The 72089-nt window shown below is 40.4% G+C and overlaps 1 protein-coding gene and 6 long non-coding RNA genes across 10 annotated transcripts; all 7 read left to right on the forward strand.

Annotated features, from left to right (window-relative positions):
• The first annotated feature begins 2401 nt into the window (after positions 1–2401).
• On the forward strand, positions 2402–8160 carry LOC146556054 (uncharacterized). The gene is made up of 4 exons (XR_014888906.1): positions 2402–2434; positions 3560–3586; positions 5817–5847; positions 7389–8160. It is a non-coding gene; the product is annotated as an uncharacterized LOC146556054 (long non-coding RNA).
• A 9-nt stretch (positions 8161–8169) lies between these two features.
• Positions 8170–15376, forward strand: LOC146556055 (uncharacterized). Of its 3 annotated transcripts, none has more exons than XR_014888905.1 (3): positions 8170–9227; positions 9347–9454; positions 15304–15374. XR_014888905.1 is itself a non-coding variant. In XM_085248961.1 (3 exons), the coding sequence occupies exons 1-3, from the start codon at positions 8593–8595 to the stop codon at positions 15312–15314; spliced, it is 768 nt and encodes a 255-aa protein (XP_085105087.1). In that variant the 5' UTR covers positions 8170–8592; the 3' UTR covers positions 15315–15374. The 3 variants fall into 3 exon arrangements, 1 of the variants encoding a protein (XP_085105087.1); XM_085248961.1 differs by having other exon boundaries at positions 8170–9042; positions 9148–9454; XR_014888904.1 differs by lacking the exon at positions 9347–9454 and having other exon boundaries at positions 8170–8655; positions 15304–15376.
• Positions 15377–17538: 2162 nt separating this feature from the next.
• LOC146556056 (uncharacterized) lies at positions 17539–18635 on the forward strand. The gene is made up of 3 exons (XR_014888908.1): positions 17539–17668; positions 17758–17980; positions 18099–18635. It is a non-coding gene; the product is annotated as an uncharacterized LOC146556056 (long non-coding RNA).
• Positions 18636–18667: 32 nt separating this feature from the next.
• Positions 18668–22168, forward strand: LOC146556057 (uncharacterized). The gene is made up of 3 exons (XR_014888907.1): positions 18668–19306; positions 19495–19631; positions 19718–22168. It is a non-coding gene; the product is annotated as an uncharacterized LOC146556057 (long non-coding RNA).
• Positions 22169–27765: 5597 nt separating this feature from the next.
• Positions 27766–32864, forward strand: LOC146556058 (uncharacterized). The gene is made up of 4 exons (XR_014889002.1): positions 27766–27798; positions 28753–28784; positions 29902–29928; positions 32515–32864. It is a non-coding gene; the product is annotated as an uncharacterized LOC146556058 (long non-coding RNA).
• A 9107-nt stretch (positions 32865–41971) lies between these two features.
• On the forward strand, positions 41972–43787 carry LOC146556059 (uncharacterized). Its single transcript, XR_014888953.1, has 4 exons — positions 41972–42489; positions 42674–42810; positions 42900–43122; positions 43241–43787. It is a non-coding gene; the product is annotated as an uncharacterized LOC146556059 (long non-coding RNA).
• A 2-nt stretch (positions 43788–43789) lies between these two features.
• LOC146556060 (uncharacterized) lies at positions 43790–47149 on the forward strand. 2 transcript variants are annotated; one of them, XR_014888955.1, is made up of 3 exons: positions 43790–44438; positions 44638–44756; positions 44843–47149. It is a non-coding gene; the product is annotated as an uncharacterized LOC146556060 (long non-coding RNA). The 2 variants fall into 2 exon arrangements; XR_014888954.1 differs by having other exon boundaries at positions 44646–44756.
• Positions 47150–72089: the final 24940 nt, after the last annotated feature.

Genomic DNA, 72089 nt, shown 5'->3' on the forward strand with positions numbered 1-72089 from the left:
GATTTTTTTTTATGTATATTTCTGCAATCTGCACATTGTACTGACTTTCATTTTAATGTTTACACCAGGGTTCCTTGTCAGCACTTTATGCTCAGATGTTTGTAAGCTAAAAATAAACTATTGTGTATGTTCAAATATACTGTTGTGATTGAAGAAGTTAAATAAAAATGTCAGTCATCAATTCATGCATCACCTCATGTCATCATAACAGAGGTCTGTCTTCCAGGAAAGAACAGTTTAAAATTAATGTAATATAGTATTGGCCATACTATATGATGTATTGCTTGTCTTTGTTTAATAATACAGAAGACAAAGACCTTAAAAAATAATCGCATATCGCATCGCAATCGCAATATTGGGGCAAAAAATCGCAATTAGATTATTTTCCATAATCGCTCAGCCCTAATATATATATATATATATATATATATATATATATATATATATATATATATATATATATATATATATATTTTTTTTTTTTTTTTTTTTTTTTTTTGTCTTTAAAACATCTTTGCAGACTGACTGTCCTGGACTGGTTGGGTTTTTTTTTTCAGGTCTGGTGAACTCAGCTCTTTGGTGTTGGTGTTCAGGAGTAGAGCCTTCTAATAATATTTATTCAACTTATAGAATTAAAGTTCTGCGAGTATTTTCTTTAGCAAATAAATATTGTATAGAATATTTAAAATCACCTACATTTTTGATGTTTACAATGCCCATTGTGTGTAATACTGGAATTTCCTACTACTGTGAACGCATCATCTTTTACCTGACTGCCGGACATCCGCTTTTCCGCACACTTCGTTGAGTCCGCTCTGGGTGAGTGCCGCTGCTCTGCTTCTCTTCTTCTCTCCTAAATGTTTATACTCTGTTTGTGCAATTTAACGAGTTCTTTTAGTGATTTATAAAGCCAACCGAGGTATAACTCATATTAGAGTAACACAGTGGTTGCTTTTTCCTAGTGAAACTTTGTCATTTTTGTATGTAAAAGGAGTGTTTGATGAGCTAACAACCCGATGCTAATGCCTAGCGCTCCTTTGAGCCCAGTGTGAAATGAAAATTTGACTGTGAACCACGGTTATCGTGTTGTTTTATTAATTACATTTGGTGTGTTTGTCAGTCTGTTACATAAGGTGCAGTTAGTTCTCTTCACAAATCAGTTGGTTAAAACAGCCTCATTCTTTATGCTGTAAAGTTTTTAACGAACCGCCATCTTAGATTCAGTGTCAGTTGTCGGCAAGATCAAAGGAGCCATTTTACCGCCTCTGACCGAACACGGGAGAAAAAGAGTCGCGTGTGTGCAGGTCTTGTGGGTTAATTAAGACAAAGGAGGGGGGGGGGGGGGGGGAACTGAGGATTAATCATAGGCTATGTCCCCACATACACGGGTATTTTTGAAAACGGAGATTTTCCGTTTCCGTTTTAAAAAACGATCCCGTCCACACATAAATGCAGAAATGAAGGAGAACACTGCTAGGAACATGCCAAAGCAGCAGGTGGCGCTATATTCTTAACCGTGTAGAAATGTTGGCCAATCAGAAGTCTAGAAACCTCGGTGGGAAATGGCAAACAAAGATGGGGCATAGAAGCAGAACCGAGTCATATGTGTGGAGGGACAGTAACTGTGTGTGTAAGCATTTAAACACTGCAGAGAGAACAATTAACAGTAACAGTATTGTAGAAATGCATTTCACCGAAACAATAACGTGGCGCACAGTGTGACGTCAAAAAAGGCGCTGCGTTTTCTCCGTTTCCATGTCCACACATAAATGCAAAAATGGAGTTTTCAAAAGATATCCTGGCAAGCGTTTTTAGAAATCTCCGTTTTCAGTGACCGCAAACGCATAGAAAAATCTCCATTTTCAAAAGTACCTGTGTACGTGTGGACATAGCCCAAGAATAATAAGAACTCCTAAACAGAAGACTTTAATTTTTAAGAACTGTTTAACAAAGGCTTGTTTGTGCCAACCTAAATCTGCTGCACAGTTTAAATTCTCACTTTGTGGAAAATTAATGAAACAAACAACAGCCCACCTTCACATAAATAAAATATGGCAGTATATTATTATTAGTATGGTACATAGATATTTATTTTAAAAATACAGTATATTTACTATGATACTATGTGCAGTTAATAATATTTTAGGAAGTAGAATTTGAATGCAGACCACCTCAAATATTAAAGCCTTAAAAATATATCGTGCAGTTTTTCATGTATGAGTGTTTTGCAATCTTAACTGAGATGTAGACCAAAGAAAACAGAGGAGAGTTGTTGTTTGTATTCCAGCTGTAGTAAACAAAGAAGTTTAGTGAATCTTTTTGACAACAGAGAGTGATGCAGTATTGATGCTAATTTGAGTTTTCTGATCCTGTATTTTTGCTCTTTGTCTTTTGTTACACAGAGTGAAATAGAAGCTTGGTTTTGCCTTTGCTGGTAAGTAAACAGTGATTGTAACTGAAGCAATATGAAACTGGGATTGTGTAACATGTTTAGCAATTTACATACAATAGTTTGGCTTTTTGTGATATCTTGCCATTTGCTCATGGGCAAAAACACATTTAGGTTTTATAAGTAGTAAGCCTCCCCACTAGACCTGTGAGTGTCCCTAAAAATGTCCCTGAAGTTTAATAGGCCATTTATGTCTAATTTTAATTTTAAAGGCTTATCAAAGCGTTTCTGTAGTAATTATTGTTTTTATTACACATGTTAAGGCCATTTGAGACTCTGCAATTAAATGTTGCCCTCTTTAGACTAAAGTGAGTTCATTTTGTCTGAGGTACAGTGCTGGGAAAAGTCTTTCTTCCTTGCAGATTTATTTTGTTCATGCTTTTTTGTCACATGTTTCAAATCATCTAACAGGGATGATATGAATAAATACAAAAAAGCATTTAAACATTTAAGCAATAATAAAAGACTAAGAGAACCAGAGTTGTGAGTAGGCAATGTTGTGTATGTTAAAGCCTGTGTGTAATTTATGTACACTAAGTTTAAATTAGTTTCTTAATAATTTGCTCGATACAATGTGTTTGAAAATTTTATACAAAAGGGAAATATTGCAAAATACAAAAAGATTCCTGCCAACAGGTACAATGGAAGGACTCTTTATTATAATTTTTGTAATTGCAAAAATGGTGTGCCACTGTTGTTACTATGACATGTCAAAATTTACATGTATTTTAGGATTTACATATTCAGATCAGAACTAAAACCTGATGAGGTTTTCCGTTGATTCTAACAGTTGTGGTTTTTCCACACTTTATTAAGCACTGACTTGTGATAGAAAATGATGGAGCTAAAAAGCCATAATCTGTACCAACAAATATTGGTGCCTCTTCTTTGCACTTCTGTAGTATGCATGCCTTTATTACACATGTTATCACCATGTGAGACTCTGTAACTGAAGTTTGTCCTCTTCAGACTACAGTGAGTTCATAAAGGCTTGAAGAAATTGAGGATTTTACTAGTTATTTCATGTCACAGTAAATTGGATTGTGTGTGAAGAGGTTTAACAGTCTAAGTCATTAAACAGTGATCTGATGTGTTGTTTCCTTTCTCTAGGAGACTGATCTAACTGTCGCAAGTCTGGTAAGTAAAGGTTTTGTCTGCGGTACAGTGCTGAGAAAGGTCTTTCTTCTTTGCAGATTTATTTTGTTTATGCTTTTTTCACGTTTCAAATCATCTAACAAGGATGACCTGGATAAATACAAAAAGCAGTTTTAAAGTGATGATTTCATTTTTGAACCAGAACAACCTGGTCTAATGTAAAAACATGTTGGTCTCTAATACCCAGCTGTGGATGCCCTGATAGCAACAATTACCATCAAGCATTTACAGTAACTGGTAATGACTGGTTTACATCACTGGTTGATTTTGGTCCACTACAATTTCAGAATTGTCTTAATTAGATCCAAACAGGGCAGGCAAGAAAAGAAAAAAGTCGTAATTAAGGCCTAATATAGGGTTTTCAAGTCATACCACGTATCTTAATTTCATTAAAGTCCAGACTGATTAGTTTATACCAAGTGTTTTGTTTCATTCATTCAATTGGACTTGCTTGTGTGCTTCAGATCCTAAGTGTGATTAAACTTAAGCCCAGGACCTGATGAGTTGATGGTCCTGAAGTAGTAAAGGAACTCTGGGACATCACAGTAACAGCACCATGTTTGACTTTAATGCTGGTGTTTTTCTCTCACTATAGATGATTCAGTTTAGTGCAGTTCGTCAGCACAGCTGTTGGTTATCATCGAGATATTATTAGGCAACTTGTTTTTGCCTGTTCAGCTACAATATCTGGGAGGGTTTTTGTTTTCTGGGGTCTCCAAATCCTTAGAAATCTATTTGTAAACTTTTACAGAACTATATGTGTTTGTTTCACATTAGAGCAGCTCACGACTGGCAGTTTAGGGACGATTAAATATTCACATAGGGCAGGGGTCTCAAACTCCACTCTTCAAGGGCCGGTGTCCTGAAGCTTTTCCACGTGTCCCTGTTACAAAACACCTGAATAACATTTGTAGGTCATTAGTGAGAGTATAGAATTTGACTGTGTGCTGAAGTGGCATCCCCTAAGACTACTCAAATTTAAGTAATTAAGTGTTTGGAAAAATGTACTTCTAAAAGTACTTTCATTGCATCATGTTCATTCACTCATGAGCTGCTATAACATGAATCAAATGGCTGAATTACCACCTCAGCATGCAGTCAGGTTCTGTAGAGTTTTGCTAATGACCTACTAATGTTATTCAGGTGTGTTGCAACAGGGACACATAGAAAAGTTTCTGGACACCAGGCCTTAAGGACCAGAGTTTGAGACCACTGGTGGTAGGGCATTGTGGATTTCAAAAGCTTCTTCCCTTAAATCACTGCCTAGAAACTGCTTTTTGTAATTTGTCATAATGACTTGCAAAGTATAGGTGGGATGAAAACATAAACATAAGACATTTTATAGTGGCCTGATATTTTTATCAAGGCTGTTTTTTTGAAAATAATCCTGGCTTAATTTACAAAAGATGAACTGTCTGAAAGTCATGTTTGTTTGTTTAAGAAATGTGGGAATGTCCAGCAAAGATCTTACATGCAACAGCTCAGATACAGCACTCACTTCTGTTCTTTTTATCATGAAATGATCTACAAAGAAATTACCATCATACTAAATTTTGCTAATTAGGCCTTAATATCAGCTATGATAAGTTTATCATAGATTTAGTGTAGTGCTTATTGCTGTGTATCAAACATGCCCCAAATGTGACTGAAATATGTAGAAACTGCTGTGTAGAAACTAGCTGTCTCCAAATTTCTCATTTTGCCAAAATTCATACAGAGTGGCTTGAAACTGTCTGCTCTAACCTCAGTGTGTTGGTTTTGTTGGACCATATAATATTTACAGTAAGTTACTGTAGCAGCACGTCTTGGTGTAAGTTTATAGTGTGTTTTTTTTTATTGTGTTAATAGAATTTGAATGCAGGCCACCTCAAATGTCAAAGCCTACAAACATTCCATACAAGCTATCATTTGTGATTGTTGCCTACTTTTAAATTGTGACATCACCATTTGATAAAGTGTGTAGTAGTAGGTGAAGCAAATCATTGGTTACGATCTCTACTCTCTTATGTAACTGAACCTAAATTTTGGAGCATTACATGACTCAGAAACTTGTGTGGCTTATTGCAAATGGATAAAACTACATATTACCTTTTATGAAGATGATCATCTTTATTAGGGTGCGGAAAAAGAAAACAGAGGAGAGTTGTTGCTGTCTAATGCTGATTGGAGTTGTCTGAGCCTGTATTTTTGTTCTTTGTCTTTTGTTACACAGAGTGAACAGCTCTTTGGCTTTGCCTTTGCTGGTAAGTAGACAGTAATGGTAATGTTTAGTAATTTACTTACAGTAGTTTGGCTATTTGTGTTATCTTGCCATTCACTCATGGGCAAAGACAAATAGTCAGGATTTAGAATCTGTAGCAGCAAAGCCCCCACACAGGACCACTGACTGCCCCAGAAAATGTCAATGAAGTTTAATAGCCCATTAATGTCTGATTTTAATTTTTGATGGCTTATCAAGTCCAAACATAGTTAAATGTCAGAGACATCTTTATGCAGTTGTTTGATTTCTCCTTATGTTTGTGGATTTAAGTGTGAGTATAGGTGGTACCTTAAACACTTAAGAGCACCACAGCTATCGATTTTTATTGTCTCTCTCATTCCACTTATGAATTAGCATGAAGTCAAAACGCTAGAAGTATTTTTCCTGAGTGACTGGCCTGAGTGCAGTTCACACTGCAGGCGAAAGCGCATCAAATCAGATTTTTTTGTCATGTTGGTATCAGTGATGGTATCATGGTATGACAGTGTGAACGGCACAAATCCGATATTTTAGAAAGCGACTGCTGTTTGAATTTCAATTGTCTTAATTAAGGTCCAAAATAATGTTTTGAAATCATTTCACAGCTCTTGCTGATCATCAAGATGTTTTTAGGCAAATGTGAGAAGGTTTGTGTTCTTTTTGGCCAGTCAATAAATAATTTTGAGTTTAATGGATATAAAGTATTTAAAGCAGGAGGCCTGAAACTCTGCTGTAACCTCAGTGTGCGGGTTTATTTGGACCATATAATATTTACAGTAAGTTACTGTAGCAGCACGTCTTGGTTTGAGTTTATAGACTTAGTTTATTGTTTTAATAGAACGTAAAAATGTCCTTATAACAGTTCCACCATCATTTGTTAAACATTGTCATTCTGTTCACTCCAATAATTTACTGTAGAAGTCTTTAGTATTTAAAGCCCTACATGTACTGTATTTTTGAAATTATAAGGCATAACGTCAATAAACAATTCTGTTTTTAAGGCAGATTAAGCCAAAGAAACAGTCAGATAAGTCAAACTTTATTCAAGTCATTCACAACAACTCTCAACACTGTTCAGTTGTAACACATAAAATACAGACCAATACACTCACTTTTTCAGTTCATTCCTCATCTACAAATCCATCAAACTCTTCATGGGTTGATCAGGTTGAAATCTGCTTCATAAGCATGTCTCTTAGCACGTGCCAGGTCCTTGTACACACACCATAATGTTATGTTGAAGCACCGTACAAATTACTCTACGAGGGTCCTGACTATGGTAGCCATAATGCTCTGACAATACATCAAGCAGCGCAGCTTTGTAGCTTACCAAAGTATTACTAAAATATTTGACAGAATTTTGAGCGCTGTGTACCACAGAAATCCCGTTCTAGGTCAGTAAGCATAACCAGAATCGATACACTAGGCACATTGTATGTTTTTGAGAAAATGACAGGGTTTTAGGTGTGCCATATAGTCTGAAGAATATGGTAAATCCAAGCATGTTGGAAATATGACTAATTCCATGCCTTTTGTGTCTTACAGGTGACCTGCTGCAGAAGATCCTCTCTCTCTATCATTATAAGCAATTCTGTCTATCCTATCACTCTCCCAACTCTATCTAATTTGAAAGCCATTCTATCTTGTATCCCTCTATCTCTACCGCTCTATCTAATTTGAAAGCCATTCTATCTTGTATCCCTCTATCTCTACTGCTCTATCTAATTTGAAAGCCATTCTATCTTGTATCCCTCTATCTCTACCGCTCTATCTAATTTGAAAGCCATTCCATCTTGTATCCCTCTATCTCTACTGCTCTATCTAATTTGAAAGCCATTCTATCTTGTATCCCTCTATCTCTACTGCTCTATCTAATTTGAAAGCCATTCCATCTTGTATCCCTCTATCTCTACTGCTCTATCTAATTTGAGAATCCAAGTTTTGAGAATCCTTTCAGAATCCAATTTTCAGAAATCCAAGTTACCAGAACTTGATCTATCTGTTACAGAATTCTGAGAGATCTCTGCTCTCACTGCTCTTTCTTTCCTGTCATTAAGCTCTCTCACATTCAGTCATTTTGCTGGAAATTACAAGTTGAATATACAGTAGTAGAATTACAGTACAGTGGAACTTATAGTAGAAACTACTTACACAGCCCTACATTTGTCATTTTAATTTTGCATTACACTTTAGTTTGGACTGCTAGTTTGGCTTACTTTGATCAATTGTATAAAATATCACCTTTTTATAAGTTTATTTGTAATAAGATAATCTGGTTATTTTGTAATACATACATTCAGATAAATAATAAATTAGATCCAGTCTGTTTCATTGGCTATAACATTTGACTGCAAGTTTATAGTACTATTATTTAAGGACAAACCCATTTTGTCACTCGGTGTAAGTATTCAGTTAGTATTGTCATCGAGAAGTGCCTGAGGACCCAGACTTCCTGTTTCCTGACTGCTGCAGAACATCCAGCTGAAGAAACCCCGTTTCTAAAAGAGGTACAATAAAACGCACCAAATTGTTTCCAGAGAACTTTGAATTTCCTTTATTTTTTGAGTTTGGAGTACAAATCAGCTTTTTAACATCTATTCATATATTCATAAAAACATTTTATAGTATAATAGTACATTTCTCAGATTTAACAGTAACTTGAGGAGTTATAAGTTTTTCTGTTTCAAGGTTCAGTTTTGTTTATATTTGTGTATAACCACATATAAGTTCCAGATTGTACTTCAGCAAAATGCCAAGAAAAAGTCAAAGGTCGCAGTCCCAGAAGCTTAGATGGCAAAAGCAGAAAGAACAGGTGAATGTTTCTCAGAGCAGTGAGCAGGTAAAGGTGTGTGTTTCAGCTTTTCCCAGCACAGAAGTGCAGAGCAGTGTTCAGACAGCCACAGTGTCTTATGCAGATGTGGTAAAGAGAAGTGTTCCCTCAGTGTCTGTCCCAGAGCCTGAAGTTATGCAGGTAATCCAGACTAAACCCCAGCTAACTGTACAAACACAGCATGATGGAGAGACAGCCACAGTGTCTTATGCAGATGTGGTAAAAAGAAGTGTTCCCTCAGTGTCTGTCCCAGAGCCTGAAGTTATGCAGGTAATCCAGACTGAACCCCAGCTAACTGCACAAACACAGCATGATGGACAAGCTCCAGGACAGTCTCATGTACAGGTTACAAACAGTGAAAGTCCACGAGTGAGTAGCGTCTGTGCTTCCCGAAGCCAGGCTTCTCCTAGGTATGGAAAGTACCGGAATCAGCAATGCATGGCTAACAGTTTGGTTTTCCTGTCATTCTTACAGGAGGATGAATTTATTACCAGAGCAGATCTAAACCGTGTGTTGGACAAAGGCCATGCCGTCTATTCAGATGCCAGACTGAGGTTTGTGAACAGCGTGTTTCTAGCCTGCGATGAACTTCCCTCAGTGGTCATCAGCCGCAGACACGAGTATCAAGTCGACATGTCTCAGTTTGCTCATTACGGCACATTTGATGGTACAGATCACTTTCCGAGCCTTGAACAGGGATTACAGTGTTTGGCTTCAGACATTCGCTACGCTTTGCTAGTCATGGGAGGAACAGTCATCGCTGTTAGCAGGCTGACTTCAGGTGAATATGCATATTTTGACCCTCACCCACGTAAGTCTACTGGTATGCCATTGTCGCTAAGTGTAAGTGGTGGAACTGCAGTTATGTTGAAATTCACACGTCTTAATGACATGATTGACAGGATCAAACGTTTGTACAGAATGTTCAGCATCGCACCAAGCTGCACTTATGAGCTACAGCCCATCGAGTTTCACAGTGAAAACGCTGCTGACCAAAGAGATGCTAATCAAACCACCGAATACAGACAAACAGCTACAAGTGCACCAGCACCAGCTTTAAATGAACGTGTTCATGAATTAAACTCTGAAATATACACTGAGCAGACACGGAAACCTGTGACCAAAGATTTAACCAGTGAAGTAATGTCATCCAGAGTTGATTCTTCAAATGAGACAGCTGCTCCCAGAAAAAACCATCATCCTTCTGATTATTTTGAAAAGGAAACCTCTGCATCCTCTGTGAGAGAAACTCAGGTAACACCAGATTCTATTCCTCAGAATGATTCAAACAGTGCCTCCAGTTCAACTAAGATAACAGAGGAACTCTCAGATAAACTGCTGAAATATAGTAAACATGAAAGGCAAAAAATGAGGAGAAGATTATTGACCCAACAAAAGCTACCACAGAGAAAGGAAAATCAGAAGACGAAAGAAAGGCAGATGTACAGGTTTGATGAAAGCTTCAAGGCAAAGAAAAAAAACTCAGCTCGGAAGTCTGATGATCCTGATCACAGACAGAAAAGGATTCTGTACAGAAATGAACTGTATAAATTAAATGCTACCTATAAGGAGAAAAAGAAAGAACATTTGAGAAAGATGTATAGAGAAAGTGCTGAAATTAGAGATAGAAAAAGAGAACGTGTCATAAGGACATATAAAGACAATCCCCTATTCAGAGATAAGCAGAAGGAACGTATAACAAGAAAATATAGAGAGTCTTCCATATTCAGAGATAAGCAGAAGGAACGTGTAACAAGAACATATAGAGAGTCTCCCATATTCAGAGATAAGCAGAAGGAGCGTATAAGAAGAATATACAGAACTTGTGCTGGATTCAGAGAAAAACATAAAGCTTACATGAGGTCATATGTATATAACCTATATAAAGAAAGCGAAGAATTTAAAAAGAAAAAACGATTTTACATGACTAAGCGGTATGGAGAAGAGAAACAATTTCAGCAACAACACAAGGACAATATGAGAGAACGAATGAGAGTTAAATATTGGAACGGTTTTTCTTTCAGACAGATGCATAATATCAGATGTGCAATGAATATAAAACGGAAATATCGCCAGATGCATCGACCAGCTGAGACTTTACAGAGTCATCCAGAGAACACTTTAATGAATGAGGCCATATCTCGTTTCAGATCAAACATTAAGTCAGCACCATCTTATGTTTGTACTGTTTGTCTAAAAGCTTCTTTTCCTAATCAGGTGAAAATCTGCAAAAGACAAAATTACTCAAAACACCAGACTGTAGCTCATCAGTGTCTAACTGGTAAATATGTTCATGTGTGTGATGAAGCATGTCATGATCACTGCAGCTTTCCTGTTGAGAGAAAAAAAGAGTATATCTGTCACACGTGTCACAGTTCCCTCAAAAGTGGATGCATGCCCAGGCTTGCTGCTGTTAATGGTTTAGAACTGCAGGATATTCCAGCTGAACTTTGTGATCTCAACATTCTGGAGAGACATCTGATTGCCAAATGCATACCATTTGCTAAGATTATTCCTCTTCCAAAGGGGAGACAGAGACTCATACGTGGTAATGTGGTGTGTGTACCATCTGAAGTCCAACAAACAGTTGACTCTTTACCGAGGATCAGAAGCCAATCACAGATCATGAGGGTGAAATTGAAAAGACGACTGTGCTACAAAGGCCATCAGCTGTTCCAGACTGTCACCTGGTCTAAACTCATTCAAGCTCTGCGTAAACTGAAACAAATTCATCCACAGTACACAGATATTGTTATCAGAGATGATGCATTGCTTTGTGATCCAACGTTACCTGATGATGACAGCAGTGATGAAGCCAGCATGGCAAGTGATGATTATAATGAAGCAGATTTAATGGAAATTGACAACTATGAAAAAGATGCCCTTTTGTGTGAAAGTGAGTCTCAAAGTGACCAAGATATTAATATGCAATCTTGTGATGAACAACCAGAGGAACAAAATCCAGATGAACCAGAAAGTGATTTGAACAATGGAGGTTTTGCTCTAGAAAGTTGTCTGCAGCCTGTTGACATTTCAGAAGAGATTCTCTGTTTCACTGATAACACATATTGTGTGGCTCCTGCAGAAAGAAACAATCCTGTTCGCTTCTTCAGAACTCCTCATTTGGAAGCCATGGCATTTCCTGTGCAGTTTCCTACTGGTCAGAATACACTGGATGAAATGAGACGTCTCAAGCTCACACCGAGTGCATACTTCAAGTCAAGGCTTTTCAACATTGATGCAAGATTTGCTAAAGACACAAATTACCTGTTTTTCTCACAGTTTGTCACTGAAATACACTTGGCTAATTCCAGCATGACAATACAGCTAAGGAAAGGTAAAACTATGACGAAAGATGGACGCAAAATCACATCAGGAATGTTACAAAGTAAGACAGAAGTAGAGAAGCTGGTAAGAAATAAAGATGCAATCAGATTTATGCAGCCACTCAGAGGAACTCCAGCTTACTGGCAGAAAACTACCAGAGATCTATTCAGCATGGTTCGCCAAATAGGAACACCTCAGTTCTTTGTCACTTTCTCTGCTGCTGAGATGAGATGGCCTGAAGTGATTCAAGCAATAAAGAGACAGCAAGGTGAAGAGGTTGATTTTGAAGCCCTGGACTGGTCAGAAAAGTGTGAAATTCTAAGATCAAATCCAGTAACCACCATGCGAATGTTTGATAAACGTGTTGAGGCTTTGTTCAGAGATTTGCTTTTTTCTCCTGCACAGCCCCTTGGTGAGATCATTGATTACTTTTACAGAGTTGAGTTCCAGCACAGAGGTAGTCCACATATACACATGTTGCTGTGGATTCGAGAAAAGGTAGAAGCAGATGTGGATGATGACCAAACTGTCTGTGACTTTGTGGACAGATACATCTCAGCTCAACTCCCTGATCCAGAAAAACAACCTGAACTGCACAAAAAAGTCACTGAGCTACAAAAGCACAGCAAAAACCACACAAAGACATGCTTTAAGAGTGTGAACTCTGGTTGTAGATTTGGGTTTCCCAAACCACCAGCCACAAGAACAATGATTGTGAGACAGGATGAGGATTCAGACACTGAAGCTGCAAAAGCCAAACTCAGACCTTTGTTGAACCTGCTGAAGGAACCTGAAGCTGCTTCCCTCACCATAGAGCAGATTCTGTCACGATGCAACTTAACAATGGATGAGTATGAACAATGCCTCCAGGACATAAACAAGAAAACAGCTCTGATTCTGAAACGTGACCCAAATGAGTGTTGGATCAACAATTACAACCCAGACCTGCTTGAAGCCTGGAACTCTAATTTAGATGTCTCATTCATTTTGAATGCCTATTCATGTATAGAATACCTCTGTAAATATATAACAAAGAAAGAATCTGGCCTCTCTGAATACCTGAAGACAGTTATTGACAACTCTGATAAGAACACCGTCAATGAATGTGATGAAATGAGAGCTGTGATGCAGGCTTACTCAAAAAAGAGAGAAATCAGCGCACAGGAGTGTGTGACTCGAGTCTGTGGCCTAAAAATGAAAAAATGTTCCCGCAGTGTTGTATTTGTACCAACAGATGATAACCCAGTAAAAATGAGTCGGCCCATGAGCTTCCTGGAAAGCACAACACATGACAGTTGTAATATTTGGATGACAAGTTTGAGTGATAAATACAAATGCAGACCTGAGACCCCAGAATATGAGGAAATGTCACTGGCTGATTTTGCTGCCTTGTGCAGGTTGGTGAGTGGTCCAAATGAAGGAAAAGATGTGCTTCCTCTTCTAAACCAGCTTGGATTTGTACAAAGGCGAAAGAATGATAAACCAGCTATAATCAGGTATTACCACTGTTCACAGGAAAAAGATCCTGAGCAATATTATGGTCGACTGTTGAGACTTTACCTTCCACACAGATCAGAGCAGGAACTGAAACCACAAGGGTTCCAAACCTATCAGTCCTTCTACAACTCAGGTTTTGTACGACTTCCATGTTCAGACCACAGTGAGTCTGTGAAAAGGGTTGTGAAAAGAAATAAAGACAAGTATGAGAAGAACTCTGAGGATATTGAGAGTGCACTGGAAGAATTTGAACAAAATAGGGATGTTGTGATTGATGAATGGTGTAATCTTGCTCCTGAATCTGAAGTTGTGAGGCTGCAATGTGATGAGAATCTTCCTGAGAGACATTCTGATGATGAGAACGAACAGGAGAATGTTCCCGACTACAGTCGTCAGTCTGATGCTGTAACAAAGATCAGAGCCGTCAGAGAACAACCTGCAGTAGATCCAGCCGTGGTACGTGTAATGTATCAGAATCTGAACCAGAAGCAGGCCTGCGTGTTCTATGCCATAAGAGACTGGTGTATTCAGCGAGTTTGTGGTTTGAACCCAGATCCATTTTTCTTCTATATCAACGGTGGTGCAGGAACTGGAAAGTCACATCTGATTAAGTGTATTCATTCTGAAGCATCAAAGATCCTGAGCAGACTGCCTGCTAATGCAGAAGAAGCTGACATATCAAATCCAACTGTTTTACTGACTTCATTTACCGGTACAGCAGCTTTTTCTATCAGTGGCTCTACGTTACATTCTCTACTGAAACTACCCAGGAGTCTGAAACCACCCATTCAAGGACTTGGTAACCAACTGGATGAAGTCAGATCTGAGCTGATGAATGCTGAAATTATTGTTATTGATGAGATTTCAATGGTTTCAAAACCCCTTTTTGCCTATGTGGATGCAAGACTGAAACAAATCAAAGGCACTCAGAGACCTTTTGGTGGAATGTCAGTTTTAGCTGTTGGAGATTTTTACCAGCTGCCACCAGTGCGACAGTCTAAACCTCTCTGTGTTTACGATCCAGAACAGATTGACCTATGGCAGGAGCATTTTCAGATGATCACTCTAACCGAGATCATGCGTCAGAAAGATGATGTGGCCTTTGCAGAGATGCTGAACAGGATTAGAGTCAAAGAAAAGACAGATGAGCTTTCTCAGTGCGACAGAGATTTGTTGTCACAGGCTGTGACTGCACCAGAAGAATGTCCAACTGAGGTCTTACACATTTATGCCACCAACAAGAATGTGGAATCCCACAACACAGATACCCTGAAGAAGCTTCATTCAAACATCATAATCATCAATGCAGACGATTTCCAGAAGGATAAATGTACAGGCAGAATGGAACGAAGAGACAAACCATTTACAGGTGGGCGAAATGATTTACCTGACACTCTGAATGTTGCTGAAGGAGCTCGAGTCATGCTGACCAGAAACTTGGACACACTAAACGGTTTAGTCAACGGTGCTTTTGGTATACTGGTAAAGGTGGTGAGATCTGAAAATGATGGACACATAATTAAACTGGGGCTCAGGATGGACAACCGGCAGCCTATGAGACACAACCGCAGTGCTAATGCAGCTTCTGATGATCTGGTTTACATTGAGAGAGCAGAGGAGAGTCTGAAGTTTAAAGGAGCGGTACGCAGACAGTTTCCTGTAAAGCTAGCATTCGCTTGCACAATTCACAAAACTCAGGGTCTTACAACACAGACAGCTGTAGTTTCAATGAAGAACATTTTTGAACCAGGTATGGCTTACGTTGCTCTCAGCAGGGTGACGTCTCTCAGTGGACTCTATTTGCAGGACTTGGATGAGAAAAAGATTTACGCCAATCCCGAGGTAACTGCAGCGCTCCAAACCATGAGACAAGCCAGTGTTGAACAAATGATGCCTCTTCTTCAGGTCAGAGAAACAGCCAGCAGACTTGACACTCTTACACTGATCCATCACAATACGGAGGGTTTGCCATCTCACATCAGTGACATCAAGAGTCATCATGAAATGTGTTTAGCAGATGTTTTGTGTCTCACTGAGTCTCACCTTCAAGGCTCCTTTGTTGCAGACAGTCTTCATTTGGACGGCTACACCATGTTCAAACGCAACAGACATGTGTCCTACACAAACTTTCCTCACATGGCCAGCAGAAGTGGTGGGGGAGTTGTTGTGTATTTGAGGAATCATTTTCAGGTTCAGGTAAAACAGTATCTGCATAATGTCACTGATCTTGAGTTTTTAGTGTTGAAGGTTCAGGCTCCATTCCCTGCACTCATTGCTGTTGTGTACAGACCCCCTGACTACAGTTTGACACCATTCATGCAAAACCTGGTAAGTCTTTTAGATTCACTTGAAATAATGGACTGTCACCCAATCATTGTGTGTGGAGATTTTAATGAGAACCAGTTGCAGAGTGGAAGAAAACAGATTCTGGAGCAGTTTCAGTCGAGAGGGTATTCACAGCTGATCACTTCTGCCACTACAGACAAGAACACCCTGCTTGACCTCATTTTTATTTCTCAGCCACAGAAATGTCTGTATTCAGGTGTTCTGAGATCATATTACAGTTACCACAACCCTGTCTTTTGTGTCCTGTCCTCGAGCCAATCATGAAGTCGTCTGGTGAGTTTTGAAACAATTACAGATCATGTTTGTTACAGAGTTTACTGATTGTAGAGCATGAAAAAGATTTTTCATTGAAAAAAGGGTCTTCCCTACTCTGTCTGTCAGAAGACCCTTTCTTATTGCAATGTTATTAATCATTTCACCAAATCATTGTTGAACTTCATGCAGAGCAGAGAACATCTGCTATCATGCACCTCTGATCTGAAATGTGCTGCAACATTTATTAAACCAACATCATTTCTTTTATTCTCATGTTTTAAATGACTAAATCTTTTTACTGTGACGTATGTAGCTCAACAAACTAGATCTTCCCCTCCAAGGGCTTGAAAATATGAAATAGTAAATAAATCCCACATAAATGCAGGTATTTATTATGGCTCACATGAATAAATACAGACAATTATATTTTCTTGATTATAGTAGCTTTTGTAGAATCAAAAGTTTTTGTGATGAATGAGGTTTTGCTTATCATGTTTTACAGGTAAAAAATGTCAAAAGTTATAAACTATCTTTAGGCTACCAGAGATGTCTATAATGATACATTATGTAGAGAAAAACATTAGTACAGCTTACAGAATATGTATAAAAACTGATTTAGAAGTAAATGGATAGTTTTCTGAAAGTTCCCGACTACAGTTTAACACCACCCACCCAGATCAGCCCCCAAGTGTCTATGTAATGCTGGTATGGTGTGTGAGTTTGACTTGGCCTTTATCCGGGTGGGTTTGGGTTTGGGTGGATAAAGGCCAAGTCAGAATTCTCTGAGCAGCTGGAAAAAGCTGCTAATAAACAAAGACATCAAAAAGTGTGGGCTTTAGGTGTAGCCCCCGCTTTCTGATGCACTAATTAGACTTAGTAACCGACACCCCATACCAGCATTACATAGACACTTGGGGGCTGAGCTGGGTGGGTGGTGTTATAAGCACGTGTTTTGTTAGATATATTTTTTCAGACACCATCTTCATGAACTGCTGAGCCAAACCTGATCCATCAGTGCTGGACTGCACAGATAACTACATGCCACAAGGAGACTGCTGTGTTATGAATTGCCATACCAGTGTGTCTTCAATGGAGAAGATGACACACCCATCACCTGACCTCCTGCCTGATCTGGAGACCATCATCATGCTACCACACTACACACCTCTGAGACCATCAATGATGACTCATACTGAGGAAACTGTATTTCCTGTCAGAGATGCTCAGTGATCCTCAGAGCAGAGAGAGGTATCATTCTTTATCTTTGATAAAAAAAAATGTCAGTGTTTTTAATTCAATTAATTAATTTAAATCCTGTTTATTGCATAAATAATTCCACACTCAAATGATTATACTTGTTGACACTTTTTGAGTTTTAATTCACATTATGGATTACAAATCTATGCTTTTTCTACTCTGTCTCTCTGTGCAGGTATTGCTTGTCTTCTGAGTTCTTCCGTGTCCCAACTGAGGCCTTCAAACCTCATTGCAGAGCTCATGTCTTTCCTCACCATCATGTGAGTGTGAGATTGCTCTGGATTCTGGTTATGTGGCCTGCAGCACCTATAAGGTATTTCAACATTGTTCATTGTATAACTTATTTGTAGTTTTTAGGGTTTCTACAGACAAAAAAAATGTTCCTTTTTCTGTATTTTTTAGAACAAGCTCGTCCAGTGTGCCTGCATTCCAGCTTCTTAGACTCTACGCAAGTGGACAGAGTATCAGTGTTTGGCCACTCTTACAGACACTGACTTCTGTCAATTCACTTCTACTGATCGGGCACCTCACTCCAGGAAGACAGAGGGCTGCAAGCCTGTCATCATTTCCAGTGTGGCTTTGTATTCTTGGGGTAGCATCAGATTTTTCCCACAAATATTCAAAGGTAACACTTGTTTTAAGCTTAGTTATTAAATCAAAAGTCTTCCCTTGTGTCATGTCTGTGAAGGTTCTCATGATGTCCTTTGATGTAGTCTCTCTCTTCACTTGCATACCCACTACAGAGGCAGTGGAGACTGTCAGAAAACGACTGCAAGAAGACAGCTCCTTGGAAGACAGGACCAACTTCACACCCGATCAGATGTGCACACTGTTAGACCTCTGCCTCACCACTACATATTTCAAATACAACGAGGGTTTCTACAGACAAAAACATGGCTGTGCCATGGGTTCCCCTGTGTCACCTGTTGTAGCCAACCTTTACATGGAGGAAGTGGAAAGGAAGGCTCTTGGCTCTTTCAAAGGAAGAGTACCCAGCCACTGGTACAGATATGTAGATGACACCTGGGTCAAAATCAAAAGGCAAAAAGTGGAATCCTTCACTGCGCACATCAACGCTGTGGATAAAAACATCAAGTTCACCAGGGAAGACACAAAGGACGACTGTTTGCTTTTCCTGGACTGCGCTGTGCACATTGAAGAGAACGGCAAACTCAACATCGAAGTTTACCGGAAGCCCACACACACGGACCAGTACCTCCTCTTTGACTCCCATCACCCTCTGGAACACAAACTTGGAGTAATTAGGACACATCCCTCTCCCCCCCCCCCCCCCCCCCCCCCCCCGGGGCAGAACATGTTCCCTCTAAGCCTGAAGGGAAAAAGAAGGAACACACACATGTAAAGGAAGCACTCAAAACGTGTGGCTATCCTAATTGGGCGTTTATAAAGTCAGCAAAGATGCACAGAAAAGAACATCAGATACCAGCGAGGGAGGATAAGAAAGACAGATGCAACAACATTGTCATCCCCTATGTACTAATTAGACTTAGTAACCGACACCCCATACCAGCATTACATAGACACTTGGGGGCTGAGCTGGGTGGGTGGTGTTAAAAGCACTTGTTTTGTAGATATATTTTTTCAGACACGGCACAGTCTCCTTTGTGGCAAAACCTTCAAACTTCACCATCCTCAGCTGAAACAACAACATCTTAACACCATCTTCATGAACTGCTGAGCCAAACTTGATCCATCAGTGCTGGACTGCACAGATAACTACATGCCACAAGGAGACTGCTGTGTTATGAACTGCCATACCAGTGTGTCTTCAATGGAGAAGATGACACACCCATCACCTGACCTCCTGCCTGATCTGGAGACCATCATCATGCTGCCACACTACACACCTCTGAGACCATCAATGATGACTCATACTGAGGAAACTGTATTTCCTGTCAGAGATGCTCAGTGATCCTCAGAGCAGAGAGTGGTATGATTCTTTATCTTTGATTTAAAAAAAAAATGTCAGTGTTTTTTAATTCAATTAATTAATTTAAATCCTGTTTATTGCATAAATAATTCCACACTCAAATGATTATACTTGTTGACACTTTTTGAGTTTTAATTCACATTATGGATTACAAAGCTATGCTTTTTCTACTCTGTCTCTCTGTGCAGGTATTGCTGTCTTCTGAGTTCTTCAGTGTTCCAACTGAGACATTCAAACCTCACTGCAGAGCTCATGTCTTTCCTCACCATCATGTGAGTGTGAGATTGCTCTGGATTCTGGTTATATGGCCTGCAGCACCTATAAGGTATTTCAATATTGTTCATTGTATAACTTATTTGTAGTTTTTAGGCCTTAACACAACTAAAATGTTCCTTTTTCTGTATTTTTTAGAATAAGCTCGTCCAGTGTGCCTGCATTCCAGCTTCACAGAAAAGAACATCAGACACCAGCGAGGGAGGATAAGAAAGACAGACACAACAACATTGTCATCCCCTATGTAGCCGGTGTATCAGAAAAACTCAGGAGAGTTTTCTCCAAATACGACATCCCAGTGTACTTCAGACCCAGTAACACACTCAGACAGAAACTGGTTCACCCGAAAGACAAAACTCCTAAACACAAACTTAACAATGTGGTGTATGCTGTACAGTGCAGCGAGGAATGCCCAGACTTCTACATCGGAGAGACCAAACAGCCACTTCACAAGCACATGGCACAACATAGAAGAGCCACCTCCACGGGACAAGACTCAGCAGTTCATCTGCATCTAAAGGACAAAGGTCAGTCTTTGAGGATGCCAATGTTCACATTTTGGACAGATGGAGGAGTGAAAGAAGCCATTTACGTCCACTGTGAGCGACCATCTTTAAACAGAGGCGGTGGTTTACGACACCAACTGTCTGCCATCTATAATCCAGTTTTGAGTTCCCTCCCCAGACACCGTAACGTCCACTCACATCCTGGGAGTGGGCGTGGGTGATTTCCTGACCTCGGGAAATCACATGATAGGGTGGGGCCAGGTTTCACAATGAGCTCACCCGAAACCCTGGCTGATTGGGACCCACACCCACTTTCACACCTTGGCTCATGTGATTAGGTAGAGGATCATCAGGGGGTTCTTTGTCCCTCTTTGGGGGGAAACTCCCACTGGGTTTAAATCTGGGACTCTCCACCATTGACCCTTAGAACTGAAGAAGCTTCTCGGATGAGAGGTGAAACGTCTTCAAGGAACTCAAAGAAGTCCAGACGCTTTTCTTTCCAAGCTCCTTAGACTTCACTTGTGTTAATTACATTTTATTTGTTGTTGTTTTCTTTTAGATTTATATGCAGTGATTGGATGTGGTGGAGCTTTGTTAACCGTGTGGAAAACATCTGTTTGTGATGATATTTACAATGAGGCTTTAAGGTGACAGTTTTCATGTAATTTCAATCCTCTTACTAAGCAAAAACATGTTTGCAATTAACATATTTTTTCAGTTTTGTCTTTTGGATTTATGGTTAACATTCCTCTGTGACAGCAAATACTAAACTGGTCCAAGTAACCAGCATATCATTGGTCAAAGGCAAAAAGGACCACATGTCACACTAGCAATGAATTTTTGACTGTGTTTGTGTTAGTATAGAGTAGGTCTAACAGTGGTTTTCCACATCTGCTCTAATATATATAGATAATGGGTCAGACATATAAAGTCATTTTGAAAAGTTCATAAAGGTCATTTATATGTGTTCCTCTTTATCATTTTATATCAGGTCACACAACTGACTTGAGTTTTGATCAGAGTAGAACCATAACATTCATGCTAATGGTTCTACTGTTTACAGTTACTTTATGATGGATTTCACCCTGGTCACAGCACTATGTGAAAAGCTGTTAGAGGTAAAGTTAAGCCAATTAATACATCATCATAAGTCACTCTCTAACGCAGGGCAGTGATTATTATTCACTGTAATTTATTCCACAACAATGTTCTTTATTTGATTCTTTAAATATGCACATCGATTGTTTAGCTCTGTGACTCTCCACACCTGAAATATATCACAATGTGGACTTCATTTCGACAGTATTTTGTAGATTGGTACCATATTTATCATCGAATCATCTTGTGCACTTATTAACTAAATGTTGTTTGTTTGTTTTTTTTGTTTGTTTGTTTGGGGGTTTTTTGTTGCCATTTTTACCTTTCACCAACTGTGTAAATTCTGCAATTTTACCTTGGTTTTGTTTCACATCAGTTTATCTGCTGGCTGGTATTCCTGTCTTCCTTCTCTCACCCCAACCGGTCGCAGCAGATGGCCGCCCCTCCCTGAGCCTGGTTCTGCTGGAGGTTTCTTCCTGTTAAAAGGGAGTTTTTCCTTCCCACTGTCGCCAAAGTGCTTGCTCATAGGGGGTCATATGTCATATGATTGTTGGGTTTTTCTCTGTATCTATGAAGCGCCATAAGGCGACTTTTGTTGTGATTTGTTGCTATATAAATTGAATTGAATTGGTTTTCTTTCTTTTCTAATGTTTCTGGTCATTTTTCACAGTTAAACAAGTAACTTTGAGGTTACGTCATCGTTTTCAGCTGTTATCTGTATACATTTTTTTCCTAATAATTACATTTCTGCAAAATTATAGCAGTTCTGGTAAGTTGTAATATTTCTGCCAAGTTATTAATTTTTTAATAAATTATTACATTTCTGCTAAGTTGTAGCTTCTGGTAAACTACAACATTTCTGCTGAATTGTTATGTTTCTTCTAAGTTATTGCATTTCTGCTAAGTTATTACATTTTTGCTAACTTGATGTTCTTCTGCAAAGTTATTAAAATTTCAACAACTTTTTAAACACTGACTTTGATTTCTTCAGCTTCTTCAGCTATTTTCAACTATTTTCAGCAGACAGCTTCAGCTTTACAGTTTCCTCTAAGTGATTGCAGTTCTGCTAAGTTATTCCATTTTAGCAAAGTTCCTTTGCTTCTGCAAAGTTTTTACAATTTCTGCAACTTTTCAGCTTTTTCAGCTACTTTTTGCATACAGCTTCAGCTTTAAGCATCCACACTGCATTTTCGCAGGAAATGCAAATTTTTCTAGTTCTAGTTGCTTCCGTACACTTTTCGCCGTTAAACTACTTCCACAATTTTCAGCCGATTTTCACCGTTCAAATTTTAAACTATTCTGCTATTTTTGCTAATTCCTGCTATGACTTTTGCTATTTTTTGCTATTATACTTTTTAAAATATTAAGCTTTTTTCCTTTAATTTGTCCCATTGAAATGAATGGGAAACTTCTGCAATTCTGCTAAATTTTGCTTGTTTTTGAAACTTAACTACTTCCTCATATTTTCACCTAGAACAACCATTCAAATTTTAAAATGTTCACAAATTATTGGGCTATTCTGGTATGATTCAGCTTTTTCAAATGTTTTACTGTTTTACTTTTATGCCTCTTAAAGTTTTGAGTTGCAAAATTGTGATTTTTCACAAAATACATGCGTTGTTATGGTTGCTATGCTCTTGGCTTCCAGTGTGCCACTGAAGCTTTTGCAGTCTTCTCTTCATGTCCGAACAACTGTTTGCTACTTGTTCAATTTTCACTCAACTTCCACAAATTATACATCAAAACGTAGGTATTTTTGCTGGCTTTCAGAAAATGTCACTATCATTGTTGTGGGATTTATAGAACTTTTGCAAATCTCCTCAGACCAACACAATGTCAGAAAACTCTCCATATAAAGTGAATGGAGAGCTTGTTCAAAATCACCGCTGGATTTCTGTAATGAGAGGCATATTCGAATCGTCATATCTCCTTAACGAAGCAAAGTTAAGACATGAGGCTTGTCCCCGAATATCTTCAGACACCCCTGACGCTCACAATTCAAGAATTTCTTTCTCACCTATTACCGTTCTGAAATGAGTTGGACTTGTTTGAGGGTAGGAAATTCGTCCTTCGCTCAGATTTCTTCAGATTTCAAACTGTGGAAATGAACCACTTTTTTCTCTCGTCATAACTTTTTGTTGGATTTCCACAGAGACCTGAAAATTTCCATGATTGTTCACCAAAGCCTGCTGTCTCTTACGGTGAAAGAATGATATCGATACTCCAAATAGATTTCAAGTCACAAAGCGTTGTTTGAGGGCAAGTCAAGGCAGTTTTTGCTTCGCTCTACTCAGTTATGGTGCATTAGAAGTCAAATATCTTTAATAATTCATATTTTATTGATAAATTGTAAACACTGGAAGATTTCCCCATCTCTTCTGAACAAAACGGTGTAAGAATGACCGCTCTAGCCCCTACGGTTAGGAAATTATGGTCATTTGTTTGAGGGGAGTCCTCACTATGAGAAATAGGCTGCAATAATCCTGTGCCTCTCTGTGTTGCGTGTGTAAAAAGATGCACCTGTTTTGGCGGGAAAAAGTACACAGGCTCTCTGATTGGTGGATTCAAATTCAGCAGCTCCCAGGCTGACCTAGAAACTTACTTCTCTCTCCCTGTGCATTTTTTTGCTGATTTTTTCATTTAACAAGTATATTTGAGGGACCCTCGGCATGTTCAGCATTTTTTCAGCTGTCCATTTTGCTTTTCCAATTTTTCTGTTTAACTTATTACTATTGTGCTAAATCATACTATTTCTGCTATTTTATAAGATTTGTGCCTAATATAGTATTTCTGCTAAATTACAGTATTTCTGCTTTTTATACTATTTGTGCTAAAACATAGTATTTCTACTAAATGTAGTATTTATGCTTAATCATACTATTTCTGCTTTTTATGGGATTTGTGCCTAATATAGTATTTCTGCTTTTTATAGGATTTTTGCTCAAACATAGTATTTCTACTAAATGTAGTGTTTATGCTTAATCATCCTATTTCTGCTTTTTATAGGATTTGTGCTTAATATAGTATTTCTGCTAAATTATAGTATTTCTGCTTTTTATAGTATTTGTGCTAAAACATAGTATTTCTACTAAATGTAGTATTTATGCTTAATCATAGTATTTCTATATATTTCTGCCAGGTCCCCAGGCAGCCAATCCTCTGTGAGGACTTAGACATTCAAATTTTCAAATCAGGGCCTGCACGGTTTCCCAGCCAATCATATATGTGTCCTGAGGCATTCAAATTTGCATATTGGGGCCTTCATGGCTTCTAAGCCAGCCAATCATATCTGAGGGCTGAGGAATTCAAATCCACAAATCAGGGCCTGCACGGCTTCCCAGCCAGCCAATCATATATGTGGTCTCAGGCATTCAAATTTGCATATTGGGGAATTCGTGGCTTCTAAGTCAACAAGTCATCCATGTCATATATCTCTAAAAATTCACATTTTAATGATAAATTGTCAACACTTGAAGATTCCCCCACCTCTTCTGAACAAAACGGTGTAAGAATGACCGCTCTAGCCCCTACGGTTAGGAAATTATGGTCATTTGTTTGAGGGGAGTCCTCACTATGAGAAATAGGCTGCAATAATCCTGTGCCTCTCTGTGTTGCGTGTGTAAAAAGATGCACCTGTTTTGGCGGGAAAAAGTACACAGGCTCTCTGATTGGTGGATTCAAATTCAGCAGCTCCCAGGCTGACCTAGAAACTTACTTCTCTCTCCCTGTGTGTGTGTGTGTGTGTGTGTGTGAGAGAGAGAGAGAGAGAGAGAGAGAGAGAGAGAGAGAGAAAGGCTTTTAATGGGATGATCTCATTGTAAGATTCAAATTCAATATATTTAGACTGGGTGACTGAATTGGATCTTGTGTGTGTGTCTCTCTGTGCATGTGTGTTTCCTTATGTGTACATATTTCTGATTGTGTGGCTGTTATAGATTTTTTTGCCAATTTTTTTCATTTAACAAGTATATTTGAGGGACCCTCAGCATGTTCAGCATTTTTTCAGCTGTCCATTTTGCTTTTCCAATTTTTCTGTTTAACTTATTACTATTGTGCTAAATCATACTATTTCTGCTATTTCATAAGATTTGTGCTTAATATAGTATTTCTGCTTTTTATAGGATTTGTGCTTAATATAGTATTTCTGCTTTTTATAGAATTTGTGCTTAATATAGTATTTCTGCTTTTTATAGAATTTGTGCTTAATATAGTATTTCTGCTACTTTTTGGTACTTGTGCTAAATACAGTATTTCTGCTAAATCATACTATTTCTGCTATTTTATAAGATTTGAGGTAAATATAGTATTTCTGCCAAAACATAGTATTTCTACCAAATATACTATTTCTGATTAACTATAGTTTTTCTACCAAATCATAGTACAGTGTTTCTGCTTTTTATAGGATTTGTGCTTAATATAGTATTTCTGCTTTTTATAGGATTTATGCTTAATATAGTATTTCTGCTAAATGTAGTATTTATGCTTAATCATACTATTTCTATACATTTCTTCTCTTCTGAACAAAACGGTGTAAGAATTAAGAATGACCGTTCAAGCCCTTACAGTTAGGAAATTATGGTCATTTGTTTGAGGGGAATCCTTACTGGATAAGGTTTATATATATATAAATATATTGTCTTTAAAACATCTTTGCAGACTGTCCTGGAGTGGTTGTCTTTTTTGTTTGTTTTTTTAGGTCTGGTGAACTCTATCACCAGCTATTTGGTGTTGGTGTTCAGGAGAAGAGCCTTCTAATAATATTTATTTAACTTATAGAATTAAAGTTCTGCTAGTTTTTTTCTGTAGCAAATAGATATTGTATAAAATATTTAAAATTACCTACATTTTTTATGTTTACAATGCCCATTGTGTGTAATACTGGAATTTCCTACGACCCGTGAACGCCTCATCTTTTACCTGACTGCCGGACATCCGCCTTTCTGCACACTTCGTTGAGTCCGCTCTGGGTGAGTGCTGCGCCTCTGCTTCTCCTCTCCTCTTCTAAATGTCTATACTCTTGTTTGCGCGATTTAACAAGTTCTTGTTAGTGATTTATAAAGCCAGCCGAGGTATAACTCATGTTAAAGTAACACAATGGTTGCTTTTTAGTGAAAAGTTGTCATTTTTGTATGTAAAAGCAGTGTTTGATGAGCTAACGCTAACAACCCAATGCTAACGACTAGCGTTCTTATGAGCCCAGTGTGAAATGAAGATTTGACGGTAAACCACGGTTATTGTGTTGTTTTATTAATTACATTTGGTGTGTTCGTGTTTGTCAGTCTGTTACATAAGGTGCAGTTAGTTCTCTTCACAAATCAGTTGGTTAAAACAGCCTCATTCTTTATGCTGTAAAGTTTTTAACGAACCGCCATCTTAGATTCAGTGTCAGCTGTCGGCAAGATCAAAGGAGCCATTTTACCGCCTCTGACCGAACACGGGAGAAAAAGAGTCACGTTTGTCCAGGTCTTGTGGGTTAATTAAGAGAAAGGAGGGGGGGGAGAAACTGAGGATTAAACATACGCTATGTCCCCACATACACGGGTATTTTTGAAAACTGAGACTTTACGTTTTCATTTTAAAAAACAATCCCGTCCACACATGAATGCAGAAATGAAGGAAAACTCTGCTAGGAACATACTAAAGCAGCAGGTGGCGATATATTCCTAACCGTGTAGAAATGTTGGCCAATCAGAAGTTTAGAAGCCTCGGTGGGAAATAGCAAATAAAGATGGGGCATAAAAGCAGAACCGAGTCATATGTGTGGGGTGGACAGTAACTGTGTGTGTATATGTAAGCATTTAAACACTGCAGAGAGAACAATTAACAGTAACCATATTGTAGAAATGCATTTCACCGAAACAATAACGTGGCGCACAGTGTGACGTCAAAAAAGGCGCTGCGTTTTCTCCGTGTCCACACATAAATGCAAAAACGGAGTTTTCGAAAATATCCTGGCAAGCGTTTTTAGTTTTTCAGTGACCGAAAACGCCGTTTAAGTGTGGGCGAAAGGTGCAAACGCATAGAAAAATCTCCATTTTCAAAAGTACCTGTGTACGTGTGGACATAGCCCAAGAATAATAAGAACTCCTAATTTGTAGACTTTAATTTTTAAGAACTGTTTAACAAGGCTTGTTTGTGCCAACCTAAATCTGCAGCACAGTTTAAATTCTCACTTTGTGGAAAATTAATGAAATAAACAACAGCCCACGTTCACATATATAAAATATGGCAGTATATTATTATTATTATTAATATGGTATATAGATATTTATTTTAAAATAACAGCATATTTAATGATACTATGTGCAGTTGGTAATATTTTAGGAAGTAGAATTTGAATGCAGACCACCTCAAATATTAAAGCCTTAAAAATATACATCGTGCAGTTTTTCATGTATGAGTGTTATTGCAATCTTAAATGAGATGTAGACCAAAGAAAACAGAGGAGAGTTGTTGTTTGTATTCCAGCTGTAGTAAACAAAGAAGTTTAGTGAATCTTTTTGACAACAGAGAGTGATGCAGTATTGATGCTGATTTGAGTTTTCTGATCCTGTATTTTTGTTCTTTGTCTTTTGTTACACAGAGTGAACTAGAAGCTTGGTTTTGCCTTTGCTGGTAAGTAAACAGTGATTGTAACTGAAGCAATATGAAATTGGGATTGTGTAACATGTTTAGCAATGTATATACCATAGTTTGGCTTTTTGTGATATCTTGCCATTTGCTCATGGGCAAAAACACATTTAGGATTTATAAGCAGTAAAGCCCCCCCAATAGATCTCTGAGTGTCCCTAAAAATGTCCCTGAAGTTTAATAGGCCATTTATGTCTAATTTTAATTTTAAAGGCTTATCAAAGCATTTCTGTAGTAATTATTGTTTTTATTACACATGTTAAGGCCATTTGAGACTGCAATTAAATTTTGCCCTCTTTAGACTAAAGTGAGTTCATTTTGTCTGAGGTACAGTGCTGGGAAAAGTCTTTTTTTCCTTGCAGATTTATTTTGTTCATGCTTTTTTTGTCACATGTTTCAAATCATCTAACAGGGATGATATGAATAAATACAAAAAAGCATTTTAAAGTGATGATTTCACGTATGAAGCAGAGAAAACCAAACCAGAGCTATCTGTTCTAATGTGAGAACATGCTGGTCTCTAATACCCAGCTGTGGAAGCCCTGATAGCAAGAACTACCATCAAGCATTTATAGTATCAAGTATCATTTGTGATTGTTGCATGCTTTGAAACTGTGATGTTATCATTTGATCAAGTGTGCAGTGCGAGCAAATCATTGCTTGTGGTATCTGCTGTGTTATGTAATAGCACCAAAGTATTAGAGCTTTACGTTAATGAGGAATTTCTGTGGCTTATTGCAGATTGATAAAACGACACATCACCTTAATAAAGACAGAAATCTTTAATAAGGTGCAGAAAGAGAAGATGGGGTGTTTATAGTAAAGCTGTTGTAAACAAAGAATTTAACTGATTTTTTTTTCACTACAGATTGTGATGCAGTATTGACTCTGATGCTGATTTTAGTTGTCTGATTCTGTATTTTTGTTCTTTTGTTACAGAGTGAAACAGAACTTTGGTTTTGCGTTTGCTGGTAAGTAAGCAGCAATTGTAACTGCAGTAATATGACATTGTCACTGTGTAACATGTTTAGCAACTTACCTAACATAGTTTGGTTTTTGTGACATTACCATTTATTGATGAGCAAAAACAAATGGTCAGAATTTATACCTTGTAGCAGCAAAGGCCCCACACATGACCTCTGACTGTCCCTGAAGTTTAACAGGCCATTTGTGTCTGATTTTTATGTTTGAACACAAACAACTGTTTTTATACAGTTGTTTGTGTTCTCCGTTTGTTTGTGGATTTACATAGCAGACACGACTATGAACGCATTTTAGGTGAGTTAGTGTAAGTGGTAGCTTAAACACTTAAGAGCACCACAGTTGTTGCTTTATATCTTCATTCATATTCTGCTTATGTATTACATTAAAGTCAGACCACTATAGAAGTATTTTTGCCTGAGTGAACAGAAGTGGTAGGTTAAACATTTAAGCAATAATAAAAAACTCAGAGAACCAGAGTTGTGAGTAGGCAATGTTGTGTATGTTAAAGCCTGTGTGTAATTTATATACACCAAGTTTAAATCAGTTTCTTAATAATTTGCTTGATACAATGTGTTTAAATTTTTATATAAAAGGGAAATATTGCAAAATACAAAAAGATTCCTGCCAACAGGTACAATGGAAGGACTTTTTATTATATTTTTTGTAATTGCAAAATGGTGTGCCACTGTTGTTACTATAACATGTCAGAATTTACATGTATTTTAGGATTTACATATTCAGATCAGAACTAAAACCTGGTGAGGTTTTCTGTTGATTGTAACAGTTGTGGTTTTTCCACACTTTATTAAACACTGACTTGTGATAGAAAATGATGGAGCTAAAAAGCCATAATCTGTACCAACAAATATTGGTGCCTCTTCTTTGCACTTCTGTAGTATGCATGCCTTTATTACACATGTTATTGCCATGTGAGACTCTGTAACTAAAGTTTGTCCTCTTCAGACTACAGTGAGTTCATAAAGGCTTGAAGAAATTGAGGATTTTACTAGTTATTTCATGTCACAGTAAATTGGATTGTGTGCGAAGAGGTTCAACAGTCTAAGTCATTAAACAGTGATCTGATGTGTTGTTTCCTTTCTCTAGGATACTGATCTGATCGTCTCAAGTCTGGTAAGTAAAGGTTTTGTCTGCGGTACAGTGCTGAGAAAGGTCTTTCTTCCTTGCAGATTTATTTTGTTTATGCTTTTTTCACATGTTTCAAATCATCTAACAAGGATGACCTGGATAAATACAAAAAGCAGTTTTAAAGTGATGATTTCATTTTTGAACCAGAACAACCTGGTCTAATGTAAAAACATGTTGGTCTCTAATACCCAGCTGTGGATGCCCTGATAGCAACAATTACCATCAAGCATTTACAGTAACTGGTAATGACTGGTTTACATCACTGGTTGATTTTGGTCCACTATAATTTCAGAATTGTCTTACTTAGATCCAAACAGGACAGGCAAAAAAAGAAAAGAAAAAAGTCTTAATTAAGGCCCAATATAGGGTTTTCAAGTCATACCAAGAATCTTAATTTCATTAAAGTCCAGACTGATTTGTTTACACCATGTGTTTTGTTTCATTCATTCAATTGGACTTGCTTGTGTGCTTCAGATCCTAAGTGTGATTAAACTTAAGCCCAGAACCTGATGAGTTGATGTAGGTCCTGAAGTAGTAAGTAAAGGAACTCTGGGACATCACAGTAACAGCACCATGTTTGACTTTAATTCTGGTGTTTTTCTCTCACTATAGATGATTCAGTTTAGTGCAGTTAGTCAGCACAGCTCTTGGTTATCATCGAGATATTATTAGGCAACTTGTTTTTGCCTGTTCAGCTACAACATCTGGGAGGGTTTCTGTTTTCTGGGGTCTCCAGATCCTTAGAAATCTCTTTGTAAACCTTTACAGAACTATATGTGTTTGTTTCACATTAGAGCAGCTCACGACTAGCAGTTTAGGGACAATTAAATATTCACATAGGACAGGGGTCTCAAACTCCACTCTTCAAGGGCCGGTGTCCTGAAGCTTTTCCATGCGTCCCTGTTACAAAACACCTGAATAACATTTGTAGGTCATTAGTGAGAGGATAGAATTTCACTGTGTGCTGAAGTGACATCCCCTAAGACTACTCAAATTTAAGTAATTTAAGTGTTTGGAAAAATGTACTTCTAAAAGTACTTTCATTGCATCATGTTCATTCACTCATGAGCTGCTATAACATGAATCAAATGGCTGAATTACCACCTCAGCATGCAGTCACGTTCTGTAGAGTTTTGCTAATGACCTACTAATGTTATTCAGGTGTGTTGCAACAGGGACACATAGAAAAGTTTCTGGACACCAGGCCTTAAGGACCAGAGTTTGAGACCACTGGTGGTAGGGCATTGTGGATTTCAAAAGCTTCTTCCCTTAAATCACTGCCTAAAAACTGCTTTTTGTAATTTGTCATAATGACTTGCAAAATATAGGTGGGATGAAAACATAAACATAAGACATTTTATAGTGGCTTGATATTTTTATCAAGGCTGTTTTTTGAAAATAATCCTGCCCTAATTTACAAAAGATGAACTGTGTCTGAAAGTCATGTTTGTTTGTTTAAGAAATGTGGGAATCTCCAGCAAAGATCTTACATGCAACAGCTCAGATACAGCACTCACTTCTGTTCTTTTTTATCATGAAATGATCTACAAAGAAATTATCATCATACTAAATTTTGCTAATTAGGCCTTAATATCAGCTATGATAAGTTTATTATAGATTTAGTGTAGTGCTTATTGCTGTGTATCAAACATGCCCCAAATGTGACTGAAATATGTAGAAACTGCTGTGTAGAAACTAGCTGTCTCCAAATTTCTCATTTTGCCAAAATTCATACAGAGTGACCTGAAACTGTCTGCTGTAACCTCAGTGTGTTGGTTTTGTTGGACCATATAATATTTACAGTAAGTTACTGTAGCAGCACGTCTTGGTTTGAGTTTAGACTTAGTTTATTGTTTTAATAGAACGTAAAAATGTCCTTATAACAGTTCCACCATCATTTGTTAAACATAGTCATTCTGTTTACTCCAATAATTTACTGTAGAAGTCTTTAGTATTTAAAGCCCTACATGTACTGTATTTTTGAGATTATAAGGCATAATGTCAATAAACAAGCCTGTTTTTAAGGCAGATTAAGCCAAACAAAACAGTCAGATAAGTCAAACTTTATTCAAGTCATTCACAAACAACTCTCAACACTGTTCAGTTGTAACACATAAAATACAGAACAATACACTCACTTTTTCAGTTCATTCCTCATCCACAAATCCATCAAACTCTTCATCGGTTGATCAGTTTGAAATCTGCTTCATAAGCATGTCTCTTAGCACGTGCCAGGTCCTTGTACACACACCATAATGTTATGTTGAAGCACCGTACGAATTACTCTACGAGGGTCCTGACTATGGTAGCCATAATGCTCTGACAATACATCAAGCAGCGCAGCTTTGTAGCTTACCGAAGTATTACTAAAATATTTGACAGAATTTTGAGCGCTGTGTACCACAGAAATCCCGTTTGAGGTCAGTAAGCATAACCAGAATCGATACACTAGGCACATTGTATGTTTTTGAGATAATGACAGGATTTTAGGTGTGCCATATAGTCTGAAGAGTATGGTAAATCCAAGCATGTTGGAAATATGACTAATTCCAGGCCTTTTGTGTCTTACAGGTGACCTGCTGCAGAAGATCCTCTCTCTCTCTCTATCATTATAAGCAATTCTGTCTATCCTATCACTCTCCCAACTCTATCTAATTTGAAAGCCATTCTATCTTGTATCCCTCTCTCTACCGCTCTATCTAATTTGAAAGCCATTCCATCTTGTATCCCTCTATCTCTACTGCTCTATCTAATTTGAGAATCCAAGTTTTCAGAAATCCTTTTCAGAATCCAATCTATCTGTTACAGAATTCTGAGAGATCTCTGCTTTCACTGCTCTTTCTTTCCTGTCTTTAAACTCTCTCACATTCAGTCATTTTGCTGGAAATTACAAGTTGAATATACAGTAGTAGAATTACAGTACAGTACAACTTATAGTAGAAACTACTTACACAGCCCTACATTTGTCATTTTAATTTTGCATTAGACTTTAGTTTGGACTGCTAGTTTGGCTTACTTTGATCAATTGTATAAAATATCACCTTTTTATAAGTTTATTTGTAATAAGATAATCTGGTTATTTTGTAATACATACATTCAGATAAATAATAAATTAGATCCAGTCTGTTAGTCTGTTTCATTGGCTATAACATTTGACTGCAAGTTTATAGTACTATTATTTAAGGACAAACCCATTTTGTCACTCAGTGTAAGTATTCAGTTAGTATTGTCATCGAGAAGCGCCTGAGGACTTCCTGTTTCCTGACTGCTGCAGAAAATCCAGCTGAAGAATCCTCATCACCAGTCATCTTATCACCACACCACCAAAGCTCCATATATTTGATTTCAATTTTAGATATCTGAAAGATTTACATAAACTCTCCTAAGAGCTAAGACTTTTATTATAGCCTGTTGATTGTTGAGATTTATTCTGTATATCATTTTACAGAAGTTGTAATTATTTACCAGTCTGGTTAAAAATATATAAGTAAAATTATACAGTTTCAAAAAGAGCTACAATAAAACGGATCAAATTGTTTCCAGAGAACTTGGAATTTCCTTTATTTTGAGTTTGGAGTAGAAAATCAGCTTTTTATATATAATAGTGCATTTCTCAGATTTAACAGTAATTTGAGGAGTTATACGTTTTTCTGTGTTTCAAGGTTCAGTTTTGTTTACATTTGTGTATAACCACATAAGCTCCAGGTTGTACTTCAGCAAAATGCCAAGAAAAGGTCAAAGGTCTCAGTCTCAGAAGCTTAGACGTCAGAAGGAGAAAGAACAGCTGAATGTTTCTCAGAGCAGTGAGCAGGTAAAGGTGTGTGTTTCAACTTTTCCCAGCACAGAAGTGCAGAGCAGTGTTCAGACAGCCACAGTGTCTTATGCAGATGTGGTAAAGAGAAGTGTTCCCTCAGTGTCTGTCCCAGAGCCTGAAGTTATGCAGGTAATCCAGACTAAACCCCAGCTAACTGTACAAACACAGCATGATGGAGAGACAGCCACAGTGTCTTATGCAGATGTGGTAAAGAGAAGTGTTCCCTCAGTGTCTGTCCCAGAGCCTGAAGTTATGCAGCTAATCCAGACTGAACCCCAGCTAACTGTACAAACACAGCATGATGGAGAGACAGCCACAGTGTCTTATGCAGATGTGGTAAAGAGAAGTGTTCCCTCAGTGTCTGTCCCAGAGCCTGAAGTTATGCAGGTAATCCAGACTAAACCCCAGCTAACTGTACAAACACAGCATGATGGACAAGCTCCAGGACAGTCTCATGTACAGGTTACAAACAGTGAAAGTCGTCCACGAGTGAGTAGCGTCTGTGCTTCCCGAAGCCAGGCCGCTCCTAGGTATGGAAAGTACCGGAATCAGCAATGCATGGCTAACAGTTTGGTTTTCCTGTCATTCTTACACGAGGATGAATTTATTACCAGAGCAGATCTAAACCGTGTGTTGGACAAAGGCCATGCCGTCTATTCAGATGCCAGACTGAGGTTTGTGAACAGTGTGTTTCTAGCCTGCGATGTGCGATGAGCTTCCCTCAGTTGTTACCAGCCGCAGACACGAGTATCAAGTCGACATGTCTCAGTTTGCTCATTACGGCACATTTGATGGTACAGATCACTTTCCGAGCCTTGAACAGGGACTACAGTGTTTGGCTTCAGACGTTCGCTATGCTTTGCTAGTCATGGGAGGAACAGTCATCGCTGTTAGCAGGCTGACTTCAGGTGAATATGCATATTTTGACCCTCACCCACGTAAGTCTACTGGTATGCCATTATCGCCAAGTGTAAGTGGTGGAACTGCAGTTATGTTGAAGTTCACACGTCTTAATGACATGATTGACAGGATCAAACGTTTGTACCGAATGTTTAGCATCGCACCAACCTGCACTTATGAGCTACAGCCTGTCGAGTTTCACAGTGAAAACGCTGCTGACCAAAGAGATGCTGATGAAAACAGACAAACAGCTACAACTGTTCCAGCACCAGCTTTAAATGAACCTGAATTTGAAACTCCAAAGTCCACTGAGCAGACACAGAAAACTGTGGCCGACACTTTAGCTACTGAAGTGATGTCATCCAGAGTGGATTATTCAAATGAGCCAGCTGCTGAGCTGAACAATCGTCCTTCTGATTATTTAGAAATAGAAACCTCTGCATCTTCTGTAAGAGACACTCAGGTAACATCAGATTCTGTTCCTCAGAATGATTCAAACAGTGCCTCCAGTTCAACTAAGATAACAGAGGAACTCTCAGATAAACTGCTGAAATATAGTAAACATGAAAGGCAAAAAATGAGGAGAAGATTATTGACCCAACAAAAGCTACCACAGAGAAAGGAAAATCAGAAGACGAAAGAAAGGCAGATGTACAGGTTTGATGAAAGCTTCAAAACAAAGAAAAAAAACTCAACTAAGAAGTGTAATGATCCTGATCACAGACAGAAAAAGAGTCTGTACAAAAATGAGCTGTATAAATTAAATGCTACCTATAAGGAGAAACACAGAGAACATTTGAGAAAGATGTATAGAGAAAGTGCTAAAATTAGAGAGAGAAAAAGAGAACGTGTCATAAGGACATATAGAGACAATCCCCTATTCAGAGAAAAGCAGAAGGAACGTATAACAAGAACGTATAGAGAGTCTCCCATATTCAGAGATAAGCAAAAAGAGCGTATAAGAAGAATATACAGAACTTGTGCTGGATTCAGAGAGAAACATAAAGCTTACATGAGGTCATATGTATATAACCTATATAAAAAAAGCGAAGATTTTAAACAGAAAAAACGATCTTATATGACTAAGCGGTATGGAGAAGAAAAACAATTTCAGCAACAACACAAGGACAATATGAGAGAACGAATGAGAGTAAAATATTGGAACAGTTTTTCTTTCAGACAGATGCATAATATCAGATGTGCAATGAACATAAAACGGAAATATCGCCAGATGCATCGACCAGCTGAGACTTTACAGTGTCATCCAGAGAACACTTTAATGAATGAGGCCATATCTCGTTTCAGATCAAACATTAAGTCAGCACCATCTTATGTTTGTACTGTTTGTCTAAAAGCTTCTTTTCCTAATCAGGTAAAAATCTGCAAAAGACAAAATTACTCAAAACACCAGACTGTAGCTCATCAGTGTCTAACTGGTAAATATGTTCATGTGTGTGATGAAGCATGTAATGATCACTGCAGCTTTCCTGTTGAGAGAAAAAAAGAGTATATCTGTCACACATGTCACAGTTCCCTCAAAAGTGGATGCATGCCCAGGCTTGCTGCTGTTAATGGTTTAGAACTGCAGGATATTCCAGCTGAACTTTGTGATCTCAACATTCTGGAGAGACATCTGATTGCCAAATGCATACCATTTGCTAAGATTATTCCTCTTCCAAAGGGGAGACAGAGACTCATACGTGGTAATGTGGTGTGTGTACCATCTGAGGTCCAACAAACAGTTGACAGTTTACCGAGGATCAGAAGCCAATCACAGATCATGAGGATAAAGCTGAAAAGACGACTGTGCTACAAAGGCCATCAGCTGTTCCAGACTGTCACCTGGTCTAAACTCATTCAAGCTCTGCGTAAACTGAAACAAATTCATCCACAGTACACAGATATTATTATCAGAGATGATGCATTGCTTTGTGATCCAACGTTACCTGATGATGACAGCAGTGATGAAGCCAGCATGGCAAGTGATGATTATAATGAAGAAGATTTAATGGAAATTGACAACTATGAAAAAGATGCCCTTTTGTGTGAAAGTGAGTCTCAAAGTGACCAAGATATTAATATGCAATCTTGTGATGAACAACCAGAGGAACAAAATCCAGATGAACCAGAAAGTGATTTGAACAATGGAGGTTTTGCTCTAGAAAGTTGTCTGCAGCCTGTTGACATTTCAGAAGAGATTCTCTGTTTCACTGATAACACATATTGTGTGGCTCCTGCAGAAAGAAACAATCCTGTTAGCTTCTTCAGAACTCCTCATTTGGAAGCCATGGCATTTCCTGTGCAGTTCCCTACTGGTCAGAATACACTGGATGAAAAGAGACGTCTTAAACTCACACCAAGTGCTTACTTCAAGTCAAGGCTTTTCAACATTGATGCAAGATTTGCTAAAGACACAAATTACCTGTTTTTCTCACAGTTTGTCACTGAAATACACTTGGCTAATTCCAGCATGACAATACAGCTAAGGAAAGGTAAAACTATGACCAAAGATGGACGCAAAATCACATCAGGAATGTTACAAAGTAAGACAGAAGTAGAGAAGCTGGTAAGAAATAAAGATGCAATCAGATTTATGCAGCCACTCAGAGGAACTCCAGCTTACTGGCAGAAAACTACCAGAGATCTATTCAGCATGGTTCGCCAAATAGGAACACCTCAGTTCTTTGTCACTTTCTCTGCTGCTGAGATGAGATGGCCTGAAGTGATTCAAGCAATAAAGAGACAGCAAGGTGAAGAGGTTGATTTTGAAGCCCTGGACTGGTCAGAAAAGTGTGAAATTCTAAGATCAAATCCAGTAACCACCATGCGAATGTTTGATAAACGTGTTGAGGCTTTGTTCAGAGATTTGCTTTTTTCTCCTGCACAGCCTCTTGGTGAGATCATTGATTACTTTTACAGAGTTGAGTTCCAGCACAGAGGTAGTCCACATATACACATGTTGCTGTGGATTCGAGAAAAGGTAGAAGCAGATGTGGATGACGACCAAACTGTCTGTGACTTTGTTGACAGATACATCTCAGCTCAACTCCCTGATCCAGAAAAACAACCTGAACTGCACAAAAAAGTCACTGAGCTACAAAAGCACAGCAAAAACCACACAAAGACATGCTTTAAGAGTGTGAACTCTGGTTGTAGATTTGGGTTTCCCAAACCACCAGCCACAAGAACAATGATTGTGAGACAGGATGAGGATTCAGACACTGAAGCTGCAAAAGCCAAACTCAGACCTTTGTTGAACCTGCTGAAGGAACCTGAAGCTGCTTCCCTCACCATAGAGCAGATTCTGTCACGATGCAACTTGACAATGAATGAGTATGAACAATGCCTCCAAGACATAAACAAGAAAACAGCTCTGATTCTGAAACGTGACCCAAATGAGTGTTGGATCAACAATTACAACCCAGACCTGCTTGAAGCCTGGAACTCTAATTTAGATGTCTCATTCATTTTGAATGCCTATTCATGTATAGAATACCTCTGTAAATATATAACAAAGAAAGAATCTGGCCTCTCTGAATACCTGAAGACAGTTATTGACAACTCTGATAAGAACACCGTCAATGAGTGTGATGAAATGAGAGCTGTGATGCAGGCTTACTCAAAAAAGAGAGAAATCAGCGCACAGGAGTGTGTGACTCGAGTCTGTGGCCTAAAAATGAAAAAATGTTCCCGCAGTGTTGTATTTGTACCAACAGATGATAACCCAGTAAAAATTAGTCGGCCCATGAGCTTCCTGGAAAGCACAACACACGACAGTTGTAATATTTGGATGACAAGTTTGAGTGATAAATACAAATGCAGACCTGAGACCCCAGAATATGAGGAAATGTCACTGGCTGATTTTGCTGCATTGTGCAGGTTGGTGAGTGGTCCAAATGAAGGAAAAGATGTGCTTCCTCTTCTAAACCAGCTTGGATTTGTACAAAGGCGAAAGAATGATAAACCAGCTATAATCAGATATTACCACTGTTCACAGGAAAAAGATCCTGAGCAATATTATGGTCGACTGTTGAGACTTTACCTTCCACACAGATCAGAGCAGGAACTGAAACCACAAGGGTTCCAAACCTATCAGTCCTTCTACAACTCAGGTTTTGTACGACTTCCATGTTCAGACCACAGTGAGTCTGTGAAAAGGGTTGTGAAAAGAAATAAAGACAAGTATGAGAAGAACTCTGAGGATATTGAGAGTGCACTGGAAGAGTTTGAACAAAATAGGGATGTTGTGATTGATGAATGGTGTAATCTTGCTCCTGAATCTGAAGTTGTGAGGCTGCAATGCGATGAGAATCTTCCTGAGAGACATTCTGATGATGAGAACGAACAGGAGAATGTCCCCGACTACAGTCGTCAGTCTGATGCTGTAACAGAGATCAGAGCCATCAGAGAACAACCTGCAGTAGATCCAGCCGTGGTACGTGTAATGTATCAGAATCTGAACCAGAAGCAGGCCTGCGTGTTCTATGCCATAAGAGACTGGTGTATTCAGCGAGTTTGTGGTTTGAACCCAGATCCATTTTTCTTCTATATCAATGGTGGTGCAGGAACTGGAAAGTCACATCTGATTAAGTGTATTCACTCTGAAGCATCAAAGATCCTGAGCAGACTGCCTGCTAATGCAGAAGAAGCTGACATATCAAATCCAACTGTTTTACTGACTTCATTTACCGGTACAGCAGCTTTTTCTATCAATGGCTCTACATTACATTCTCTACTGAAACTACCCAGGAGTCTGAAACCACCCATTCAAGGACTTGGTAACCAACTGGATGAAGTCAGATCTGAGCTGATGAATGCTGAAATTATTGTTATTGATGAGATTTCAATGGTTTCAAAACCCCTTTTTGCCTATGTGGATGCAAGACTGAAACAAATCAAAGGCACTCAGAGACCTTTTGGTGGAATGTCAGTTTTAGCTGTTGGAGATTTTTACCAGCTGCCACCAGTGCGACAGTCTAAACCTCTCTGTGTTTACGATCCAGAACAGATTGACCTATGGCAGGAACATTTTCAGATGATCACTCTAACCGAGATCATGCGTCAGAAAGATGATGTGGCCTTTGCAGAGATGCTGAACAGGATTAGAGTCAAAGAAAAGACAGATGAGCTTTCTCAGTGCGACAGAGATTTGTTGTCACAGGCTGTGACTGCACCAGAAGAATGTCCAACTGAGGTCTTACACATTTATGCCACCAACAAGAATGTGGAATCCCACAACATAGATACCCTGAAGAAGCTTCATTCAAACATCATAATAATCAATGCAGACGATTTCCAGAAGGATAAATGTACAGGCAGAATGGAACGAAGAGACAAACCATTTACAGGTGGGCGAAATGATTTACCTGACACTCTGAATGTTGCTGAAGGAGCTCGAGTCATGCTGACCAGAAACTTGGACACACTAAACGGTTTAGTCAACGGTGCTTTTGGTATACTGGTAAAGGTGGTGAGATCTGAAAATGATGGACACATAATTAAACTGGGGCTCAGGATGGACAACCGGCAGCCTATGAGACACAACCGCAGTGCTAATGCAGCATCTGATGATCTTGTTTACATTGAGAGAGCAGAGGAGAGTCTGAAGTTTAAAGGAGCGGTACGCAGACAGTTTCCTGTAAAGCTAGCATTCGCCTGCACAATTCACAAAACTCAGGGTCTTACAACACAGACAGCTGTAGTTTCAATGAAGAACATTTTTGAACCAGGTATGGCTTACGTTGCTCTCAGCAGGGTGACGTCTCTCAGTGGACTCTATTTGCAGGACTTGGATGAGAAAAAGATTTACGCCAATCCCGAGGTAACTGCAGCGCTCCAAACCATGAGACAAGCCAGTGTTGAGGAAATGATGCCTCTTCTTCAGGTCAGAGAAACAGCCAGCAGACTTGACACTCTTACACTGATCCATCACAATACAGAGGGTTTGCCATCTCACATCAGTGACATCAAGAGTCATCATGAAATGTGTTTAGCAGATGTTTTGTGTCTCACTGAGTCTCACCTTCAAGGCTCCTTTGTTGCAGACAGTCTTCATTTGGATGGCTACACCATGTTCAAATGCAACAGACATGTGTCCTACACAAACTTTCCTCACATGGCCAGCAGAAGTGGTGGGGGAGTTGTTGTGTATTTGAGGAATCATTTTCAGGTTCAGGTAAAACAGTATCTGCATAATGTCACTGATCTTGAGTTTTTAGTGTTGAAGGTTCAGGCTCCATTCCCTGCACTCATTGCTGTTGTGTACAGACCCCCTGACTACAGTTTGACACCATTCATGCAAAACCTGGTAAGTCTTTTAGATTCACTTGAAATAATGGACTGTCACCCAATAATTGTGTGTGGAGATTTTAATGAGAACCAGTTGCAGAGTGGAAGAAAACAGATTCTGGAGCAGTTTCAGTCGAGAGGGTATTCACAGCTGATCACTTCTGCCACTACAGACAAGAACACCCTGCTTGACCTCATTTTTATTTCTCAGCCACAGAAATGTCTGTATTCAGGTGTTCTGAGATCATATTACAGTTACCACAACCCTGTCTTTTGTGTCCTGTCCTCGAGCCAATCATGAAGTCGTCTGGTGAGTTTTGAAACAATTACAGATCATGTTTGTTACAGAGTTTACTGATTGTAGAGCATGAAAAATATTTTTCATTGAAAAAAGGGTCTTCCCTACTCTGTCTGTCAGAAGACCCTTTCTTATTGCAATGTTATTAATCATTTCACCAAATCATTGCTGAACTTCATGCAGAGCAGAGAACATCTGCTATCATGCACCTCTGATCTGAAATGTGCTGCAACATTTATTAAACCAACATCATTTCTTTTATTCTCATGTTTTAAATGACTAAATCTTTTTGCTGTGACGTATGTAGCTCAACAAACGAGATCTTCCCCTCCAAGGGCTTGAAAATATGAAATAGTAAATAAATAAATCCCACATAAATGCAGGTATTTAATATGGGTCACATGAATAAATACAGACAATTATATTTTCTTGATTATAGTAGCTTTTGTAGAATCAAAAGTTTTTGTGATGAATGAGTTTTTGCTTATCATGTTTTACAGGTAAAAAATGTCAAAAGTTATAAACTATCTTTAGGCTACCAGAGATGTCTATAATGATACATTATGTAGAGAAAAACATTAGTACAGCTTACAGAATATGTATAAAAACTGATTTAGAAGTAAATGGATAGTTTTCTGATAGTTCCCGACTACAGTTTAACACCACCCACCCAGATCAGCCCCCAAGTGTCTATGTAATGCTGGTATGGTGTGTGAGTTTGACTTGGCCTTTATCCGGGTGGGTTTGGGTTTGGGTGGATAAAGGCCAAGTCAGAATTCTCTGAGCAGCTGGAAAAAGCTGCTAATAAACAAAGACATCAAAAAGTGTGGGCTTTAGGTGTAGCCCCCGCTTTCTGATGCACTAATTAGACTTAGTAACCGACACCCCATACCAGCATTACATAGACACTTGGGGGCTGAGCTGGGTGGGTGGTGTTATAAGCACGTGTTTTGTTAGATATATTTTTTCAGACACCATCTTCATGAACTGCTGAGCCAAACCTGATCCATCAGTGCTGGACTGCACAGATAACTACATGCCACAAGGAGACTGCTGTGTTATGAATTGCCATACCAGTGTGTCTTCAATGGAGAAGATGACACACCCATCACCTGACCTCCTGCCTGATCTGGAGACCATCATCATGCTACCACACTACACACCTCTGAGACCATCAATGATGACTCATACTGAGGAAACTGTATTTCCTGTCAGAGATGCTCAGTGATCCTCAGAGCAGAGAGAGGTATCATTCTTTATCTTTGATAAAAAAAAATGTCAGTGTTTTTAATTCAATTAATTAATTAAAATCCTGTTTATTGCATAAATAATTCCACACTCAAATGATTATACTTGTTGACACTTTTTGAGTTTTAATTCACATTATGGATTACAAATCTATGCTTTTTCTACTCTGTCTCTCTGTGCAGGTATTGCTGTCTTCTGAGTTCTTCCGTGTCCCAACTGAGGCCTTCAAACCTCATTGCAGAGCTCATGTCTTTCCTCACCATCATGTGAGTGTGAGATTGCTCTGGATTCTGGTTATGTGGCCTGCAGCACCTATAAGGTATTTCAACATTGTTCATTGTATAACTTATTTGTAGTTTTTAGGGTTTCTACAGACAAAAAAAATGTTCCTTTTTCTGTATTTTTTAGAACAAGCTCGTCCAGTGTGCCTGCATTCCAGCTTCTTAGACTCTACGCAAGTGGACAGAGTATCAGTGTTTGGCCACTCTTACAGACACTGACTTCTGTCAATTCACTTCTACTGATCGGGCACCTCACTCCAGGAAGACAGAGGGCTGCAAGCCTGTCATCATTTCCAGTGTGGCTTTGTATTCTTGGGGTAGCATCAGATTTTTCCCACAAATATTCAAAGGTAACACTTGTTTTAAGCTTAGTTATTAAATCAAAAGTCTTCCCTTGTGTCATGTCTGTGAAGGTTCTCATGATGTCCTTAGATGTAGTCTCTCTCTTCACTTGCATACCCACTACAGAGGCAGTGGAGACTGTCAGAAAACGACTGCAAGAAGACAGCTCCTTGGAAGACAGGACCAACTTCACACCCGATCAGATGTGCACACTGTTAGACCTCTGCCTCACCACTACATATTTCAAATACAACGAGGGTTTCTACAGACAAAAACATGGCTGTGCCATGGGTTCCCCTGTGTCACCTGTTGTAGCCAACCTTTACATGGAGGAAGTGGAAAGGAAGGCTCTTGGCTCTTTCAAAGGAAGAGTACCCAGCCACTGGTAGAGATATGTAGACGACACCTGGGTCAAAATCAAAAGGCAAGAAGTGGAATCCTTCACTGCGCACATTAACGCCGTGGATAAAAACATCAAGTTCACCAGGGAAGACACAAAGGACGACTGTTTGCTTTTCCTGGACTGCGCTGTGCACATTGAAGAGAACGGCAAACTCAACATCGAAGTTTACCGGAAGCCCACACACACGGACCAGTACCTCCTCTTTGACTTCCATCACCCTCTGGAACACAAACTTGGAGTAATTAGGACACATCCCTCCCCCCCCCCCCCCCCCCCCGGGCAGAACATGTTCCCTCTAAGCCTGAAGGGAAAAAGAAGGAACACACACATGTAAAGGAAGCACTCAAAACGTGTGGCTATCCTAATTGGGCGTTTATAAAGTCAGCAAAGATGCACAGAAAAGAACATCAGATACCAGCGAGGGAGGATAAGAAAGACAGATGCAACAACATTGTCATCCCCTATGTACTAATTAGACTTAGTAACCGACACCCCATACCAGCATTACATAGACACTTGGGGGCTGAGCTGGGTGGGTGGTGTTAAAAGCACTTGTTTTGTAGATATATTTTTTCAGATAGGGCACAGTCTCCTTTGTGGCAAAACCTTCAAACTTCACCATCCTCAGCTGAAACAACAACATCTTAACACCATCTTCATGAACTGCTGAGCCAAACCTGATCCATCAGTGCTGGACTGCACAGATAACTACATGCCACAAGGAGACTGCTGTGTTATGAACTGCCATACCAGTGTGTCTTCAATGGAGAAGATGACACACCCATCACCTGACCTCCTCCCTGATCTGGAGACCATCATCATGCTGCCACACTACAACCTCTGAGACCATCAATGATGACTCCTACTGAGGAAACTGTATTTCCTGTCAGAGATGCTCAGTGATCCTCAGAGCAGAGAGAGGTATGATTCTTTATCTTTGATAAAAAATGTCAGTGTTTTTAATTCAATTAATTAATTAAAATCCTGTTTATTGCATAAATAATTCCACACTCAAATGATTATACTTGTTGACACTTTTTGAGTTTTAATTCACATTATGGATTACAAATCTATGCTTTTTCTACTCTGTCTCTCTGTGCATGTATTGCTGTCTTCTGAGTTCTTCAGTGTCCCAACTGAGACATTCAAACCTCCCTGCAGAGCTCATGTCTTTCCTCACCATCATGCGAGTGTGAGATTGCTCTGGATTCTGGTTATGTGGCCTGCAGCACCTATAAGGTATTTCAATATTGTTCATTGTATAACTTATTTGTAGTTTTTAGGCCTTAACACAAATAAAATGTTCCTTTTTCTGTATTTTTTAGAACAAGCTCGTCCAGTGTGCCTGCATTCCAGCTTCACAGAAAAGAACATCAGACACCAGCGAGGGAGGATAAGAAAGACAGACACAACAACATTGTCATCCCCTATGTAGCCGGTGTATCAGAAAAACTCAGGAGAGTTTTCTCCAAATGCGACATCCCAGTGTACTTTAGACCCAGCAACACACTTTGACAGAAACTGGTTCACCTGAAAGACAAAACTCCTAAACACAAACTTAACAATGTGGTGTACGCTGTACAGTGCAGCGAGGATGGAGGAGTGAAAGAAGCCATTTACGTCCACTGTGAGCGACCATCTTTGAACAGAGGCGGTGGTTTACAACACCAACTGTCTGCCATCTATAATCCAGTTTTGAGTTCCCTCCCCAGACACCGTAACATCCACTCACATCCTGGGAGTGGGCGTGGGTGATTTCCTGACCTCAGGAAATCACATGATAGGGTGGGGCCAGGTTTCACAATGAGCTCACCCAAAACCCTGGCTGATTGGGACCCACACCCACTTTCACACCTTGGCTCATGTGATTAGGTAGAGGATCATCAGGAGGTTCTTTGTCCCTCTTTGGGGAGAAACTCCCACTGGGTTTAAATCTGGGACTCTCCACCATTGACCCTTAGAACTGAAGAAGCTTCTCGGATGAGAGGTGAAACGTCTTCAAGGAACTCAAAGAAGTCCAGACGCTTTTCTTTCCAAGCTCCTTAGACTTCACTTGTGTTAATTACATTTTATTTGTTGTTGTTTTCTTTTAGATTTATATGCAGTGATTGGATGTGGTGGAGCTTTGTTAACCGTGTGGAAAACATCTGTTTGTGATGATATTTACAATGAGGCTTTAAGGTGACAGTTTCCATGTAATTTCAATCCTTTTACTAAGCAAAAACATGTTTGCAATTAACATATTTTTTCAGTTTTGTCTTTTGGATTTATGGTTAACATTCCTCTGTGACAGCAAATACTAAACTGGTCCAAGTAACCAGCATATCATTGGTCAAAGGCAAAAAGGACCACATGTCACACTAGCAATGAATTTGTGACTGTGTTTGTGTTAGTATAGAGTAGGTCTAACAGTGGTTTTCCACATCTGCTCTAATATATATAGATAATGGGTCAGACATATAAAGTCATTTTGAAAAGTTCATAAAGGTCATTTATATGTGTTCCTCTTTATTATTTTATATCAGGTCACACAGCTGACTTGAGTTTTGATCAGAGTAGAACCATAACATTCATGCTAATGGTTCTACTGTTTACAGTTACTTTATGATGGATTTCACCCTGGTCACAGCACTATGTGAAAAGCTGTTAGAGGTAAAGTTAAGCCAATTAATACCACATCATAAGTCACTCTCTAACGCAGGGCAGTGATTATTATTCACTGTAATTTATTCCACAACAATGTTCTTTATTTGATTCTTTAAATATGCACATCGATTGTTTAGCTGTGTGACTCTCCACACCTGAAATATATCACAATGTGGACTTCATTTCGACAGTATTTTGTAGATTGGTACCATATTTATCATCAAATCATCTTGTGCATTTATTAACTAAATGTTGTTTGTTTTTGTTTTTTTGTTTGTTTGTTTGGGGGTTTTTTGTTGCCATTTTTACATTTCACCAACTGTGTAAATTCTGCAATTTTACTTTGGTTTTGTTTCACATCAGTTTATCTGCTGGCTGGTATTCCTGTCTTCCTTCTCTCATCCCAACCGGTCGCAGCAGATGGCCGCCCCTCCCTGAGCCTGGTTCTGCTGGAGGTTTCTTCCTGTTAAAAGGGAGTTTTTCCTTCCCACTGTCGCCAAAGTGCTTGCTCATAGGGGGTCATATGATTGTTGGGTTTTTCTCTGTATCTATGAAGCGCCTTAAGGCGACTTTTGTTGTGAATTGGCGCTATATAAATTTAATTGAATTGGTTTTCTTCCTTTTCTAATGTTTCTGGTCATTTTTCACAGTTAAACAAGTAACTTTGAGGTTACGTCATCATTTTCAGCTTTTATCTGTTTACAGTTTTTTCCTAATAATTACATTTCTGCAAAATTATAGCAGTTCTGATAAGTTGTAATATTTCTGCCAAGTTATTAATTTTCTACTAAATTATATCATTTCTGCTAAGTTATGTTATTCTAAATTATTACATTTCTGCTAAGTTGTAGCTTCTGGTACATTACAACATTTCTGCTGAATTGTTATGTTTCTTCTAAGTTATTGCATTTCTGCTAAGTTATTTCATTTTTGTTAACTTGATGTTGTTCTGCAAAGTTATTAAAATTTCAACAACTTTTTAAAAACTGGCTTTGATTTCTACAGCTTCTTCAGCTATTTTCAACTATCTTCAGCAGACAGCTTCAGCTTTACAATTTCTGCAACTTTTCAGCTTTTTCAGCTAGTTTTTGCATGCAGCTTCAGCTTTAAAGCATCCACACTGCATTTTCGCAGGAAATGCAAATTTTTCTAGTTGTGTGGATGCTTAAGCATCCACACTATAGAGTTCCTGTTTCTCTTTATTCTTTATACTTTATTCTAGTTGCTTCCGTACACTTTTCGCCGTAGAACTACTTCCACAATTTTCAGCCGATTTTCACCGTTCAAATTTTAAACTATTCAGCTATTTTTGATCTTTCCGGCTATATCTTTTGGTATTTTTAACTATTATACTTTTTAAAATATTCCACTTTTTTCCTTTAATTTGTCCCATTGAAATTAATGGGAAACTTCAGCAATTCTGCTAAATTTTGCTTGTTTTTGAAACTTAACTACTTCCTCAAATTTTCACCTAGAACAACCATTCAAACTTTAAAATGTTCACAAATTATTGGGCTATTCATGTATGTTTCAGCTTTTTCAAATATTTTACCGTTTTACTTTTATGCCTCTTAAAGTTTTGAGTTGCAAAATTGTGATTTTTCACAAAATACATGCGTTGTTATGGTTGCTATGCTCTTGGCTTCCAGTGTGACACTGAAGCTTTTGCAGCCTTCTCTTCATGTCCGAACAACTGTTTGCTACTTGCTCAATTTTCACTCAACTTCCACAAATTATACATCAAAACGTAGGTATTTTTGCTGGCTTTCAGAAAATGTCACTATCATTGTTGTGGGATTTATAGAATTTTGGCAAATCTCCTCAGACCAACACAAGGTCTCAAAACTCTGCATAGAAAGTCAATGGAGAGCTTGTTCAAAATCATCGCTGGATTTCTGTAATGAGAGGCATATTCGAATCGTCATATCTCCTTAACGAAGCGACTTTAAGACATGAGGCTTGTCCCGGTATATCTTCAGACACTCCTGACGCTCACAATTCAAGAATTTCTTTCTCACCTATTACCGTTCTGAAATGAGTTGGACTTGTTTGAGGGTAGGAAATTCGTCCTTCGCTCAGATTTCTTCAGATTTCAAACTGTGGAAATGAACCACTTTTTTCTCTCGTCATAACTTTTTGTTGGATTTCCACAGAGACCTGAAAATTTCCATGACTGTTCACCAACGCCTGCTGTCTCTTACGGTGAAAGAATGATATCGATACTCCAAATAGATTTAGAGTTACAAAGAGTTGTTTGAGGGCAAGTCAAGGCAGTTTTTGCTTCGCTCTACTCAGTTGTGGTGCATTAGAAGTCAAATATCTTTAATAATTCATATTTTAATGATAAATTGTAAACACTGGAAGATTCCCCCATCTCTTCTGAACAAAACGGTGTAAGAATGACGGCTCTAGCCCCTACGGTTAGGAAATTATGGTCATTTGTTTGAGGGGAGTCATCACTATGAGAAATAGGCTGCAATAATCCTGTGCCTCTCTGTGCTGTGTGTGTAAAAAGGATGCACCTGTTTTGGCGGGAAAACGTAAACAGCCACTCTGATTGGTGGATTTAAATTCGGCAGCTCTCTCCCTCTGTGTGTGTGTGTGTGTGTGTGTGTGTGTGTGTGTGTGTGTGTTTAGTGGGAGAGAGAGGACCCTGCCCTTATTTGGCAGCATGTCATTGTAGGATTTAAATTGAATATAGTTAGACTGGTTGACTGGATTAGAGCCTGTGTTTGTGTGTCCCTCTGTGCATTTGTGTTTCAATATGCCTCCATATTTGTAATTTTGTAAGTTATTACTATTCTGCTAAATCATAGTATTTCTGGTACTTTTCGGTACTTGTGCTAAATACAGTATTTCTGCTAAATCATACTATTTCTGCTTTTCATAAGATTTGTGCATAATATAGTATTTCTGCTAAATTATAGTATTTATTCTTTTTATAAGATTTGTGCCTAACATAGTATTTCTGCTAAATTATAGTATTTCTGCTTTTTATACTATTTGTGCCTAATATAGTATTTCTGCTTTTTATAGGATTTGTGCCTAATATAGTATTTCTGCTTTTTATAGGATTTGTACCTAATATAGTATTTCTGCTTTTTATAGGATTTGTGCTAAAACATAGTATTTCTACTAAATGTAGTATTTATGCTTAATCATAGTATTTCCATATATTTCTGCCAGGTCCCCAGGCAGCCAATCCTCTGTGAGGACTGAGAGATTAGAATTTTCAAATCAGGGCCTGCACGGCTTCCCAGCCAATCATATATGTGTCCTGAGGCATTCAAATTTGCATATTGGGGCCTTCATGGCTTCTAAGCCAGCCAATCATATCAGGGCTGAGGAATTCAAATCCACAAATCAGGGCCTGCACGGCTTCCCAGCCAGCCAATCATATATGTGGCCTCAGCCATTCAAATTTGCATATTGGGGAATTCGTGGCTTCTAAGTCAATAAGTCATCCATGTCATATATCTCTAAAAATTCATATGTTAATGATAAATTGTAAACACTGGAAGATTCCCCCATCTCTTCTGAACAAAACGGTGTAAGAATGACCGTTCTAGCCCCTACGGTTAGGAAATTATGGTCATTTGTTTGTGGGGAGTCCTCACTATGAGAAATAGGCTGCAATAATCCTGTGCCTCTCTGTGCTGCGTGTGTAAAAAGATGCACCTGTTTTGGCGGGAAAACGTAAACAGCCACTCTGATTGGTGGATTTAAATTCGGCAGCTCTCTCCCTCTGTGTCTGTCTGTGTGTGTGTGTGTGTGTGTGTGTGTGTGTGTGTGTGTGTGTGTTTAGTGGGAGAGAGAGGACCCTGCCCTTATTTGGCAGCATGTCATTGTAGGATTTAAATTGAATATAGTTAGACTGGTTGACTGGATTAGGGCCTGTGTTTGTGTGTCCCTCTGTGCATTTCTGTTTCAATATGCCTCCATATTTGTAATTTTGTAAGTTATTACTATTCTGCTAAATCATAGTATTTCTGCTATTTTATAAGATTTGTGCAAAATATAGTATTTCTGATTAATTATAGTTTTTCTACTAAATCACAGTACAGTATTTCTGCTTTTTATAGGATTTGTGCTAAAACATAATATTTCTACTAAATGTAGTATTTATGCTTAATCATACTATTTCTGCTTTTTATAGGATTTGTGCCTGATATAGTATTTCTGCTTTTTATAGGATTTGTGCTTAATATAGTATTTCTGCTAAATTATAGTTTTTCTTCTTTTTATAGTATTTGTGCTAAAACATAGTATTTCTACTAAATGTAGTATTTATGCTTAATAATAGTATTTCTATATATTTCTGCCAGGTCCCCAGGCAGCCAATCCTCTGTGAGGACTGAGACATTCAAATTTTCAAATCAGGGCCTGCACAGTTTCCCAGCCAATCAAATAAGTGTCCTGAGGCATTCAAATTTGCATATTGGGGCCTTCGTGGCTTCTAAGCCAGCCAATCATATCTGAGGGCTGAGGAATTCAAATCCACAAATCAGGGCCTGCACGGCTTCCCAGCCAGCCAATCACATATGTGGTCTCAGGCATTCAAATTTGCATATTGGGGAATTCGTGGCTTCTAAGTCAACAAGTCATCCATGTCATATATCTCTAAAAATTCATATTTTAATATTAAATTGTCAACACTTGAAGATTCCCCCATCTCTTCTGAACAAAACGGTGTAAGAATGACCGTTCTAGCCCCTACGGTTAGGAAATTACGGTCATTTGTTTGAGGGGAGTCGTCACTATGAGAAATAGACTGCAAAAATCCTGTGTCTCTCTGTGCTGCTGCGTGTGTAAACAGATGCACCTGTTTTGGTGGGGAAAAGTGCACAGCCTCTCTGATTGGTGGATTCAAATTCAGCAGCTCCCAGGCTGACCTAGAAACTTACTTCTCTCTCCCTGTGCATTTTTTTGCTGATTTTTTCATTTAACAAGTATATTTGAGGGACCCTCAGCATGTTCAGCATTTTTTCAGCTGTCCATTTTGCTTTTCCAATTTTTCTGTTTAACTTATTACTATTGTGCTAAATAATACTATTTCTGCTATTTTATAAGATTTGTGCCTAATATAGTATTTCTGCTAAATTACAATATTTCTGCTTTTTATACTATTTGTGCTAAAACATAGTATTTCTACTAAATGTAGTATTTATGCTTAATCATACTATTTCTGCTTTTTATGGGATTTGTGCCTAATATAGTATTTCTGCTTTTTATAGGATTTTTGCTCAAACATAGTATTTCTACTAAATGTAGTGTTTATGCTTAATCATCCTATTTCTGCTTTTTATAGGATTTGTGCTTAATATAGTATTATGAGAAATAGACTGCAATAACCCTGTGTCTCTCTGTGTGCTGCAGGCACCAGTTTTGGCGGGAAAAAGTACACAGCCTCTCTGATTGGTGGATTCAAATTCAGCAGCTCCCAGGCTGACCTAGAAACTTACTTCTCTCTCCCTGTGTGTGTGTGTGTGTGTGTGTGTGTGTGTGTGTGTGTGTGTGTGTGTGTGTAACAGAGAGAGAGAGAGAGAGAGAGAGAGAGAGACCCACTTTAGGGCAGCATCTCATTGTTGGAAAAACATATAATATATTCAGATTGGTTGACTGGCATAGACCCTCTGTGTGTGTCCCTCTCTCTGCATTTCTGTATACATATTTGATTTTATGTGTAATTGTTGGCTGTTCCTTCTTGTTTTTTAATTTATTTTTATTTCTTTTTTTTTTTCACTTGAACAACAATTAGTTTTGAGGGAACTTAACCATGTTCTGTTTTTTTTTTCATCTTGTCATTTTACTTTTCCAATATTTCTACTTCAGTTATTGCTATTCTGCTCAATCATAGTATTTGTTCTAAATCATTGTTATTATGCTATATTGTAGTATTTCTGCTAAATATTTTATTTCTACTATATTATATTTTTCTTTCTAAATATAGCATTTCTGCTATATAATTGTATTTCTGCCAAATTATAATATTTGTGCTAAAACATAGTCTTAATTTAAAATTACAATATTCATAGTTCATCACAGTGTCTCTGGTAAATCACAATATTTCTGCTATGTTGTACTATTTTTCTAAATCATAGTGTTTCTGTAATGTTTAAGTATTTTTGGCTAAATATATTCTTTCTGTTATCTTATACTATTTCTCCTAAATTCTTGTATTTTTGAGAAGTTATGTTTCTGGTAAGTTACAATATTTCTGCTAAGTTCTGCTATGCTATTGTATTTCTGCCAAGTATTATGTTTACTCTAAGATATTGCAGTTCTGCTAAATTATTACATTTTAGCAAAGTTCCTTTGCTTCTGCAAAGTTTTTACAATTTCTGCAACTTTTCAGCTTTTTCAGCTACTTTTTGCATGCAGCTTCAGCTTTAAGCATCCACACTGCATTTTCGCAGGAAATGCAAATTTTTCTAGTTATTATTATTGTGTGGATGCTTTAAGCATCCACACTATTGAGTTCCTGTTTCTCTTTATTCTTTATTATTATTATTATTATTATTATTATTCAAGTTGCTCGTTTTTCGTCCTTTAACTACTTCCACAATTTTTGTGCTATTTTCACCGTTCAAATTTTAAACTATTCTGCTATTTCTGCTAATTTGCGCTATGATTTTTGCTATTTTTTGCTATTATACTTTTTAAAATATTCCACTTTTTTCCTTTAATTTGTCCCTTTGAAATGAATGGAAAACTTCCAAAATTCTGCTAAATTTTGCTTGTTTTTGAAACTTAACTACTTCCTCATACTTTCGCCTAGAAAAACCATTCAAACTTTAAAATGTTCACAAATTATTGGGCTATTCATGTATGATTCAGCTTTTTCAAATCTTTTACCGTTTTACTTTTATGCCTCTTAAAGTTTTCAGTTGCAAAATTGTGATTTTTCACAAAATACATGCGTTGTTATGGTTGCTATGCTCTTGGCTTCCAGTGTGACACTGAAGCTTTTGCAGCCTTCTCTTCATGTCCGAACAACTTCTTGCTACTTGCTCAATTTTCACTCAACTTCCACAAATTATACATCAAAACGTAGGTATTTTTGCTGGCTTTCAGAACATGTCACTATCATTGTTGTGGGATTTGTAGAATTTTGGCAAATCTCCTCAGACCAACACAAGGTCTCAAAACTCTCCATATAAAGTCAATGGAGAGCTTGTTCAAAATCACCGCTGCATTTCTGTAATGAGAGGCATATTCGAATCGTCATATCTCCTTAACGAAGCGACTTTAAGACATGAGGCTTGTCCCGGTATATCTTCAGACACTCCTGACGCTCACAATTCAAGAATTTCTTTCTCACCTATTACCGTTCTGAAATGAGTTGGACTTGTTTGAGGGTAGGAAATTCGTCCTTCGCTCAGATTTCTTCAGATTTCAAACTGTGGAAATGAACCACTTTTTTCTCTCGTCATAACTTTTTGTTGGATTTCCACAGAGACCTGAAAATTTCCATGACTGTTCACCAACGCCTGCTGTCTCTTACGGTGAAAGAATGATATCGATACTCCAAATAGATTTAGAGTTACAAAGAGTTGTTTGAGGGCAAGTCAAGGCAGTTTTTGCTTCGCTCTACTCAGTTGTGGTGCATTAGAAGTCAAATATCTTTAATAATTCATATTTTAATGATAAATTGTAAACACTGGAAGATTCCCCCATCTCTTCTGAACAAAACGGTGTAAGAATGACCGCTCTAGCCCCTACGGTTAGGAAATTATGGTCATTTGTTTGAGGGGAGTCCTCACTATGAGAAATAGGCTGCAATAATCCTGTGCCTCTCTGTGCTGCGTGTGTAAAAAGATGCACATGTTTTGGCGGGAAAACGTAAACAGCCACTCTGATTGGTGGATTTAAATTCGGCAGCTCTCTCCCTCTGTGTCTGTCTGTGTGTGTGTGTGTGTGTGTGTGTGTGTGTGTGTGTGTGTGTGTTTAGTGGGAGAGAGAGGACCCTGCCCTTATTTGGCAGCATGTCATTGTAGGATTTAAATTGAATATAGTTAAACTGGTTGACTGGATTAGAGCCTGTGTTTGTGTGTCCCCCTGTGCATTTGTGTTTCAATATGCCTCCATATTTGTAATTTTGTAAGTTATTACTATTCTGCTAAATCATAGTATTTCTGGTACTTTTCGGTACTTGTGCTACATACAGTATTTCTGCTAAATCATACTATTTCTGCTTTTCATAAGATTTGTGCCTAATATAGTATTTCTGCTAAATTATAGTATTTATTCTTTTTATAGGATTTGTGCCTAACATAATATTTCTGCTAAATTATAGTATTTCTGCTTTTTATACTATTTGTGCCTAATATAGTATTTCTGCTTTTTATAGGATTTGTGCCTAATATAGTATTTCTGCTTTTTATAGGATTTGTGCTTAATATAGTATTTCTGCTAAATTATAGTATTTCTGCTTTTTATAGTATTTGTGCTAAAACATAGTATTTCTACTAAATGTAGTATTTATGCTTAATCATAGTATTTCTATATATTTCTGCCAGGTCCCCAGGCAGCCAATCCTCTGTGAGGACTGAGACATTCAAATTTTCAAATCAGGGCCTGCACGGCTTCCCAGCCAATCATATATGTGTCCTGAGGCATTCAAATTTGCATATTGGGGCCTTCATGGCTTCTAAGCCAGCCAATCATATCTGAGGGCTGAGGAATTCAAATCCACAAATCAGGGCCTGCACAGCTTCCCAGCCAGCCAATCATGTATGTGGGCTCCAGGCATTCAAATTTGCATATTGGGGAATTCGTGGCTTCTAAGTCAACAAGTCATCCATGTCATATATCTCTAAAAATTCATATTTTAATGATAAATTGTCAACACTTGAAGATTCCCAATCACTTCTGAACAAAACGGTGTAAGAATGACCGTTCTAGCCTCTACGGTTAGGAAATTATGGTCATTGGTTTGAGGGGAGTCGTCACTATGAGAAATAGACTGCAATAATCCTGTGTCTCTCTGTGTGCTGCAGGCACCAGTTTTGGCGGGAAAAAGTACACAGCCTCTCTGATTGGTGGATTCAAATTCGGCTGCTCCCAGGCTGACCTAGAAACTTACTTCTCTCTCCCTGTGTGTGTGTGTGTGTGTGTGTGTGTGTGTGTGAGTTTGCTTGTGTCAAAATTGGGGACTTCTGTCAGCTCACACACCAGTCAATTGGGGACACCTCTACCTTTGGGGACCAAAACCACCGTCCCCAATTAGATTTACCTCTAACAACGTTCAGCATGCTCTAAAACATATTTTAATCCAAAAATCTCACCTGTCCCCAAAAGTGACATTTTTTAGATTTTTTGTGTATGTGTATGACATTGCCCCCAAAAATTTTTGCAATCTGTGTATAACTCTATGTTGCCCCTAGTGGAAGTGTGTGGAATTGCAAGAATTTCCAATGTCCCCAAAAGTGACATATCTTGGATTTTTTTGTGTGTGTATTACCTCTCCCTAACCCTTATATTATTATAGTGTAAGATTTCTTTTAATATATTGATCTTTTTTGAAAATCTTATTCAACATTCTTCTGTATGAATGGTTTTATATAAACAAACATTTGTTCTCTTGACTAAATAATAGAAATCAGTAGACTATTTAGTAGATTATATTTTTAAAGGGTGAAGAAGACACTAGAAAATACAAAAGAGTCATATTTCACGTAATTATGATATAAATAGTTTTAATATTTTTTAAAGAATTATTTGGCATGATGTGAAGCAGATGCATGAAATAATGGAGCACTTTAGGTTCATATTTGCTTTCTGAACTGCAGCTTGACATAAATTACTCTAAATTCTTGATACTTTTAGTGCAAAATATTTAAGATGTTTCTTGAATTACTGTTGGATGGTGCAGGGATCCAAAATTTGGTGAAACAGCTGAGCTAAATTTAAATTTCAATGTTAATACCTAAAAAGCATAAAAAGTCACAAGCATATGGCATAAAACTTAATTCTCACCAAAGTTTCTTTAAGAGCTGATCAAAAACTGTGTAAGACAATGGTCATTACATATGGATCATGCCAGAAAAAAAATTATATCCTGGATACAAGTGGGAAAGATTAGCTTCTGTAGCATGGTTGACTGGGTCTTAGAGATATGTGCAGAGCTTGACTCAAGTCAAGTTCAAAGTCAGCTTTATTGTGAAAACCCACATGTACAGATGATACACAGGAATTTTAAATTGTAATGCTCCCACGGTCTACAGTGTACAGTGAAAACCTTAAAGATAAAAACAAAACAAAAGTCCTATGTACAACATAATACAATGAACACTAGTGTCATACAATCAGAGTGCTTTCGGGAAAGAGTTTGTGTGCAAGTGGGGGTGGGGCAGTAAGTCAAAGGGCGATGTTTAGAGTTTTGTATGTCTGTCGGGTGGGGGGGCTCAGAGGAAAGAGATGAATGCAGGTCTGGAGTTCATGTGTGTGTGAGAGTGAAGAGGCACAGAGCAGGGACAGCCTAAAGATAGGGGAGGTGAGGTAAGACCTCTATGTCACCATAGGCCTTGATCGCAGCCATAGAGGTGTGTGCAAGCAGCAGCATGTAGAGCAGCTTTAAAGGTATGAAAAGTGATTAAAACTTTTTTAGTTTTTTATACCTATATCTTAAGGGTTCTGCTGACAAGTTTCAGCATTTTCTGTTTGAATGTAAGAAAGTTATTTAGTAATAACTGCTAATACTGGCTTGCTAGATGTGCCCTTGATGATTTGGGAAAAAAAAGATTCGAGCTAATTAGCCCGAAAAAGCTAGCCACATATAAGTTACACATTCAGAGCCGTCTTGGATTAAACATCAAGGGATGTTTGAATGAACCAAACATTCAATATTTTAGGGGATTTAATTTTTTTTATGCTTTTATGATTCTAAAATAATAAAGGATGTTTATTAGCATCCTTAAGTTTTTCATGTGCAAGCTAACAATGAGGATTATCTTGTTAATTAAGAGAGGCTAATGAAACGGAAAAAATAAATAAGCTTTATAAAGAGGAATATTATGCTATTTGTTTAATTTATTTATTTATTATTCTGAAACAAAGAAACATAAATAAACTGCAGGATTTTGAATGTCCCCATTTAGGTTAAAGTGGAGTGTATTTGTGTTAGAAACGTCCCCAAAAGTCATAAGAATATGGCATACTAGTGACTATAGTTGGATATAGTTTTGTATTTTTTTTTTTGATATCATGTCCCTATTTTCTGTATAAAACTATCCATGAAGTCAGAGAACAATTTATCAATGATTCCCACACTCAAGTAAGGGCTATGTTGTAAAATCCTTCATTATGTCTAAGATTTGAAAATATGGAACAAATACCAATCAGAATGAGGATTAAGATAAAGCAATCCATCCCCCACATCATTACACATACCTCAACATATGCATATGTTTAATAATCAGAGTTCATTGTATTTACCAGTTCCAGTTATTTACCAGTTATTGTATTTTTAAAAATAATGTCATGTCCCTTTTTCAGTATAACTCCATGCATGAAGTTCGAGAACAATTTATCAATGATCCCCACACTCAAGTAAGGGTTATGTTAAAAAAAAAGCCAACCCCTTCATTATGTCTAAGATTTAAAAATACAGAACAAATACCTTAATATATGCGTGTGTTTAATAATCAGAGTTCATTGTATTTACCAGTTCCCTAAGGAAAGTTTCCCATTGAATGTCCCCATTTAGGTTAAAGAGGAGTGTATTTGTGTTAGAAACATCCCCAAAAGTCATAAGTATATGGCATACCTATGACTATAGTCGAAAATGTTTTTGTATTGTTTTTTAAAAATAGTGTCATGTCCCTTTTTAAGTATAACTCCATACATGAAGTTCGAGAACAATTTATCAGTGATCACCACACTCAAGAGTTATGTTGTAAAATCCTTCATTATGTCAAAGATATGAAAATATGGAACAAATACCAATCAGAAGGAGGATTAAGATAAAGTAATCCATCCCCCAAATCATTACACATACCTCAACATATGCATATGTTGAGGTATGTGTAATGAGTTCGTTCAGAGTTCCGGAATGCACCAAGGTTCCGGAATGCACAAAGGTTCCGGAATGTTCAGAGTTCCGGAATGCACCAAGGTTCCGGAATGCACAAAGGTTCCGGAATGTTCGGAATTCCGGAATGTTCGGAATTCCGGAATGCACCAAGGTTCCGGAATGCACAAAGGTTCCGGAATGTTCGGAATTCCGGAATGTTCAGAGTTCCGGAATGTTAAGAGTTCCGGAATGCACCAAGGTTCCGGAATGTTCAGAGTTCCGGAATGCACCAAGGTTCCGGAATGTTCGGAATTCCGGAATGTTCAGAGTTCCGGAATGCACCAAGGTTCCGGAATGTTCGGAATTCCGGAATGTTCAGAGTTCCGGAATGCACCAAGGTTCCGGAATGTTCAGAGTTCCGGAATGTTCAGAGTTCCGGAATGCACCAAGGTTCCGGAATGTTCGGAATTCCGGAATGTACCAAGGTTCCGGAATGTTCAGAGTTCCGGAATGCACCATGGTTCCGGAATGTTCGGAATTCCGGAATGTTCAGAGTTCCGGAATGCACCAAGGTTCCGGAATGCACCAAGGTTCCGGAATGTTCGGAATTCCGGAATGTTCAGAGTTCCGGAATGCACCAAGGTTCCGGAATGCACCAAGGTTCCGGAATGTTCGGAGTTCCGGAATGCACCAAGGTTCCGGAATGTTCGGAATTCCGGAATGTTCAGAGTTCCGGAATGCACCAAGGTTCCGGAATGTTCGGAATTCCGGAATGTTCAGAGTTCCGGAATGCACCAAGGTTCCGGAATGTTCAGAGTTCCGGAATGTACCAAGGTTCTGGAATGTTCAGAGTACCGGAATGCACCATGGTTCCGGAATGTTCAGAGTTCCGGAATGTTCAGAGTTCCGGAATGCACCAAGGTTCCGGAATGCACCAAGGTTGCGGAATGTTCAGAGTTCCGGAATGTTCAGAGTTCCGGAATGCACCAAGGTTCCGGAATGTTCGGAATTCCGGAATGTTCAGAGTTCCGGAATGTTCGGAATTCCGGAATGTTCAGAGTTCCGGAATGTTAAGAGTTCCGGAATGCACCAAGGTTCCGGAATGTTCAGAGTTCCGGAATGCACCAAGGTTCCGGAATGCACAAAGGTTCCGGAATGTTCAGAGTTCCGGAATGTTCAGAGTTCCGGAATGCACCAAGGTTCCGGAATGTTCGGAATTCCGGAATGTTCAGAGTTCCGGAAAGCACCAAGGTTCCGGAATGTTAAGAGTTCCGGAATGCACCAAGGTTCCGGAATGTTCAGAGTTCCGGAATGCACCAAGGTTCCGGAATGCACCAAGGTTCCGGAATGTTCAGAGTTCCGGAATGCACCAAGGTTCCGGAATGTTCGGAATTCCGGAATGTTCAGAGTTCCGGAATGCACAAAGGTTCCGGAATGTTCGGAATTCCGGAATGTTCGGAATTCCGGAATGTACCAAGGTTCCGGAATGTTCGGAATTCCGGAATGCACAAAGGTTCCGGAATGTTTGGAATTCCGGAATGTTCGGAATTCCGGAATGTACCAAGGTTCCGGAATGTTCAGAGTTCCGGAATGCACCAAGGTTCCGGAATGTTCGGAATTCCGGAATGTTCAGAGTTCCGGAATGCACCAAGGTTCCGGAATGCACAAAGGTTCCGGAATGTTCAGAGTTCCGGAATGTTCAGAGTTCCGGAATGCACCAAGGTTCCGGAATGTTCGGAATTCCGGAATGTTCAGAGTTCCGGAATGTTCAGAGTTCCGGAATGCACCAAGGTTCCGGAATGTTCGGAATTCCGGAATGTTCAGAGTTCCGGAATGCACCAAGGTCCCGGAATGCACAAAGGTTCCGGAATGTTCAGAGTTCCGGAATGTTCAGAGTTCCGGAATGCACCAAGGTTCCGGAATGTTCGGAATTCCGGAATGCACCAAGGTTCCGGAATGCACCAAGGTTCCGGAATGTTCAGAGTTCCGGAATGCACCAAGGTTCCGGAATGTTCGGAATTCCGGAATGTACCAAGGTTCCGGAATGTTCGGAATTCCGGAATGTTCAGAGTTCCGGAATGCACCAAGGTTCCGGAATGCACAAAGGTTCCGGAATGTTCAGAGTTCCGGAATGTTCAGAGTTCCGGAATGTTCGGAATTCCGGAATGTTCAGAGTTCCGGAATGTTAAGAGTTCCGGAATGCACCAAGGTTCCGGAATGTTCAGAGTTCCGGAATGCACCAAGGTTCCGGAATGTTAAGAGTTCCGGAATGCACCAAGGTTCCGGAATGCACAAAGGTTCCGGAATGTTCAGAGTTCCGGAATGTTCAGAGTTCCGGAATGCACCAAGGTTCCGGAATGTTCAGAGTTCCGGAATGCACCAAGGTTCCGGAATGTTCGGAATACCGGAATGTTCAGAGTTCCGGAATGCACCAAGGTTCCGGAATGTTCGGAGTTCCGGAATGCACCAAGGTTCCGGAATGTTCGGAATTCCGGAATGTTCAGAGTTCCGGAATGCACCAAGGTTCCGGAATGTTCGGAATTCCGGAATGTTCAGAGTTCCGGAATGCACCAAGGTTCCGGAATGTTCAGAGTTCCGGAATGCACCAAGGTTCCGGAATGTTAAGAGTTCCGGAATGCACCAAGGTTCCGGAATGCACAAAGGTTCCGGAATGTTCAGAGTTCCGGAATGTTCAGAGTTCCGGAATGCACCAAGGTTCCGGAATGTTCGGAATTCCGGAATGTTCAGAGTTCCGGAATGCAGCAAGGTTCCGGAATGTTAAGAGTTCCGGAATGCACCAAGGTTCCGGAATGTTCAGAGTTCCGGAATGCACCAAGGTTCCGGAATGTTCGGAATACCGGAATGTTCAGAGTTCCGGAATGCACCAAGGTTCCGGAATGTTCGGAGTTCCGGAATGCAGCAAGGTTCCGGAATGTTCGGAATTCCGGAATGTTCAGAGTTCCGGAATGCACCAAGGTTCCGGAATGTTCGGAATTCCGGAATGTTCAGAGTTCCGGAATGCACCAAGGTTCCGGAATGTTCAGAGTTCCGGAATGTACCAAGGTTCTGGAATGTTCAGAGTTCCGGAATGCACCAAGGTTCCGGAATGTTCAGAGTTCCGGAATGTTCAGAGTTCCGGAATGCACCAAGGTTCCGGAATGCACCAAGGTTGCGGAATGTTCAGAGTTCCGGAATGTTCAGAGTTCCGGAATGCACCAAGGTTCCGGAATGTTCGGAATTCCGGAATGTTCAGAGTTCCGGAATGCACCAAGGTTCCGGAATGTTCGGAATTCCGGAATGTTCAGAGTTCCAGAATGCACCAAGGTTCCGGAATGTTCAGAGTTCCGGAATGTTCAGAGTTCCGGAATGCACCAAGGTTCCGGAATGTTCGGAATTCCGGAATGTACCAAGGTTCCGGAATGTTCAGAGTTCCGGAATGCACCATGGTTCCGGAATGTTCGGAATTCCGGAATGTTCAGAGTTCCGGAATGCACCAAGGTTCCGGAATGCACCAAGGTTCCGGAATGTTCGGAATTCCGGAATGTTCAGAGTTCCGGAATGCACCAAGGTTCCGGAATGCACCAAGGTTCCGGAATGTTCGGAGTTCCGGAATGCACCAAGGTTCCGGAATGTTCGGAATTCCGGAATGTTCAGAGTTCCGGAATGCACCAAGGTTCCGGAATGTTCAGAGTTCCGGAATGTACCAAGGTTCTGGAATGTTCAGAGTTCCGGAATGCACCAAGGTTCCGGAATGCACCAAGGTTGCGGAATGTTCAGAGTTCCGGAATGTTCAGAGTTCCGGAATGCACCAAGGTTCCGGAATGTTCGGAATTCCGGAATGTTCAGAGTTCCGGAATGCACCAAGGTTGCGGAATGTTCAGAGTTCCGGAATGTTCAGAGTTCCGGAATGCACCAAGGTTCCGGAATGTTCGGAATTCCGGAATGTTCAGAGTTCCGGAATTCACCAAGGTTCCGGAATGTTCGGAATTCCGGAATGTTCAGAGTTCCGGAATGCACCAAGGTTCCGGAATGTTCGGAATTCCGGAATGCACCAAGGTTCCGGAATGTTCGGAATTCCGGAATGTACCAAGGTTCCGGAATGTTTAGAGTTCCGGAATGCACCAAGGTTCCGGAATGTTCGGAATTCCGGAATGTTCAGAGTTCCGGAATGTTCAGAGTTCCGGAATGCACCAAGGTTCGGGAATGTTCGGAATTCCGGAATGTACCAAGGTTCTGGAATGTTCGGAATTCCGGAATGTTCAGAGTTCCGGAATGCACCAAGGTTCCGGAATGTTCAGAGTTCCGGAATGCACCAAGGTTCCGGAATGTTCAGAGTTCCGGAATGTTCAGAGTTCCGGAATGCACCAAGGTTCCGGAATGTTCGGAATTCCGGAATGTACCAAGGTTCTGGAATGTTCAGAGTTCCGGAATGCACCAAGGTTCCGGAATGTTCAGAGTTCCGGAATGTTCAGAGTTCCGGAATGCACCAAGGTTCCGGAATGCACCAAGGTTGCGGAATGTTCAGAGTTCCGGAATGTTCAGAGTTCCGGAATGCACCAAGGTTCCGGAATGTTCGGAATTCCGGAATGTTCAGAGTTCCGGAATGCACCAAGGTTGCGGAATGTTCAGAGTTCCGGAATGTTCAGAGTTCCGGAATGCACCAAGGTTCCGGAATGTTCGGAATTCCGGAATGTTCAGAGTTCCGGAATTCACCAAGGTTCCGGAATGTTCGGAATTCCGGAATGTTCAGAGTTCCGGAATGCACCAAGGTTCCGGAATGTTCGGAATTCCGGAATGTTCAGAGTTCCGGAATTCACCAAGGTTCCGGAATGTTCGGAATTCCGGAATGTTCAGAGTTCCGGAATGCACCAAGGTTCCGGAATGTTCGGAATTCCGGAATGTTCAGAGTTCCGGAATTCACCAAGGTTCCGGAATGCACCAAGGTTCCGGAATGTTCGGAATTCCGGAATGTTCAGAGTTCCGGAATGCACCAAGGTCCCGGAATGCACAAAGGTTCCGGAATGTTCAGAGTTCCGGAATGTTCAGAGTTCCGGAATGCACCAAGGTTCCGGAATGTTCGGAATTCCGGAATGCACCAAGGTTCCGGAATGTTCAGAGTTCCGGAATGCACCAAGGTTCCGGAATGTTCGGAATTCCGGAATGTACCAAGGTTCCGGAATGTTCGGAATTCCGGAATGTTCAGAGTTCCGGAATGCACCAAGGTTCCGGAATGCACAAAGGTTCCGGAATGTTCAGAGATCCGGAATGTTCAGAGTTCCGGAATGTTCGGAATTCCGGAATGTTCAGAGTTCCGGAATGTTAAGAGTTCCGGAATGCACCAAGGTTCCGGAATGTTCAGAGTTCCGGAATGCACCAAGGTTCCGGAATGTTAAGAGTTCCGGAATGCACCAAGGTTCCGGAATGCACAAAGGTTCCGGAATGTTCAGAGTTCCGGAATGTTCAGAGTTCCGGAATGCACCAAGGTTCCGGAATGTTCGGAATTCCGGAATGTTCAGAGTTCCGGAATGCAGCAAGGTTCCGGAATGTTAAGAGTTCCGGAATGCACCAAGGTTCCGGAATGTTCAGAGTTCCGGAATGCACCAAGGTTCCGGAATGTTCGGAATTCCGGAATGTTCAGAGTTCCGGAATGCACCAAGGTTCCGGAATGTTCGGAATTCCGGAATGTTCAGAGTTCCGGAATGCACCAAGGTTCCGGAATGTTCAGAGTTCCGGAATGCACCAAGGTTCCGGAATGTTCAGAGATCCGGAATGTTCAGAGTTCCGGAATGTTCGGAATTCCGGAATGTTCAGAGTTCCGGAATGTTAAGAGTTCCGGAATGCACCAAGGTTCCGGAATGTTCAGAGTTCCGGAATGCACCAAGGTTCCGGAATGTTAAGAGTTCCGGAATGCACCAAGGTTCCGGAATGCACAAAGGTTCCGGAATGTTCAGAGTTCCGGAATGTTCAGAGTTCCGGAATGCACCAAGGTTCCGGAATGTTCGGAATTCCGGAATGTTCAGAGTTCCGGAATGCAGCAAGGTTCCGGAATGTTAAGAGTTCCGGAATGCACCAAGGTTCCGGAATGTTCAGAGTTCCGGAATGCACCAAGGTTCCGGAATGTTCGGAATTCCGGAATGTTCAGAGTTCCGGAATGCACCAAGGTTCCGGAATGTTCGGAATTCCGGAATGTTCAGAGTTCCGGAATGCACCAAGGTTCCGGAATGTTCAGAGTTCCGGAATGCACCAAGGTTCCGGAATGTTAAGAGTTCCGGAATGCACCAAGGTTCCGGAATGCACAAAGGTTCCGGAATGTTCAGAGTTCCGGAATGTTCAGAGTTCCGGAATGCACCAAGGTTCCGGAATGTTCGGAATTCCGGAATGTTCAGAGTTCCGGAATGCAGCAAGGTTCCGGAATGTTAAGAGTTCCGGAATGCACCAAGGTTCCGGAATGTTCAGAGTTCCGGAATGCACCAAGGTTCCGGAATGTTCGGAATACCGGAATGTTCAGAGTTCCGGAATGCACCAAGGTTCCGGAATGTTCGGAGTTCCGGAATGCAGCAAGGTTCCGGAATGTTCGGAATTCCGGAATGTTCAGAGTTCCGGAATGCACCAAGGTTCCGGAATGTTCGGAATTCCGGAATGTTCAGAGTTCCGGAATGCACCAAGGTTCCGGAATGTTCAGAGTTCCGGAATGTACCAAGGTTCTGGAATGTTCAGAGTTCCGGAATGCACCAAGGTTCCGGAATGTTCAGAGTTCCGGAATGTTCAGAGTTCCGGAATGCACCAAGGTTCCGGAATGCACCAAGGTTGCGGAATGTTCAGAGTTCCGGAATGTTCAGAGTTCCGGAATGCACCAAGGTTCCGGAATGTTCGGAATTCCGGAATGTTCAGAGTTCCGGAATGCACCAAGGTTCCGGAATGTTCGGAATTCCGGAATGTTCAGAGTTCCAGAATGCACCAAGGTTCCGGAATGTTCAGAGTTCCGGAATGTTCAGAGTTCCGGAATGCACCAAGGTTCCGGAATGTTCGGAATTCCGGAATGTACCAAGGTTCCGGAATGTTCAGAGTTCCGGAATGCACCATGGTTCCGGAATGTTCGGAATTCCGGAATGTTCAGAGTTCCGGAATGCACCAAGGTTCCGGAATGCACCAAGGTTCCGGAATGTTCGGAATTCCGGAATGTTCAGAGTTCCGGAATGCACCAAGGTTCCGGAATGCACCAAGGTTCCGGAATGTTCGGAGTTCCGGAATGCACCAAGGTTCCGGAATGTTCGGAATTCCGGAATGTTCAGAGTTCCGGAATGCACCAAGGTTCCGGAATGTTCAGAGTTCCGGAATGTACCAAGGTTCTGGAATGTTCAGAGTTCCGGAATGCACCAAGGTTCCGGAATGCACCAAGGTTGCGGAATGTTCAGAGTTCCGGAATGTTCAGAGTTCCGGAATGCACAAAGGTTCCGGAATGTTCGGAATTCCGGAATGTTCAGAGTTCCGGAATGCACCAAGGTTGCGGAATGTTCAGAGTTCCGGAATGTTCAGAGTTCCGGAATGCACCAAGGTTCCGGAATGTTCGGAATTCCGGAATGTTCAGAGTTCCGGAATGCACCAAGGTTCCGGAATGTTCGGAATTCCAGAATGTTCAGAGTTCCCGAATGTTCAGAGTTCCGGAATGCACCAAGGTTCGGGAATGTTCGGAATTCCGGAATGTACCAAGGTTCTGGAATGTTCGGAATTCCGGAATGTTCAGAGTTCCGGAATGCACCAAGGTTCCGGAATGTTCAGAGTTCCGGAATGTTCAGAGTTCCGGAATGCACCAAGGTTCCGGAATGTTCGGAATTCCGGAATGTTCAGAGTTCCGGAGTGTTCAGAGTTCCGGAATGCACCAAGGTTCCGGAATGTTCAGAGTTCCGGAATGTTCAGAGTTCCGGAATGTTCAGAGTTCCGGAATGCACCAAGGTTCCGGAATGTTCGGAATACCGGAATGTTCAGAGTTCCGGAATGCACCAAGGTTCCGGAATGTTCGGAATTCCGGAATGTTCAGAGTTCCGGAATGCACCAAGGTTCCGGAATGTTCGGAATACCGGAATGTTCAGAGTTCCGGAATGCACCAAGGTTCCGGAATGTTCAGAGTTCCGGAATGTTCAGAGTTCCGGAATGCACCAAGGTTCCGGAATGTTCGGAATTCCGGAATGTTCAGAGTTCCGGAGTGTTCAGAGTTCCGGAATGCACCAAGGTTCCGGAATGTTCAGAGTTCCGGAATGTTCAGAGTTCCGGAATGTTCAGAGTTCCGGAATGCACCAAGGTTCCGGAATGTTCGGAATACCGGAATGTTCAGAGTTCCGGAATTCACCAAGGTTCCGGAATGTTCGGAATTCCGGAATGTTCAGAGTTCCGGAATTCACCAAGGTTCCGGAATGTTCGGAATTCCAGAATGTTCAGAGTTCCCGAATGTTCAGAGTTCCGGAATGCACCAAGGTTCGGGAATGTTCGGAATTCCGGAATGTACCAAGGTTCTGGAATGTTCGGAATTCCGGAATGTTCAGAGTTCCGGAATGCACCAAGGTTCCGGAATGTTCGGAGTTCCGGAATGCAGCAAGGTTCCGGAATGTTCGGAATTCCGGAATGTTCAGAGTTCCGGAATGCACCAAGGTTCCGGAATGTTCGGAATTCCGGAATGTTCAGAGTTCCGGAATGCACCAAGGTTCCGGAATGTTCAGAGTTCCGGAATGTACCAAGGTTCTGGAATGTTCAGAGTTCCGGAATGCACCAAGGTTCCGGAATGTTCAGAGTTCCGGAATGTTCAGAGTTCCGGAATGCACCAAGGTTCCGGAATGCACCAAGGTTGCGGAATGTTCAGAGTTCCGGAATGTTCAGAGTTCCGGAATGCACCAAGGTTCCGGAATGTTCGGAATTCCGGAATGTTCAGAGTTCCGGAATGCACCAAGGTTCCGGAATGTTCGGAATTCCGGAATGTTCAGAGTTCCAGAATGCACCAAGGTTCCGGAATGTTCAGAGTTCCGGAATGTTCAGAGTTCCGGAATGCACCAAGGTTCCGGAATGTTCGGAATTCCGGAATGTACCAAGGTTCCGGAATGTTCAGAGTTCCGGAATGCACCATGGTTCCGGAATGTTCGGAATTCCGGAATGTTCAGAGTTCCGGAATGCACCAAGGTTCCGGAATGCACCAAGGTTCCGGAATGTTCGGAATTCCGGAATGTTCAGAGTTCCGGAATGCACCAAGGTTCCGGAATGCACCAAGGTTCCGGAATGCACCAAGGTTGCGGAATGTTCAGAGTTCCGGAATGCACCAAGGTTCCGGAATGTTCGGAATTCCGGAATGTTCAGAGTTCCGGAATGCACCAAGGTTGCGGAATGTTCAGAGTTCCGGAATGTTCAGAGTTCCGGAATGCACCAAGGTTCCGGAATGTTCGGAATTCCGGAATGTTCAGAGTTCCGGAATTCACCAAGGTTCCGGAATGTTCGGAATTCCGGAATGTTCAGAGTTCCGGAATGCACCAAGGTTCCGGAATGTTCGGAATTCCGGAATGCACCAAGGTTCCGGAATGTTCGGAATTCCGGAATGTACCAAGGTTCCGGAATGTTTAGAGTTCCGGAATGCACCAAGGTTCCGGAATGTTCGGAATTCCGGAATGTTCAGAGTTCCGGAATGTTCAGAGTTCCGGAATGCACCAAGGTTCGGGAATGTTCGGAATTCCGGAATGTACCAAGGTTCTGGAATGTTCGGAATTCCGGAATGTTCAGAGTTCCGGAATGCACCAAGGTTCCGGAATGTTCAGAGTTCCGGAATGCACCAAGGTTCCGGAATGTTCAGAGTTCCGGAATGTTCAGAGTTCCGGAATGCACCAAGGTTCCGGAATGTTCGGAATTCCGGAATGTACCAAGGTTCTGGAATGTTCAGAGTTCCGGAATGCACCAAGGTTCCGGAATGTTCAGAGTTCCGGAATGTTCAGAGTTCCGGAATGCACCAAGGTTCCGGAATGCACCAAGGTTGCGGAATGTTCAGAGTTCCGGAATGTTCAGAGTTCCGGAATGCACCAAGGTTCCGGAATGTTCGGAATTCCGGAATGTTCAGAGTTCCGGAATGCACCAAGGTTGCGGAATGTTCAGAGTTCCGGAATGTTCAGAGTTCCGGAATGCACCAAGGTTCCGGAATGTTCGGAATTCCGGAATGTTCAGAGTTCCGGAATTCACCAAGGTTCCGGAATGTTCGGAATTCCGGAATGTTCAGAGTTCCGGAATGCACCAAGGTTCCGGAATGTTCGGAATTCCGGAATGTTCAGAGTTCCGGAATTCACCAAGGTTCCGGAATGTTCGGAATTCCGGAATGTTCAGAGTTCCGGAATGCACCAAGGTTCCGGAATGTTCGGAATTCCGGAATGTTCAGAGTTCCGGAATTCACCAAGGTTCCGGAATGCACCAAGGTTCCGGAATGTTCGGAATTCCGGAATGTTCAGAGTTCCGGAATGCACCAAGGTCCCGGAATGCACAAAGGTTCCGGAATGTTCAGAGTTCCGGAATGTTCAGAGTTCCGGAATGCACCAAGGTTCCGGAATGTTCGGAATTCCGGAATGCACCAAGGTTCCGGAATGTTCAGAGTTCCGGAATGCACCAAGGTTCCGGAATGTTCGGAATTCCGGAATGTACCAAGGTTCCGGAATGTTCGGAATTCCGGAATGTTCAGAGTTCCGGAATGCACCAAGGTTCCGGAATGCACAAAGGTTCCGGAATGTTCAGAGTTCCGGAATGTTCAGAGTTCCGGAATGTTCGGAATTCCGGAATGTTCAGAGTTCCGGAATGTTAAGAGTTCCGGAATGCACCAAGGTTCCGGAATGTTCAGAGTTCCGGAATGCACCAAGGTTCCGGAATGTTAAGAGTTCCGGAATGCACCAAGGTTCCGGAATGCACAAAGGTTCCGGAATGTTCAGAGTTCCGGAATGTTCAGAGTTCCGGAATGCACCAAGGTTCCGGAATGTTCGGAATTCCGGAATGTTCAGAGTTCCGGAATGCAGCAAGGTTCCGGAATGTTAAGAGTTCCGGAATGCACCAAGGTTCCGGAATGTTCAGAGTTCCGGAATGCACCAAGGTTCCGGAATGTTCGGAATACCGGAATGTTCAGAGTTCCGGAATGCACCAAGGTTCCGGAATGTTCGGAGTTCCGGAATGCACCAAGGTTCCGGAATGTTCGGAATTCCGGAATGTTCAGAGTTCCGGAATGCACCAAGGTTCCGGAATGTTCGGAATTCCGGAATGTTCAGAGTTCCGGAATGCACCAAGGTTCCGGAATGTTCAGAGTTCCGGAATGCACCAAGGTTCCGGAATGTTAAGAGTTCCGGAATGCACCAAGGTTCCGGAATGCACAAAGGTTCCGGAATGTTCAGAGTTCCGGAATGTTCAGAGTTCCGGAATGCACCAAGGTTCCGGAATGTTCGGAATTCCGGAATGTTCAGAGTTCCGGAATGCAGCAAGGTTCCGGAATGTTAAGAGTTCCGGAATGCACCAAGGTTCCGGAATGTTCAGAGTTCCGGAATGCACCAAGGTTCCGGAATGTTCGGAATACCGGAATGTTCAGAGTTCCGGAATGCACCAAGGTTCCGGAATGTTCGGAGTTCCGGAATGCAGCAAGGTTCCGGAATGTTCGGAATTCCGGAATGTTCAGAGTTCCGGAATGCACCAAGGTTCCGGAATGTTCGGAATTCCGGAATGTTCAGAGTTCCGGAATGCACCAAGGTTCCGGAATGTTCAGAGTTCCGGAATGTACCAAGGTTCTGGAATGTTCAGAGTTCCGGAATGCACCAAGGTTCCGGAATGTTCAGAGTTCCGGAATGTTCAGAGTTCCGGAATGCACCAAGGTTCCGGAATGCACCAAGGTTGCGGAATGTTCATAGTTCCGGAATGTTCAGAGTTCCGGAATGCACCAAGGTTCCGGAATGTTCGGAATTCCGGAATGTTCAGAGTTCCGGAATGCACCAAGGTTCCGGAATGTTCGGAATTCCGGAATGTTCAGAGTTCCAGAATGCACCAAGGTTCCGGAATGTTCAGAGTTCCGGAATGTTCAGAGTTCCGGAATGCACCAAGGTTCCGGAATGTTCGGAATTCCGGAATGTACCAAGGTTCCGGAATGTTCAGAGTTCCGGAATGCACCATGGTTCCGGAATGTTCGGAATTCCGGAATGTTCAGAGTTCCGGAATGCACCAAGGTTCCGGAATGCACCAAGGTTCCGGAATGTTCGGAATTCCGGAATGTTCAGAGTTCCGGAATGCACCAAGGTTCCGGAATGCACCAAGGTTCCGGAATGTTCGGAGTTCCGGAATGCACCAAGGTTCCGGAATGTTCGGAATTCCGGAATGTTCAGAGTTCCGGAATGCACCAAGGTTCCGGAATGTTCAGAGTTCCGGAATGTACCAAGGTTGCGGAATGTTCAGAGTTCCGGAATGTTCAGAGTTCCGGAATGCACCAAGGTTCCGGAATGTTCGGAATTCCGGAATGTTCAGAGTTCCGGAATGCACCAAGGTTGCGGAATGTTCAGAGTTCCGGAATGTTCAGAGTTCCGGAATGCACCAAGGTTCCGGAATGTTCGGAATTCCGGAATGTTCAGAGTTCCGGAATTCACCAAGGTTCCGGAATGTTCGGAATTCCAGAATGTTCAGAGTTCCCGAATGTTCAGAGTTCCGGAATGCACCAAGGTTCGGGAATGTTCGGAATTCCGGAATGTACCAAGGTTCTGGAATGTTCGGAATTCCGGAATGTTCAGAGTTCCGGAATGCACCAAGGTTCCGGAATGTTCAGAGTTCCGGAATGTTCAGAGTTCCGGAATGCACCAAGGTTCCGGAATGTTCGGAATTCCGGAATGTTCAGAGTTCCGGAGTGTTCAGAGTTCCGGAATGCACCAAGGTTCCGGAATGTTCAGAGTTCCGGAATGTTCAGAGTTCCGGAATGTTCAGAGTTCCGGAATGCACCAAGGTTCCGGAATGTTCGGAATACCGGAATGTTCAGAGTTCCGGAATGCACCAAGGTTACGGAATGTTCGGAATTCCGGAATGTTCAGAGTTCCGGAATGCACCAAGGTTCCGGAATGTTCGGAATACCGGAATGTTCAGAGTTCCGGAATGCACCAAGGTTCCGGAATGTTCAGAGTTCCGGAATGTTCAGAGTTCCGGAATGCACCAAGGTTCCGGAATGTTCGGAATTCCGGAATGTTCAGAGTTCCGGAGTGTTCAGAGTTCCGGAATGCACCAAGGTTCCGGAATGTTCAGAGTTCCGGAATGTTCAGAGTTCCGGAATGTTCAGAGTTCCGGAATGCACCAAGGTTCCGGAATGTTCGGAATACCGGAATGTTCAGAGTTCCGGAATGCACCAAGGTTCCGGAATGTTCGGAATTCCGGAATGTTCAGAGTTCCGGAATGCACCAAGGTTCCGGAATGTTCGGAATACCGGAATGTTCAGAGTTCCGGAATGCACCAAGGTTCCGGAATGTTCAGAGTTCCGGAATGTTCAGAGTTCCGGAATGCACCAAGGTTCGGGAATGTTCGGAATTCCGGAATGTACCAAGGTTCCGGAATGTTTAGAGTTCCGGAATGCACCAAGGTTCCGGAATGTTCGGAATTCCGGAATGTTCAGAGTTCCGGAATGTTCAGAGTTCCGGAATGCACCAAGGTTCGGGAATGTTCGGAATACCGGAATGTTCAGAGTTCCGGAATTTTCGGAATTCCGGAATGTTCAGAGTTCCGGAATGCACCAAGGTTCCGGAATGTTCAGAGTTCCGGAATGCACCAAGGTTCCGGAATGTTCAGAGTTCCGGAATGCACCAAGGTTCCGGAATGTTCGGAATTCCGGAATGTTCAGAGTTCCGGAATGCACCAAGGTTCCGGAATGTTCGGAATTCCGGAATGTTCAG

Source organism: Mchenga conophoros, linkage group LG16 (genome assembly GCF_057382185.1).
Source record: "Mchenga conophoros isolate Kocher_MC1m ecotype Shallow Benthic linkage group LG16, M_conophoros_male_GT1.1, whole genome shotgun sequence".
NCBI lineage: Eukaryota > Metazoa > Chordata > Actinopteri > Cichliformes > Cichlidae > Mchenga > Mchenga conophoros.

Excerpts from the sequence above, each read along its gene's own strand:
- LOC146556055 (XM_085248961.1), top strand. The coding sequence starts at position 8,593 with ATGCCAAGAAAAAGTCAAAGGTCGCAGTCCCAGAAGCTTAGATGGCAA. Across the intron at positions 9,043-9,147 it reads CAAACAGTGAAAGTCCACGA|GAGGATGAATTTATTACCAG; the intron begins GTGAGTAGCGTC and ends TCATTCTTACAG.